This window comes from Pseudorca crassidens, chromosome 19 (assembly GCF_039906515.1).
Source record: "Pseudorca crassidens isolate mPseCra1 chromosome 19, mPseCra1.hap1, whole genome shotgun sequence".
Lineage (NCBI taxonomy): Eukaryota > Metazoa > Chordata > Mammalia > Artiodactyla > Delphinidae > Pseudorca > Pseudorca crassidens.
This window is the reverse complement of record NC_090314.1, coordinates 61,629,012-61,701,100: the sequence shown is the minus strand read 5'-3', so window position 1 is coordinate 61,701,100 and position 72,089 is coordinate 61,629,012. Positions and strand designations below refer to the sequence as shown.

Here is a 72,089-nt window from a genome sequence, read left to right as displayed (position 1 = left end):
CTTAAGAGTAATAATGACATTGGCCCAGTGTTATGTGACAGATGTATCTTGCCTTCATCCTTAAGGCACCACGAAGTGGCAAAGACCACTTACGCTGCATCACGGGGGGAAAGGGAAAGTCAGAGGATTTATGGGTTTTCTCAGCGTGTGCAGTTGGTAATATCAGAGCTGAGGTTTGCACACAGAACCGCCTATCTCAAACCCTCTCTCCGCCATCATTTTCAGCACTTGCCGTCCGTAATAACCAACCCGGGAAGTTTGAAAACAGTGCAACTGCTCCCTCCGTCCCCCAGGATTCTGACTCAGTTGGTCTGGAGTGGGACTCGGCATTTGCATTTTTCAAGGCTTCTCTTTTGTGTCAGGGTTGAGCACTACTGCTCTTTGTACTAGTTTGTTATTTAAATCTGCCTGTTTTCTTCTTGTAAGTGACCCCCTTCCTTTTATGTGTCAATATTATTAACTACAATTATCTCTAAACATCTCTAATGCTAAGTTGAGAGCTAGCCAAATACTAGGATATTTAAAAACCTTGTCTTGACGTCAAGCGTGGAAGATCAAATACACTAACTTTGTGGTTGCTAGTAAGCGTTCCCAGTGTTTGTCTAGCTCCAAAAAAATCGTTGTTTTTTTGGCATCTAAAACCAGTCCATTCCACAAACCACGTTTGCTTCTGATCAAAGGCAATTTTAGGTCACTGACTAAGTGGAACTGGTCCAGCTAGTCGTGCCCAATCTGGTGGTGTCATCCACTCTAAAGAAGGTGAACAAAATTAAGCCGTGTTAGGTGAGTTGATATTACTGGACTAATTAGGGACCTGGCTCTGGTAAACTTTGATTTTCCTATGCCCCTTGAGCCCGCAGACTCTCAGAGGGCATGGGCTATAGAAGAGCAACCTGAGGAGCTGAGGGAGGGTGAATAGATGGGTACCCTTCCGTGAAGTACTGATGCCAGGTGCCAAGACCACCTGCAGAGAGGGCCGTGGGAGAGACAGTATGGGACTTGGGTCTAAATCTAGCTGGAGTCGATTTTCCTTCCGTGTGACCTGTGGCATGTTGTCTACCTGCTGGAGGCTTTTAAAAAATCTTAACCTGGGGCTTCCATGGTGGCGCAGTGGTTGGGAGTCCGCCTACCGATGCAGGGGACGCGGGTTCGTGCCCTGGTCTGGGAGGGTCCCACATGCCGTGGAGCGGCTGGACCCGTGAGCCATGGCCGCCGAGCCTGCGCGTCCAGGGCCTGTGCTCCACGACGGGAGAGGCCACAGCGGTGAGAGGCCCGCGTACCGCAAAAAAAAAAAGAAAAAAAAGAAAGAAAGGAAAAAAAAAATCTTAACCTGGAGAAAATAATACCTGCCTTTCAAGGTTGTGAATCTCAGTTGTGCAGACCACGAAGAAGCACATGACGAGAATTCAGTAAGGAAGGTTGCTTTTGCTTATGCACATCAGGCTTCTTTACTGTGTGAGCTGTGTATGTGACACATGATTACTTACTGCCTTAGCAGTTGTGTTAAAAGAACTGATCTTTAGTCCTTGAATTCCCTTGGCATCAACAATTCCGTTTTTGTCAACTAGGGAATACAAGTTTTGAGTAGTTCAAGAGGTGAACTGATGATATTTAGAGCAAATACCTTAGTCTGTCACATCTTGGATAGGTTTAGTTCAGAAGTGGGGTTGGTAGTATTCTATTTTAAAACGGGATTACTGTATTTTTCACGATGTTGACATTTCTAGTTTCTTGTGCAGTCTCTTCCAGGTTTGTGGGGAAAGTATATCTTTCTTGTATTTTGATAGGCCTTTAAACCTATAATTTATTTATCATTAAGGGTAACAGAAAATGCAGCTAATGTTAATAGCAGTTTCATGTGGTGTTGAAGACTACCAGGAAATCCAGTGGTGGTGCGTACACCCGGTGTTGGCGATTGAGATTCCTTCTTTTATGTGAGCATTTATGTGTGTGGAATAGCATACTGTGGTTCCTCATTAGGGATGAAACTGGACCAAGCAAGGTGATTTGGGATCCGCTGAAGGGTCTGGATTGGAGTCTACTTAAAGCAGTTATACTAATTTATCCTGAGTGGATCTCAAGGGCCATGGAGCTTCATGGGTTATAGTTACTTGTGTGTGAGGCGACCAGAGCTCTAGGTAAGAGTTTCTCAACCTGGACACAGTTGGCGTTTGGGGTTGACATTTGGGGCTCTGTGTTGCTGGTGTTAGAGGAGAGCTGTGCTGTGCACTGCAGGGTGGTGAGCGGCAGCCCTGGCCTCTGCCCACTCGATGCCAGGAGCACCCCTTCCCAGTCGTCTCCAGACATGGCTACACGGTTCCTGGGAGGCAGAACTGCCCCCACTGAGAACCACCATGAAAATGGAGGTGCTTCTCCATCGCTGGAGAAGATGCTCTTATCTGTTTTCATGACTGTTTGGGCCTGGGGCAAGGTAGACCTTTTCCTGAATAAGTTCATAACCAGGTGTGAGGGTTCAAGGACTGCTGAGTAGTTTTACATGGTTTTCAGAGACTCTGTTAAAAGGGGGATTGGATCCAAGGTTAGAATCCGAAGTGAGAGGAACTAAGTTTTAGAAGCTAAGTGTTCTGCAGTGGGGGCAGTGCGTATCAACGAGAGGCAGCAGTTCCGGGACTGGGTCCTCGTCCGTGGTCTCAGTGGCCCTAAGACTTCTCTGCTTCCTGGTCCCCCTGCATGTCCGTCGTGACTGACTGGAGAAACTGACACTGGGCATTTTGCTGAAGTCAGCAGGATGCACTGCCTGGAAGACACGGGCTACACCTGTCTTGCTCTGCATTTCACATGAGTGGCTGGAAGAGGGCCCATCGTGAAGTAGCATTCAATAAATGTTTTTTCAGAAATGAATAGACGTACAAATAAATTACAGGGGAGATAAGTACGTCAAAGGATCTGGGAAAAGCTCTTGTTTTGTTTCCAATTTGTGAAGCAAGTCACTTCGTCTTCCTGAATATCCTGAGCTGAGAAATGGATAACTGTGTTAGGTGATCCTGGAGGATTCTTCCCGCTGTGAAATTTCAGGGTTTTTGGCGAGGTCACAGACAGTGTTACATAAGCGTTGCTATGAAAGTTCTTCGGAGCTTGAGCTGTGAGTGCTTGTGTGTCGGGCAACCTGGCCACACAAGTCAGGGTCTGTTCCAACAAAGGTGATCAGAAAACTTCGGGGCAGAGTTACCCAAAAGAACACCTGCTACAGGTGGAGTTAAAGTGAGGAGCCGACAGAGGCAAGCTGCAAGACCACATGATCTTTTCATTCTTTTTTTTTGATATAAATTTATTTATTTATTTTTGGCTGCTTTGGGTCTTCGTTCCTGCGTGCGGGCTTTCCCTAGTTGTAGTGAGCGGGGGCTCCTCTTGTTGTGGAGCACGGGCTCTAGGCACGCGGGCTTCAGTAGTTGTGGTTCATGGGCTCTAGAGCACAGGCTTGGTAGTTGTGGCATGCGGGCTCAGTAGTTGTGGCTCGCGGGCTCTAGAGCGCAGGCTCAGTAGTTGCGGCTCACGGGCTTAGTTGCTCCTTGGCATGTGGGATCTTCCCAGACCAGGGCTCAAACCCGTGTCCCCTGCATTGGCAGGCAGATTCTTAACCACTGCGCCACCAGGGAAGTTCCAACCTTGGGACCACAAAAGGTGTTGGGCAAACTGAGGTCATGATTTGTCACAAACTCATCGGAGAGCTGAGGTTTCAGAGCGGTGAGCTAGCCCAGAGTCTAGGGAGAGGCAGACACCTGAAGAGAGAGCAGTGGTTCTGCCACTTGCTTACCTGGGGCCAATAATAACCAGAGACACAGGCGAAAGAATTCAGCTAGAATTGCTTGTGCATTGGGAGGGGGCAGGTGGGGGCTGGAGAGAGTGTGGAGGCCTGTGGGCTGCCAATACGGGAATAGTTTACACCTACTGGCAGGCTCTGGACTTCCCTGGATGCTCAAAAAAAGACGGGTGAGGGTCTTGAGAAAGCATCCCTAACTGTTCAGGGCTGTGGAGGGTGGGACGGTAGTGGTCACTGTGGGAGAAGCGTGAGCCCCCATTTCACCTACACAGTAAGAGCCTTACAGCCTGGGAGGCAGGATGGGTAAGGAGCTTTCTAGATGTTAGGTCACTGGTTAAAACTCATTACAGCTGGGGGACAGGAACAACAACAGCACATGTCCTCTAAGCCTGCGAGAGGGACAGGAATATAGACTGGGAGCAAGAGCTGGGCATGGGGCAGGGGCACAGCAGGCCAGATCCCCAAGGCCTGGGATCGTGGTGCTTGTCTAGACTGGGAGCAAGAGCTGGGGATGGGGCAGGGGCACAGCAGGCCGGATCCCCAAGGCCTGGGATCATGGTGCTTGTCTAGACTGGGAACAAGAGCTGGGGATGGGGCAGGAGCACAGCAGGCCGGATCCCCAAGGCCTGGGATCATGGTGCTTATCTAAGCCTGAGGTTTATCCAGAATAACAAGGACGTTGCTTCCCGCCCCAAACAGTCACATCAGCATTGAGTAACAAATGCCGTGGAAAACTGCAGGAGAAAGACCCTCCCGACACACAGTGTACAGAGGAGACTTAAAGCTGGGAGTGGAACAGAAATTGAGGATAAGGAAAACCCTCTGGCAGACCAGTCACCACCCTAAACACTAGAGGAAGCTGACGCTTGTGGGACACTCCGGGTAACCATGGCAACAACAAACCCCAAACCCAGTTCGACTGACTCTTGCCCTAGACTGATTCCAACCCCAGACTAAAGACTCAGCAGAAGGAAACACGAGCCCATTTCCACACATAAAAATCTATTTACCTCAGTCTTTGCTGCCCTACACAAAATGTGTGGCTTTCAGGAAAAAATTACAAGGCGTACTAGAAAAAAAACAAACAAACAAAACCCGCATAACACACCGCCAAGACACAGCACAATTAACAGAACCAGACTCAGATATGACACAGATGTTGGAACTTATCAAGGCAATTTAATAGCACTATGAAAGGTTATGAAAAAAGAGGACAAATGCCAGATTAGATGGATCATTTCAGCAAAGAGATGGAAACTAAAAGAATCAAACAGAAATACTAGATATAACACAGTGACAAAAATGACTCTTTAAAAATTTATCTTTGATTGAAGTATGGTTGAATTACAGTGTTGTGTTAATTCCTGCTGTACAGCAGAATGACTCAGTTATGCATCTATATACATTCTTTTTTATATTCTTTTCCACCGTGGTTTATTACAGAATATTGAATATTGTTCCCTGTGCTCTACAGTAGGACCTTGTTGTTCATCCATTCTGTATATACCAGTTTGCATCTGCTAACCCCAAACTCCCAATCCAGCCCTCTCCCACCCCACTCCCTCTTGGCAACCACAAGTCTGTTCTCGATATACGTGATTCTGTTTCTGTTTCACAGATAGGTTCATTTGTGCCATATTTTAGATGCCACGTATAAGAAAAATGTATGACAGTGTATTAGTTTCGTAGAGCTATTGTAACAAAATACCAGAAATGGGCACTTAAAACATCGGAAATTTACTCTTTCCTAGTTCTGTAGGCCGGAAGTCCAAAGTTAAGGTGTCCACAGGGTTGGTCCCTTCCGAGGGTGCTCAGAGGGCAAATCTGTTCCATGGCGATCTCCTAGTTTCTGGTGGTTGCGGGTGTTCTTTGACATGTGGAAGGATAACTTCAATCTCTTCCTCTGTTGTCACATGGCATTCTTCCTGTGTGTCTTCTGTGTCTTCAGATGGCATTGTCTTCTCTTTGTGGCTCTGTCTCTTCACCTCTTATTTATAAGTACACCAGTCATCCTGGATTAAAGGTCCAACTTACCTCAGTGTGACCTCATCTTAACTCTTTCCAAATAAGTTTACCATCTGAGGTTCTGGGAAGGACATGAATATTGTGTGGTTGGGGGGCATCTATTCAACCCAATACAGGCAGGTTAACCGTTGGACCTGACATAGTCAAGGAAAGAATTAGTGAGCCTGAAGATAGGTCAGTAGAAATTTCCAGTGCTGAAACACAAAGAGAAAAGATAGATTATATAAGATTACATACATAAATAGAAAGCAGAATAGAGTGTGGAAGAGCCACTCAGTGATACCAAGTGATGAAAAGTCCACATAATTGAAATCCCAGAAGGAAAGGACAGAGAAAGCGGGGATAAAAAATAAGTGAAGATGAAAAGGCTGAGAATTTTCCAAAATAACAAAAGGCAGCAAAACATAGATCCATGAAACTCAGAGAACATCAAGCAGAATAAATTTAAAGAGAGAGAGACAGAGACACATCTAGGCATATCATATCCGAACTGCAGAAAACTAAATGTAAAGGGAAAAAATTGGAGACATTCAGAGAAAATGAGACATTACAGAGAAAGAAACATAAGGATTAAAGTACACTTCTCATCAGAAACCATGCAAGGTAGAAGGTAATGAATTGACATCTTTAAAGTCCTGACATGCAAAGACAGACACACCTGTCAATCCAGAATTCTTCATCTAGAAAAGGTATCTTTCCCATATTACGCTTAATACTACGTTTGATGGTGAAAGCTGAACTGTACACTCCAAATAATGAATTTTACTGTGTGACATTGGGATATAATTTTAAAAATTAAAGCTAAAAATAAAAAATTAAAGCTGCTTAAAAAGTGCAAAACATTTTCTTTAACAAAGTTCACAACATCAAGATGACTGGAATCTCAACTGCTCTCAATTCCTCACTTCCCTTCCGAGGACTTTCAAGTGTGCACCCGCAGTACAACCATCTTCCAGATTCTCTCAAGGGAACCCTTCCTCTGTCATCCTGTTCAGGACCAGCTTCATGGGTCACCGGTTTCTCCCCTTAAAAAAATCCTCCTGCTTGATTTAAGGCTCTGTTGTTGATGTCTTGAATTCTTAGTCATTTTTTTAAACAGTGGTCCCTCCTTTTTATTGTGCACTAGATCCTGAAAATTATTTATCCCATCCTGCCCTTGACCTTCAACAAGCTGGTCCCAGTATCAACGTGCCTGCAACTCCTGTTTGGTTTGAATTCTTGCACATCAACTTAGATTCACCACAATGAAATTTGGAAAAAGAACTTCTTATTTGTGTTCTACTCTATTCCTAGGACCTAGAGTAGCATCATCTTTTTTTTTTTAATTGAAATAGAGTGGGTTCACAATGTCGTGTTAATTTCTGCTGTACAACAAAGTGATTCAGTTATATATATATATTTTCTTCATATTCTTTTCTATTATGGTTTATCACAGAATACTGACTATAGTTCTCTGCTGTACAGTAGGTCCTTGTTGTTTATCCATCCTCTGTATAACAGCTTACATCTGTATAGTAGCATCATCTTGCCCTTTCACTCTCTTATAACATCCTAAGAGACCCAGCTCTTTCCTCAACTCTTTCAGTTCCTCATAGCTGCCCTCTCTATAGAAAACTGGTACCAGGTCCCTTGGGAAACTGGGAGATAATTTGTGGAATATCATTTTGTGTCTCCTTCGAAATTATTCATCCCTTCTGGCTTTTGTTAAAATCCCTGTAGCAAGTGCGTCTCAGTCCTGGTTGCACATTAGAGTCACCAGGGAGCTTTTAAAATTAACACTGGTAATAGAGCAACTGAACTGCAATTTCTGGAAATGGGCTGGTCGTTTAACAAGCTCTTCCAAGTTATTCTAACATGCAGCTGGGATTGAGAACCGTTTTCCCTTACCTAGCTTTTACATGCCCATGTTCTCGTCCTTCTAGAAGACTTCTGCCTTGTCTGTTATTTGGCCGTGTATGTGTGTGCGAGTGTGTGTGGGGGGGGAGGGAATTTTGTCAGTTAAGATTTACACCCTCTGAGATATATCCAGTCATTTGGAAAATGCTTAACATTCAGATTGGGTGGCTCCTGTGGCCTGCAGGCGCACTCGCCGTGAAGAAATACGTACGGTTTTTAAGGTTTCTTTTAGGATCATAGTCTATGACCCTTTCACAGTTATTATAAAGTTTCAGCACAATTAAATACTGGAAACAATGTCAGTCCACCAGCTTCCTTCTATTCCTCATTTGGAAACTAATTTAGTCAACTTGGAGAAGTTAGTTTATATTTACTTTTTTCCTCTTCTGCAAAATGGCAATAAAAGTAAAATTCTTAACTTCTAGAATCCTCATAAAAAAATGACAGAAGTTGGGGCTTCCCTGCTGGTGCAGTGGTTGAGAGTCCGCCTGCCGTTGCAGGGGACACGGGTTCGTGCCCCGGTCCGGGAAGATCCCACATGCCACGGAGAGGCTGGGCCTGTGAGCCATGGCCGCTGAGCCTGCGTGTCCGGAGCCTGTGCTCCGCAATGGGAGAGACCACAACAGTGAGAGGCCCGCATACCGCACCAAAAAAAAAAAAAAAGAAGTTGACCAAAGAAACTGGAAGCATTCTGGAGAGAATATGTAATCATATCTATATGAATCATATAGAGATAGATAGATAGACATCCCGTATATCTGTATACCTACATCCATATCTGTATATACATGTATATCTACACGACTATCTATAAAACTGTTTTTCAGGATTCATTACAGTGTCAATATAAACATTTGTAATCCAAAGTAGCAGAACTATTATAATAAAGAAGTACAAGGGAAATATCCTGGTAAAAAGATCAGAGTTCAAATAAAATACTGTGGTCTTCTCTGGCTAATATATATTAGAAAAGAAAATCTTATTTAAACCAACAGAATAAATTGGCAATCAGTGTGTTAGCTAGTGATTATTAGAAGCATATTTTTTGAGCTTACCAATTACATCAGAGATCTATTTATTAAGAATCAACTGCATTCCTGGCAATGAGAAGGCAAAGAAAGTCACATCCTGCAGGTCCTACTTCTACTAGGTCTCCTTTTGCCAATTTAAGGTCATAGTCTACCTATAGTGAATAGGCTGCCAATTAGTATGTGTCTTTATTCTAAGGACATAGAAGTTAGAAGTTATTTGGTTTGGTTTAATTTAGGGAGAGACCTTGTTTCCCAGCTCACCTTCCTTTAGCTTCTTTGTACAAAGTATAGAGAAATAAAATGGACTTTGAAATTGTGTAGACTGGATTTATAACCCAAATCTACTATTCACTATTTTAGAAAAGTACTTAAACTTTCTGATCTTTGGTTTCTCCTTGAGGATAATATCTTACAGGGCTATTGTAAGTGTTGAATTATATTAAATAGAGTGTATAGAAAACCTAACACAATGACTAAGAAGTCACAGTCACTTCTTAAGATACATTAATCCCATTACTTGTGCCTTATGTTTTTTTAATTGAAGTATATTTACTTATTTGTAAATTTAGATTTACAATACTGTGTTAGTTCCAGGTGTACAGCAAAGTGATTCAGTTACATATGTTCATATTATTATTTTTTCAGATTATTTTCCATTGTAGGTTATTACAAGATATTGAATATAGTTCCCTGTGCTATACAGTAAATCCTTGTTGCTTATCGATTTTATATATAGTAGTGTGTATCTATTAATCCCATACTCTTAATTTACCCACCCCCCCTTTCCCCTTTGATAACCATAAGTTTGTTTTCTAAGTCTGTTAGTCTGCTTCTGTTGTGTAAATAGATTCATTTATGTTATTTTTTAGATTCCACCTATAAGTTGTATAATATCTGACTTACTTCACTTAGTATGATAATTTCTAAGTCCATCCATGTAGCTGCAAATGGCAATATTCCATTCGTTTTTATGGCTAAATAATATTCCATTATTTATCCCATTATATAAATATATATTCCATTATATATGAGACATATATATGTACTCTTTATCCGTTCATCTTTTGATGGACATTTAGGTTGCTTCCGTGTCTTGGCTATTGTAAATAGAGCTGCTATAAAGATTGGGATGCATGTATCTTTTGTTTTGTTTTGGTTTGGTGTGGTTGGTTTGTTTTGTGCATGTATCTTTTTGAATCAGAGTTTTCTCCAGATACATGCCCAGGAGTGGGATTGTGGTATCATATGGTAACTCTGTGTTTGCTTTGCTTAAGGAATCTTCATACTGTTCTCCACAGTGTTTGCACCAATCCATGCCTTACTTCTTAAGCAGTATGCTTAGTTTATTATTCAAAGGTCCTTATGTGTAGACAAAGAGAACAAAAATTGCAAATTGCAAGCATTTATCCTGGATTCTTGAAGAGACTTTGAACAGAAAATTCAAGCCCAGACCCTGGGAATGGAGAATTATGGTAAACTTGAGAAAGTCATAATGAAGAATATGTGGAATATAGCTAAGAACTGGAACAAGTTTGAACTGGTGCCTCTTAAAATGAGCATTTTCTTATAAGTACTCTGATAGATTTAAATAAATCTACGTGTACAGATCTTTATAGTATTCACATGTGTTCAAAACAGTCATTTCACCTAGTCCTCACAATACTTCATAAGATAAGAACTATTATTCTCACTTTACAAATGGAAGAGTTGACATTTAAGGATGTTAATTTACATGCCTAAATCACATATTCTATAGGTTTGTGGGGAACAAAGATAAACATGTGAAAATGGATATCTGATTATTGGGTGTCCTTTCAATAAAATGTTGGGCTTCTTTTTAAAGGAATCTGAACCTTTTATTGATTGAGCCATTTTACAATTCTGTAAGTTGTAAAAGACAGAGTGGAACGTAAATGATTCTTGTCTGATAGGATGCAAGCTAATGTCGTCTGGTGATTTTGCAATTGATTTCCACCCTATGGAAAAGGTGATTCAAATACTGCATTTTATTCCTGGTGGATACAGACCCATTTGCATCTACTAGCAAATTTACTCAGCATTCCTGAACGCCTGTATTTGTATCTGTTCATATTTTTCTTTTGAACTGATTTTACTTTATTTATTTATTTTAAATTTTTATTTATTTTATTTATTTATTTTTGGCTGCATTAGGTCTCTGTTGCTGCGTGCGGGCTTTCTCTAGTTGCAGCCAGGGGGGGCTACTGTTCGTTGTGGTGCGTGGGCTTCTCGTTGCGGTGGTTTCTCTTGTTGCGGAGCACGGGCTCTAGGCACACGGGCTTCAGTAGTTGTGGTGCGTGGGCTCAGTAATTGTGGCTCGCAGGCTCTAGAGCGCAGGCTCAGTAGTTGTGGCGCACGGACTTAGTTGCTCCGTGACGTGTGGGATCTTCCCGGACCAGGGCTCAAACCCATGTCCCCTGCATTGGCAGGCAGATTCTTAACCACTGCGCCACCAGGGAAGCCCTTGAACTGATTTTAACATCTAACAGCTTTCCTAATTAATGACTTAAATTTTTTAAATGTACACGTATTTATTGTATATTTGTATGAAAGTCATAATTTTACCCTTTTGAAAATTATAACAGACTTGAGTTCAGGTCTTCTGCTTCCAATCCCAGGACTAATTAACTATTGGAATTCAAAGGAGTTAGATAAATCTTGCTTCTGTCAACTGTCAGCTCCACAAAAGACCACCCAAAACACATAAACCAGATATATTGCAGTAAGGGAAAATGCTACTCTGCTAGCAGAAAGTATTTACACACATGCACAGCTTGGAAAGAAATAAAATGATCTTTATGCACAGATGACATGATTGCATGAGTAGATAATCCATAACAGATAAGGAATTTGCTTTAATGAGCCATTTTAGCAAGATCTCTGAATACAACAAACAGAAGATAGAGCAAAAAGATACCATTTGTAATTTAATCAAAACATGTAAAATACTTAGGAATAAATCTAATGATAGATGTACAAAATATCTACAAAGAAAACTGTAAAGCATTAGTGAGAGAAATAAAGACAGATATAAATATACATGCATTTAGAAGATCCAGTAGTTTATAGATTACATTTATCCCAAACTGATCAATGGATTGAATAGAATCCTTGGAAGTGTTTCTGGAGACTGTCAGACTGATTCCAGAACTTATTTGGAAATACAAAGGGCCAAAATTAGCCAAGAAAAGCTCAAAAGACAACCAAGTTTGGGGATGCAGAATCCTAGGTAATAAGACATTTTAAAGCTGTAGTATTTATGAAAGTGTGGTATTGGCATAAAGTAGACAAATAGAACAGACTAGAAAGCATAAAAAAAGAAAACACATGTATGGTTACTTGATTTTTAACAAAGGTGAGATGCAATAGCATACAGAAAAGGTGTTCTTTTCAGTAAATGGAACTAAGTCAGTTTGGTATCTCTAAGGACCCAAACACACCTTTCCTCTTGTCTGCTGTCAACTCCTGAAAAGACCACCCCAAAACCTGCTGATTATGGAAACTAAATTCGTTAGGTCTACGTTTGACAAAAGTCAAAGCAAGGTATTTGCAGCTTTGGGATTTGGACCAAAGTGGTTAAAGATAAAATCTTTCAAGGCTGGGAACTGAATGAGATTAGAAAATTCCGTGACATAATAGTTTAGGATTGGCAGACAGAGAGAGCCTTAAAATGAGTCTAGGTTAAGTAAACTGATTCTTATAAGTGAACCGCTTGTTCAGGTGAGAAATCTACTGTCCTGACAGGAGAGACATAACTTTCCTAGATAAATAAAATATTTGCCTGGAGAAGGTGGTTTGCAGGACTTTCCTGGAACAAATAGTTGTCATGTCCCAGATAGCCTCTGTTCTCTGTCCTGCTAATTAACTACGTGGTTGCTGTTTTTGCTAATTCCACCTCCTACCTCACACCATACACCAAAGTTGATTCCAGATGGCATGTAGATCTAAATGTAAAACTAAACAAAACTTCTAGAATAATACATAAGAAAAGATTTTCATGATTGTCAAGTAGGCAAGGATTTCTTAAATAAGATGCAAAAAGCGAGTTATCCATATAGGGTTTAAAAAGCAGATAATTGAGCTCTATTAAAATAAGAACTTCTGTTCATTCAAAATAAACCATTAAGAGAGTGGAAAGGCAGGAAACCAATAGAAAAATGGGGAAAAGGTTTGCACAGGAACTCGACAAAGAGGATATTGAATGGTTTTTAAAGCTGAGATAATCATATCTTACAAATCAGCAATTCCACTTCTCTGGCTATACACCCCAAAGAGGTATATACACATATTCACACCTATACACACACAATATTGTATTCATGTACAATAATTTCTATTAATAGAAGAGTCTATACATGAAGTTGTGGTCTAGCCATACCATGGAGAATGAACATGAATCATCTATTGCTTCATGCGACACTGTGGATGAGTCTTACAAACATAAAAGGAGCCAAATACAAAGGAGAATAGACTCTATGCATCTAATAATATAAATTTCAAACACAGGCAGATTTACTCTATGTTGTCACGAGTAATGACTATGTTTACCTTTGGTAGCAGCTTGAGGGAGATGTTCAGAGCTTCTGCAACGTTAGGAACTTTCTGCTTTGTGATCTCACGCAAGTTATGCTCACAGGGTATGTTCATTTTGTGAAAATTCAATAGGCTGTACTTTTTTTGTACTCTCAACTGAATTGACAAGAAATCGTTAAGGAAAAGCAGGAGAAAGAGAGGAAAGGAGGAAGGAAAGACTGAAGGAAGAGTTACTTTCTAGGGATCTACAGTTTAACAGTCATCATAATGACATGAAAAGCAATGTGGGCAGAGAAGCATAAACGGATCACCCTTCACACCAACCAAAGCGAATTCAAGAATGAGAATGCTAAGTCTGGGGCGGGTGCAGCTTATTCCCCTGTCTTTCAAAGCTTCGAACTCTCTGCTGGAGTATTTTTCTTGGTGTCAGGCTTGGTCCTTCATACTTCATTAAAGAAGCATTTACAGCTGGATGGGTGCTAGTTCCCTTCCCGTGGAGCCAGCTTTAAATCTTAATTGACAGCCCAGCCCCTGTTCTCTTCATTTCCCATGCGCAGTTAGAAGGAAAGAGCCTACGTTCTGAAGTTGAAGCTCAGGGATGGGATGTTTGGAGTTCCTGAAGCCATTCTTCACTCCATGAACCCTAAATTCGTCCCGTTCCCTCCTGACGCCACATGTGCAGTGAAATATTTGTTACAAGGTGACTCTAACATGGCTTTCCACTGACATCCTTTCTGCTAGTTCCAGAAATACAGATTAGCCTGTGCTGGCAGAAGACTAGGGACGGCTCTTTTAAGCAGTCTTTCATTCTGCAGTTTTATTTTCCATTCATCTTGCCAAGAGAGAGTATCTTTCTCCAGAAGTTTCTCCTCTGCTCTCTGTACCCTCCTCTTGTTTCATTTTAGTTTTGTTGTTTTTTCCCTCCTGGATCCACAACTATATCTCCACTGGAGTGTCTTGCTACTTCTTATCCTTATATGTTCTTACACTGCCCATTTCTTTCATCTCTTCGCTTTTATCTCTGGTTTTAACATTTTTGGCCAGCAGTAGCAATGTTTATAAGTTAAGTGCCACCCATGAAGTGGGTAAGTCACCTGCTTTGCTCAATCAGACTTCACTTACCATTCAGATTTTCTTGAATCTCCTGAGTTTGAGATGTAGACTCTCAGATTAACTATCGTTCATTAGCTATTGATTGTTTCGACCCTGTTCCTAATGAGAGTTTTATGTTCCCTGATGTCAGAGATGTATCGGTAAGAGGATACAACCATCTTCCACAGTATCCTCTACCTTTAAATTTGGTCCCTCCAAGATTACGCTGTGTTATAATGCTTATATTCAGGAAGCCTCACTACGTGTACTAGTCCAGTACCTCGTGTGTCCACGGGTCTCGAAGAAGCTCTTTGGCTTCGGTAGCAGTATAATGAGGAAGGGTCAGGGCCAGTTAAGCTGTCCACTCCCACCCCCTTTTCTCCTGCTGGTTCTGCCGTAGCAGCTCGTGATTTATCGTCTTTACAACCTTCAAACTTTGGAAAGTCTCTTTACTATCAACAGTCTTGCCACTTCCCGCAGGAAGGATGACTGCACAGCACTGGGGTCTGTGGTTACCCTGCACTGTTTGGACATCTCCAGGGAGGGAGGGAAGGACAGCGGTTTGAGCCCTGTGGAAACCGTGCCTGGTGACCTGGAACCCAGGGATTAGTTGAGAGTTTCTGTGGCGTTCGTTCACGCCTCTTTAGTTTTTACACTTTTTAAAAAACAGTTCTTTCTTTGGTTTTCTGTGAGGTTGAAATATCCATGCCTTCCCACTTGGACATATTGTTGTTTGGTCCTTTCTTAATACAATGTCCAAAACGTAATGCTCTTCCTGAGCACAAAATAAGCATCTTTATGGAGTGATAGGCAAGTTCAATCACGTCCCTCCCCCAAATCTTGCTTTTATTTCCACTCCGTTAGAAGAGAGCAGGGTTTCTAAGGAGAAAGTTCTCTCAAATGGCTAACATTTAACAACTTTATTTTCTTTTTCATGCTTTATTTCTACTACCACTTGAAACTAATTCTCAATTATAAAATGAATAAAAGGGAGGACACCTCCGGGCCTTCCTGGCTGGAATTAGATGTTCCAGATTTCAACCATCTCTTAGTTATGAATATTTGTTTTTAATCTGGATGGATCAGTGGCCTAGAAATTTAGAGAACTGTTAAGAATTGACATTTCAAATCTTTGTCTCTGTTTGTCTGTTAAGGGGCTTTTATTCATTTTGGCGGCGGGGGGTTGGGGGAGACCTCAGCTGAGGCCATCACACTGAGCATAATAATATCATCTGGGTTCCAAGCCGTAAACATGCCTTGTAGGAAAGAGATGGTTGCAGTAAGTTTTTCTGTGTAGATCCTGTCCTTGGAATATAAAGAATAAAAAGAAGAAGGAGAAAGGGGAGGAGAATGTCATATTGCTGTGCTATAATGAAATGTCGCCGTAATAATCTAGGGTCCTGCTCCGCTGCGTTGCTTTGAGGAAACTCTGATATAAGTAATCATAAAGCCTTTCTCCAGAAGAAAAAGGATTCGAACCTTAAGTACAGTAACTAGGTTAAGAATAATTAGTCCCCTTGAATGCCTCTGCTCAGAGGTGGGCTATGATCAGAGGAGAAAACAGATGAAAATAACTTCATGGATTCAGAGTGGACAGTGTCATGATCATGTGTATGACCTGTCTATTGATTTTCTAGTTTCTCTAACTTTCATCTTCTGAAGAGATAAAAATGTCCACTTAATGGAAGCCTAGGAACGTATACATCCTTGCTTTTACTTTTTACGTTTTCAAAATTTTTGGCTGAGTTGGGTCTTCATTGCAGCACGCGGGCTCAGTAGTTGCGGCACGCAGGCTCAGTAGTTGTGCCTCGCGGGCTCCAGAGTGCAGGCTCAGTAGTTGTGGCGCATGGGCTTAGCTGCTCCACAGCATGTGGGATCTTCCCGGACCAGGGCTCGAACCCGTGTCCCCTGCATTGGCAGGTGGATTCTTAACCACTGCGCCACCAGAGAAGTCCCAAGTTTTTACCTTTAAGGTGCTGAAGTTTTCATGAGAGTTATAGTTTTATTATTGTGTTATGATAATATTTTATGCCTAGTGCTTTGACATCCCCCAAACACATTGCCACATAGTACATCCTTTGAGCCTCAAAGCTCTCAGGAGAAGTAGGTAAAGCACGTACAATTATCTGTATTTTATAAGTAGAAACTTGAAGTTTCAAGATATTGTGACTTCTTTATCTTCAAGGTAACACATGTATAAAATGATGGGCTGTGCCTTAGAATTTTAGCGCCTTTTCCAATATAACTTTTGCTCCAGTATTACTAACTTTAAAAGTTTCAAGGATATTTTTTTTTAATTCCACTTTCTTTTTTCAATTCCATTCCTCCCTCCCACACCAAATTTTTAAAAAATGGGATTCTCTTTAACAAGTTGCTCATCAAGTTCATTTTGTGGAACTAACCAAGAGAAAAAAAAAACAACTGAAAGAAAAAAATAGCAAAATGTTACCCTCTTTAACTGAACTGATTTAAGACATAACAAGGGAAATGGAAAAAACTGGGCTATCCTGACAGATAATTTTGTTTGCCAAACTACAGGCAGATCAGGATTTAAGAAGCTTAGTCTTAAATGCCTGGAAAATAAGAGAATAATTCCAACTGGAAATTTTGTTTAAAAAATGACTTTCAAAAGTAGGACACTGCAGATCAGTGATATGGTACAAATGCAAAAGTTAATAAAGAGAGTATAATTAATCAGACTCTAGGTACACTTACTCCAGTGTCTAAAAGCAATCTATATGTGTTGGTAAACATCGTCATTGTCAAATGATGCAAAACATTATATACCCTCAACTGTTTCAAGTGGTCTCTTCCAAGTTATGACTATTAAAACCCACTGAAATCCATGGGGCTACAGTGTAAACAGAGATATATAAACACGCACGCATTAAATGTCTTCAACAGCGACCAAAATGTTAAATCGATTTTATGAGAAGTTCGTTTTCCAGCCACTGAGTGGCTGTAAATGTTAAGTGTTTTTACAGGTTGCTGCTTTCCCAGCTGCTGAGCTGCCTTAAATGTTATCACACACACACACACACACACACATACACACACACACACACACACACACACACACACATATCCTTGCTTTTCCAGCTGTTAAGCCTCTCTGTACATTTTTATGAAGTTTTTCCTCATTCTTTCACTTGCTTAATCTATTTATATTTTACTCACAAAAGCAAGTGCAAAATTGTCTTGGCATCATCCAACTTTTATTTTTATTGTATTTTTTTAACTACAAATAAAAATTCCATCCCCGTTTTGGTGCTTTCCAGAAAGTAGGGGCTCTAGTTATAATGAATCCAAGATGAACATTACGAGTACAACTCAGAATTTAGGTACCACAAAAGCACTCTCGTTGTGGTACGCTCAGTGGAAACACTGTTCTTGTGGTATTTCCATTGGAAATATCGTACTTGTGGTATTTTTCAATGGAAAAACTATTACTGTGGTATTACTGAGTGCAGCAGGAAATGCTGGCTGGAGTCTTGTAACAAGTGGCCAAGAGATAGAGGGAGACGCCGAACAAAAGAGTTAAATTAAGGTGCAACAGATGGAAGCTAGGGATTAAAAGAGGGCTGATGAGGATGGTGATAGTTCGTTGGAGAACCCAAAATTAAGTCCTCGTTACATTATAAATGAGGAAAGAGGGAAATTCTTTCCTGTGTAGCAGCAGTTGTGTAAAAAAACACAAGATAAAATGGGAGTTAGAAATAAGACTTACTTATGATAGTAGAATGAAAACAAAATAAAAGTGAAATCATGAGCCACAGGGGTGCGGTTGTGCTTTAGAGTTCTATCTTAGTATCTGTTCACAAGCTCCAGAAATACGTGCTCAAGAGAGGAGACAAGTAAGAGGTAGAGATTCAACGGGAAAGGCACAAGGGAGAATTTTCTGAAGAATTTTCCCAATCAAGTTTGAGTCGGGACTGCGGTATTGAAATAAACCAGCTTAAAATAATCACCTAGCTCCCTAGGCTTGTCTGAGTCTGGCTTGGGTGTAGTGCTTTTCTCTGTTAGCAGCGCTCCCCAGCAGGATTCTCTGCTTCTGTTGGGCAGAATTCTCACCATTTCTCACTTACGCGTGGCTTCTTCTCACACTTGGTTTCCTGCATGAGTATCCTCCTTCCTGGGATACCCTACACTGATCTGAATTCCTCCTGGGCTTCAAGCCAAGGTCAACGTCCAACTCATCAAATGAAGCCTTTCTGACGCCACCAGCCTCCATGGGTAAACCACTCTTTCAAACTTTCACTTGGTGGTATTTCTCTACAATTCAGCATTTAATGGTGTTCTTAGGATCCATTGCCTTCCCCACAATGTGGAGGGCAGGCACTGTGCTTTTTATTTCTTTTGTGCCCTACAGCACCTGGCGTGAATCTAAGCCCCCAGTAGGTGCTTAATAACCGGCAGTCGCTTAACTGAAGCAAAGCAAACATGGTCTCTCCATTTCTCTGAATCTTCATGGAGTGATTATTTTAGCTGTGATAGCACTGGCTGCTATAACAGATGAACCCCGAAATCGCAGAGCCTACCCCATAACAGCTTGTTTCTTATTCACATCACGTTTCTGTGTGAGCGTTTCTGGTGGAGTGGCTCTTCTTTAAGTGCTGACTTAGGGACCCGGGCTCCTTCCACCTTGTGGATCATTGGTTTTCAACATGTGGCTTTCAAGGTTGCCCAGAGGGTGGTCTCTATCCAGCCAGGTGGAAGGGGGGACAAGGGAATAGGGAGCTGTGTATGCAGGATGTCTATAGCATTGACCTGAGGTGGCATCTCTAAGTGCTGTCCGTATTTTATTAGTCAGCACTCCATCACATGGTGTTATGGGCTGAGCTACGTTCCCCCCAAATGTATATGTAGAAGTCTGAACCCCTAGTACTCAGAATGTGACTGTACTTGGAGATAGTGTCTTTAAAGAGGTAATTAAGTTCAGATGAGGTCATTAGAGTGAGCTTTAATCTGGTATGACTGGTGTTCTTAAAAGAAGGGGAAGTTTGGACACAGACACATACAGAGGGAAGACCAGGTACAGGGAGATGATGGACAGGTACAAGCCAAAAAGACAGGCCTCAGAAGAAACCAGCTCTGTCGACACCTTGATCTCAGATTTCTAGCATCCAGAATGGTGAGAAAAGAGATTTCTGTGGGCGAAGCTGCCCCGTCTGCGGTCCTTGGTCATGGCAGCCCGAGCAGACTCATATGCGTGGCCACACCCATTTGTGAGAGATGTTTGCACTTGAAGTCTTGCTGTGTGTGGAGTATGAACAGGAAGTAGGTTTTGCTGAACACAGAGAAGCTTTTGCCACGTGCCAGAACTGGATGTGATGCTAGGGACCACCTACTCCATCTTCCCTGTCCTTTTTTAAAGATCAAGATAAAGGCTACCAAGGGGACGGGCTTGTTCAAGACTCCTCTGGATGTGGAGTGACACCCTCCCTAACGACTTCATTTTCATCTAGTTAACTGGATCTAAAAACTAGCCAATGACTATTCTCCACCCACACTCCATAAAACTCCCTGCCCTTCAATGCATGCCACCCCAGACCAGCTACATAATTTGCTGGGCCAGTACAAAATAAAAAAGGAGATCCCTTTTTAAAAAAATTATTAAGAGTTTCAAGAAGGTGACAGCAGAGCATTAAATCAAACACAGAGCCCTTCTAACTATGGGCCTTATGTGACCGTACAGGTGTCAGGCCCGTGAAGTCGGCCCTGGCGCCGTCCATACCACCAACAGTACCACTACCCGGGATATTTACGGCTTGAAGTTGATATTAAAAAGTGGAGAGACATTTTAAGAGCTAGACCACCCCCAGCTCGTGTTGAGTATGGTGATGCATGATGACCTGAAACATTAGTTTGTTAAAGCAGATTTACTCTCTCTTGCCAAGCTTCTTACGTTAGAATCACATGGGGAGAGGTTTTGCTCTTATTTTTTTTACTCTGTAGAGAATTCAGGTGATTTACTAGGGTTGAGGCACAGGCAAGAAAAATTTTCAATGCTCCCAGGAGATTCTGTTGCCCCACCAGGTTTGGGCATCGCAGGTTGCAACAACTTGAAATCTTACACACCCGTTAACCTTAATCTACTTAACCATCCCCAATTTATCACCCCCCCAACTTCCTTTAGTCAAGGACAGATTTTATTTGTAAATGATATTTTAGATGGGGTTTGAGAATATTAATAGAGACCAGTCCAAAAAAGAAAGTTCCAAAGTCTATAAAATTAGTTTTCTAGTGTCTACCTCAGCTGTCCTTAACTTCCTTCAGAGGTTATCCCAGGCGACTTTATCAAGAAATTAGTATCTTGTTGTTCTATCTGTACTTTGCTCCATCAACACTGTTCTCCTGGAAAGGGTCTGATGAATCTATTTATATTAAAACATAAAAGACAGATACGAATTAACACATCAGCTCTTTCCAGGATCTCTTCAAGAGATGAACCACTAGGTGCAGGTTTCTTTACACTGAAGAAATTCTAATAGAGGCCAGAGGTGTATGTTGTGGGGTTTTTCATTTGTTCATTTATTGATTCATTTATATTTTCAAGATATATTTAATCAAAGGAAAGTTACTTCATTATTAGATAATCCCTTCATTTAAGGAAATTGTATTTTAAAGGTAAATGTACATATTAAAAGATTATTAAAAGATTAAAATTACTATTTATTTACATATATATGATATATATATCATATATCATATATATATATAGAGAGAGAGAGAGGAGAGTGCTAGGAAGACCCAGGGGAAGGAATATCTAATTCTGTCTGAATCCGACAAAAAAGGTGCCCACAGTAGGTGTGGTTTGGCCTGAATCCTGAGGCAGCATGGTGTAAATTAAAGAGCATAGGCTTTGGTGTAGGACTTGAATGCCTGTCATTTGTTTAGCAGGATAAATTTGGGGAAATTACTTAGTTTAGCGGCTAAGGGTACAAAGTCTAGAGTCAGATGGCTTGGGTTTGAATCCCGACCTCGTCACTAATTGTATAACCTGGGGAAATTTATGTAACTTCTCTGTCCCTTATTTCTTCAATTATAAAATGATGACAAAACTCAGCAGACCCCACTGCATCAGTTTTGTGGGAGGGCTCATGAGTCAGTGCATGCAGAGCACTGAGACGAGTGCTCGTATTATTATTAATTAGCCTTGTTCCGCCTCTGTCTATTCTCAGTGAGATGGGGAGAATGGTATAAGCCTTTAGGGGGGACTTTCCTGGCGGTCCAGTGGTTAAGACTCCACGCTTCCAGTGCCGGGGGAGCGGGTTCCATCCCTGGTCAGGGAACTAAGATCCCGCATGCTGTGTGGTGAGACCCAAAAAAAAAAGCCTTTAGGACTGATTTGAGCACCAAATTCAAGACTACATGCAAAACATCTAGCCAGTGCACTTCAGCTCAGAAAATATCGTTTGCTTATTGATTCATTGACTCAACCAACATGAATGTAGGTTACCTCTCTGTAGATTGCCTTTTCCTTTTATGCAGGTTACCTTTACCTTTATGTAGATTAATTTAACTCTACAGACTAGGGTCTGAGTGGTAAAGTGAACATAGACCATATATTTACTGTTTTCAAATCCTGTAATGAGTTATTTTGCTTTTCCTTTACATAAATCTCTGTAATCCCACCAAACAATTCAAATTAGAGTGTGGGAATCAGTATGCTATGAATAAAAATATGTAAATATCTCCTCTCTAATTAACATCCTTTGCAATTTTTAGCTAAATGATATGATGACACTTAAAAAATATAGTTGCTCTGAGTGAACAGGTGCAAGAAATTCTACAGTTCTCTTTACTATGCCTTTCCCAGAATTATTTTTAACATCATTATTTATGCCCTGCTTCATTTAAGATATATTTATGCATGGCTTAAAAAGATACATAAAACAAAACTAAACTAAAAATAAAATAAAAAAATAAGAGGAGCTGAAGGGAAAATAAAAGTGGTGAAATGAGAAAAACTCAGAGGTTCCATATACACATCAAATTTATACTGTAGGTGAAACTATGGACCACAAATTGGTTCTGGCCATCGTGTGGATAGACCAGAAAGGGAACAATGATCAGGTCTGATATTTATAAGGGCCATCAGATAAAAACAAGCAAGAATACTTTTTTTTTCTTTTCTTTTTTTTTTTTTTTTTTGCAGTATGTGGGCCTCTCACTGTTGTGGCCTCTCCCGTTGTGGAGCACAGGCTCCAGACGCGCAGGCCCAGCGGCCACGGCTCACGGGCCCAGCCACTCCGCGGCATGTGGGATCTTCCCGGACCAGGGCACGAACCCGTGTCTCCTGCATTGGCAGGCGGACTCTCAACCACTGTGCCACCAGGGAAGCACCCCAAAACAAGCGAGAATACTTTTAACCAGTCTTCTAAGTATCTTACTATTCTCTGAACTCAGACACCTTCCCTAAACCTCTTTTGTGCATACATCTTTTTAACTTACGTTTAGTTATCTTTATCCATTACTAAACCATAAGATACCTGAAGAGAGAGGCCTTAGTGTATTAATTTTTGTATAATACTGTACCTCACACATGATAGGACTGTCATAAAATGTTTGCACAATGAATTAATTAAGGAAACTTTAAGATGTATGTCAAAAGAAAGAAGCCTGTTTGAGTGGGCTTCCCACTTTCAAAGAGAATTGGCTGGAAAGGCAGGCTAACTCGTGAGCTGTGTTGGGAAAGACGAAAGTTGTAAGTGAACTTCCCTGGACGCACAGAAATAATCACTGTGGTGATGTATTATCATTTTCACATGAGGGGATAAGACTGGCCATTTGAAGATAATCGTTTGCCAAGAAGGGACAAATGATTGAATCCAAATTCTTTATTTCAAACATCAATCAACATCTAAATCTCAATAGGATAATAATCTAACTTAACTGGGCAAATGGTCTTCATTTGTTTTATTTAAAACCCATATTCAGAAACAACAAGGTCTGACTATACAGCATAGGGAACCATATTCAATATCTTGTAGTAAACCATATTACAAAAGAATATGAAAAAGTATATATACCAAGAGGCAGGAGACCATTGCTTCAGGGTGCGCAAGGAGAGGGGATTCAGAGCACCGCCTAAACGAGCTCCAGAGATGGGCGCGAGCCGCGGCTATCAGCGCGGACCCCAGACACGGGCATGAGACGCTAAGGCTGCTGCTGCCGCCACCAAGAAGCCTGTGTGCGAGCACAGGTCACTCTCCACACCTCCCCTCCTGGGAGCCTGTGCAGCCCGCCACCGCCAGGGTCCCGGGATCCAGGGACGACTTCCCCGGGAGAACGCATGGCGCGCCTCAGGCTGGTGCAACGTCACGACGCCAGCCTCTGCTGCCACAGCTCGCCCCGCACTCCGTACCCCTCCCTCCCCCTGGCCTGAGTGAGCCAGAGCCCCCGAATCAGCGGCTCCTTTAACCCCGTCCTGTCTGAGCAAAGAACAGACGCTCTCCGGCGACCTACACGCAGAGGCGGGGCCAAATCCAAAGCTGAACCCCAGGAGCTGTGCGAACAAAGAAGAGAAAGGGGAATCTCTCCCAGCAGCCTCAGGAGCAGCGGATTAAATCTCCACAATCAACCTGATGTGCCCTGCATCTGGAGAATACCTGAATAGACAACGAATCATCCCAAAATTGAGTGGTGGACTTAGGGAGCAACTGTAAGACTTGGGGTTTTCTTTCTACATCTAATTTGTTTCTGGTTTTATGTTTATCTTAGTTGTTTAGTATTTAGTATCATTGGTAGATTTGTTCATGGATTTGGTTGCCGTCTTCCCTTTTATATTTTCTTTTCTTTTTCTCTTTTTGTGAGTGTGTATGTGTATGCTTCTCTGTGTGATTTTGTCTGTATAGCTTTGCTTTTTTAACCCATTTATCCTAGGGTCTGTTTGTCCTTTTTTTTTTTTTAGTATAGTTTTTAGCGCTTGTTATCATTGGTGGATTTGTTTATTGGTTTGCTTGCTCTCTTCCTTTTTTCTTTCATTTTTTAAATTACTTTTTAATTTTTTTATTTTTATTTTAATAACTTTATTTTATTTATTTTCTTTCTTTCTTTCTTTTTTCTCCCTTTTCTTCTGAGCCATGTGGCTGACAGGGTCTTGGTGCTCCGGCCCGGTGTCAGGCCTGAGCCTCTGAGGCAGGAGAGCTGAGTTCAGGACATTGGTCCACCAGAGACCTCCTGGCTTCATGTAATATCAAACAGCGAAAGCTCTCCCAGAGATCTCCATCTCAATGCTAAGACCCAGCTCCACTCAACGACCAGCAAGCTACAGTGCTGGACACCCTATGCCAGACAACTAGCAAGACAGGAACACAACCCCACCCATTAGCAGAGAGGCTGCCTAAAATCATAATAAGTTCGCAGACTCCCCAAAGCACACCACTGGATGTGGTCCTGCCCACCAGAAAGACAAGATCCAGCCTCATCCACCAGAACACAGGCACCAGTCCCCTCCACCAGGAAGCCTACACAACCCACTGAACCAACCTTACCCACTGGGGGCAGACACCAAAAACAGTGGGAACTACGCACCTGCAGCCTGTGAAACGGAGACCCCAAACACAGTAAGTTAAGCAAAATGAGAAGACAGAGAAACACACAGCAGATGAAGGAGCAAGGTAAAAACCCACCAGACCAAACAAATGAAGAGGAAATAGGCAGTCTACCTGAAAAAGAATTCAGAGTAATTATGGTAAGATGATCGAAAATCTTGGAAGTAGAATGGAGAAAATACAAGAAATGTTTAACAAGGACCTAGAAGAACTAAAGAGCAAACAAACAATGATGAACAACACTATAAATGAAATTAAAAATTCTCTAGAAGGAATCAATAGCAGAATAACTGAGGCAGAAGAACAGATAAGTGACCTGGAAGATAAAATAGTGGAAATAACTATCGTACAGCAGAATAAAGAAAAGAGTATGAAAAGAATTGAGGACAGTCTCAGTGACCTCTGGGACATTAAACACACCAACATTCGAATTATAGGGGTCCCAGAAGAAGAAGAAGAGAGAAAGAAAGGGACTGAGAAAATATTTGAAGAGATTATAGTTGCAAACTTCCCTAATATGGGAAAGGAAATAGTCAATCAAGTCCAGGAAGTGCAGAGAGTCCCATACAGGATAAATCCAAGGAGAAACACGCCAAGACACATATTAATCAAACTATCAAAAATTAAATACAAAGAAAAAATATTAAAAGCATCAAGGGAAAAGCAAGAAATAACATACAAGGGAATCCCCATAAGGTTAACAGCTGATTTCTCAGTAGAAACTCTGCAAGCCAGAAGGGTGTGGCAGGACATATTTAAAGTGATGAAAGGGAAAAACCTACAACCAAGATTACTCTACTCAGCAAGGATCTCATTCAGATTCGATGGAGAAATTAAAAGCTTTACAGACAAGCAAAAGCTAAGAGAATTCAGCACCACCAAACCAGCTTTACAACAAATGCTAAAGGAACTTCTCTATGCTGGAAACACAAGAGAAGGAAAAGACCTACAATAAGAAACCCAAAACAATTAAGAAAGTGGTAATAGGAACATACATATCGATAACTACCTTAAATGTAAATAGATTAAACGCTCCAACCAAAAGACATAGACTGGCTGAATGGATACAAAAACAAGACCCATATATATGCTGTATACAAGAGACCCACTTCAGACCTAGGGACACATACAGACTGAAAGTGAGGGGATGGAAAAAGATATTCCATGCAAATGGAAACCAAAAGAAAGCTGGAGTAGCAATTCTCATATCAGACAAAATAGACTTTAAAATAAAGACTATTACAAGAGACAAAGAAGGACACTACATAATGATCAAGGGATCGATCCAAGAAGAAGATATAACAATTGTAAATATTTATGCACCCAACATAGGAGCACCTCAAATACATAAGGCAAATACTAACAGCCATAAAAGGGGAAATTAACAGTAACACAATCATAGTAGGGGACTTTAACACCCCACTTTCACCAATGGACAGATCATCCAAAATGAAAATAAATAAGGAAACACAAGCTTTAAATGATACATTAAACAAGATGGACTTAATTGATATTTATAGGACATTCCATCCAAAAACAACAGAATACACATTTTTCTCAAGTGCTCATGGAACATTCTCCAGGATAGATCATATCTTGGGTCACAAATCAAGCCTTGGTAAATTTAAGAAAATTGAAATTGTATCAAGTATCTTTTCCAACCACAATGCTATGAGAGTAGATGTCAATTACAGGAAAAGATCTGTAAAAACTACAAACACATGGAGGCTGAACAATACACTACTTAATAACGAAGTGATCACTGAAGAAATCAAAGAGGAAATCAAAAAATACCTAGAAACAAATGACAATGGAGACATGGCAACCCAAAACCTATGGGATGCAGCAAAAGCAGTTCTAAGAGGGAAATTTATAGCAATACAATCCTCCCTTAAAAAACAGGAAACATCTCAAATAAACAACCTAACCTTGCACCTAAAGCAATTAGAGAAAGAAGAACAAAAAACCCCCGAAGTTAGCAGAAGGAAAGAAATCATAAAGATCAGATCAGAAATAAATGAAAAAGAAATGAAGGAAACGATGGCAAAGGTCAACAAAACTAAAAGCTGGTTCTTTGAGAAGATAAACACAATTGATAAACCATTAGCCAGACTCATCAAGAAAAAAAGGGAGAAGACTCAAGTCAATAGAATTAGAAATGAAAAAGGAGAAGGAACAGCTGACACTGCAGAAATACAAAGGATCACGAGAGATTACTACAAGAAACTCTATGCCAATAAAATGGACAACCTGGAAGAAATGGACAAATTCTTAGAAAAGCACAACCTTCTGAGACTGAACCAGAAAGAAATAGAAAATATAAACAGACCAGTCACAAGCATTGAAATTGAAAGTGTGATTAAAACTCTTCCAACAAACAAAAGCCCACCAGATGGCTTCACAGGAGAATTCTATCAAACATTTAGAGAAGAGCTAACACCTATCCTTCTCAAACTCCTCCAAAATACAGCTGAGGGAGGAACACACCCAAACTCATTCTTTGAGGCCACCATCACCTGGATACCAAAACCAGACAAAGATGTCACAGAAAAAGAAAACTATAGGCCAATATCACTGATGAATATAGATGCAAAAATCCTCAACAAAGTACTAGCAAACAGAATCCAACAGCACATTAAAAGGGTCATACACCTTGATCAAGTGGGGTTTATCCCAGGAATGCAAGGATTCTTTAGTACACGCAAATCAATCAATATGATACATCATATTAACAAATTGAAGGAGAAAAACCATATGATCATCTCAGTAGATGCAGAAAAAGCTTTTGACAAAATTCAACACCCGTTTATGATAAAAATCCTCCAGAAAGTAGGCATAGAGGGAACTTACTTCAACATAATAAAGGCCATATATGACAAACCCACAGCCAACATTGTTCTCAGTGGTGAAAAACTGAAACCATTTCCACTAAGATCAGGAATAAGACAAGGTTGCCCACTCTCACCACTATTATTCACCATAGATTTGGAAATTTTAGCCACAGCAATCAGAGAAGTAAAAGAAATAAAAGGAATCTAAATTGGAAAAGAAGAATTAAAACTGTCACTGTTTGCAGGTGACATGATACTATACATAGAGAATCCTAAAGATGCCACCAGAAAACTACTAGAGCTAATCAATGAATTTGGTAAAGTAGCAGGATACAAAATTAATGCACAGAAATCTCTTGCATTCCTATACACTAATGATGAAAAATCTGAAAGAGAAATTAAGGAAACACTCCCATTTACCATTGCAACAAAAAGAATAAAATACCTAGGAATAAACCTACCTAAGGAGACAAAAGACCTGTATGCAGAAAACTGTAAGACATTGATTAAAGAAATTAAAGATGAAACAAACAGATGGAGAGATATACCATGTTCTTGGATTGGAAGAATCAGCATTGTGAAAATGACTCTACTACCCAAAGCAATCTACAGATTCAATGCAATCCCTATCAAACTACCACTGGCATTTTTCACAGAACTAGAACAAAAAATTTCACAATTTGTTTGGAAACACAAGAGGCCCTGAATAGCCAAAGCAATCTTGAGAAAGAAAAACAGAGCTGGAGGAATCAGGCTCCCTGACTTCAGACTATACTACAAAGCTACAGTAATCAAGACAGTACGGTACTGGCACAAAAACAGAAATATAGATCAATGGAACAGGATAGAAAGCCCAGGGATAAACCCACGCACATATGGTCACCTTATCTTTGATAAAGGAGGCAAGAATATACAATGGAGAAAAGACAGCCTCTTCAATAAGTGGTGCTGGGAAAACTGGACAGCTACATGCAAAAGAATGAAATTAGAACACTCCCTAACACCATACGTAAAAGTAAACTCAAAATGGATTAAAGACCTAAATGTAAGACCAGACACTATAAAACTCTTAGAGGAAAACATAGGCAGAACATTCTATGACATAAATCACAGCAAGATCCTTTTTGACCCACCTCCTAGAGAAATGGAAATAAAAACAAAAATAAACAAATGGGACCTCATGAAACTTACAGCCTTCTGCACAGCAAAGGAAACCATAAACAAGACGGAAAGACAACCCTCAGAATGGGAGAAAATATTTGCAAACAAAGCAACTGACAAAGGATTAATCTCCAAAATATACAAGCAGCTCATGCAGCTCAATATTAAAAAAACAAACATCCCAATCCAAAAATGGGCAGAAGACCTAAATAGACATTTCTCCAAAGAAGATACACAGATTGCCAACAAACACATGAAAGGATGCTCAACATCACTAGTCATTAGAGATGTGCTTTGTCTTTACTTCTTGGGGACTCTTGCTTCCAAGCCAGTTCATAAATCATTGTCATCTATGAAAAGTGGGAATTAGTGTCCTCATTTTATAAATAAGACTACTAGTAAACAATAGCTATTAAGTGATTTGCCTGAGGTCACACAGCTAATAAGTAATCGTGTCCTTAGCCTTATTCTTGGACTGTGGTTTGGTATAAAGACAGAGCAAATCCTGTTAGTTCTGGATAGAAGCTGGGAGTTCACAGAGGGTGAGAAAACCTACAGAAGCAAAATGGAGGTGAGAATTAGCAATGGAGGCAATGCGGATGCCAGGAAAAGCAAGGTCAACTGAGGAAATCTCCTCAAAAACAAGGCAGATCAGGATAAGAGCAAGACCTATCTTTGGCGCTTTGAATTGGCAAGACTGAGCCCGGAAACCCACCCGGCAAGGAGAAGGGCAGGGCACCTTTGATGGATGCCAATGCCTTGGAGCTTGGATGGGAAAAGCTGAGAAGCTTTGAGAACCTAAGTAACCAGGAAGAAGGGGGCCAAGTAGAGCAAACCTCACAGCAAAAGTATTTATGAAAATATGTTTTTTACCTGTTGCTGTTGTGAATCGTCTGGTAGCTTCATCAGGAGGCATGAAGAAGCAGGAAGACGACTTGGAGGCCAGCTCGTTTGCAGGCTGAGGCCTCTGAATACTGAGAAATTCACTTTCCAAGAAGAAAAGTAGCCTCTGCAGGCAGTGGTGGGTCCCCATAACCCCGATGAGGCCCAAACAGCCAGCAACTGTTTGTCCTAAAACCAATCTTCCCTTCTCCTAAATCCCAGTGTCACGTCCCGGTGTCCTCTGATTGTCGTCAATTATATGTACTATCACAGGTGATCTTTTCGCGTATTTGCGCTCTCTCCCCTACTAGACTATGAACTCTTGCCAAGATGAGGGCAGATAGCATTCTTCTCTGATTTTCTTATGATGCTGCTTAATCTAGTGGACCTGGTTATCGAATACTTGATTTACTGTCCTCGTGCAACAGCACAGAAATGATCCCTGCAGATGGGCCCTTTCTGAGCCTATGTGGCCAGGGTTGGGTTCCCTGGCAAGCAGAAACTGAGACGGAAATTACAGCTCAGGATATTGATTAAGGTGCACTCCTGGGATCAGTCCCTGGGGAGGGAGAAGAAGGAAGCAGACAAGGGAGAGCAAGACATCGAGCTGTACTGGGGGCCCGACAACAGCCCTGGGGGGCCCCGGAGCTACAATGGCCCTTCAGAGTTGTCTCAAGTTGGGTGATGTGGACAGGACCTTACTTCCTCATCGGTCAGTTACTGGACGTGGGCCACCTGCGAAGGGATGGGGCCGTGAGGGAGACAGCTATTTGCAGCCCTTGAAGGGGCTGACAACTCTCTTAGCAGCCAAAGAGCAGCAGTTCTTCAGTGAAGGCAGATCTGACACAGTGCATCCTGGTGCAGACTCACGCTAGGTAACTCCAGAGAAATGGAAGTCTTTCTTTAAAGGCAGGAGTTATCCGTATACTCTAGTTTGGAGTACTTCTCTGAGCCCAAAGACAAGGGTATCAGTGCCCACCGCTATGTTCATTATTTCCTGATTGAGTTCAAGTTGCATTTGTTCTGGTGGTTTGCGAATTTGCTGTCAGCACCTAGAAAAGAAACAGTTTTTTAAAAAGTCACGCACTGCCTTCGCCACTGTGTCGGGACACTTTCAGACTAAGGCCCCAAGGTGATGCTATGTGGCCTAAAGAAATACTGACTGAGGGCTTCCCTGGTGGCACAGTGGTTGAGAGTCTGCCTGCCAATGCAAGGGGACACGGGTTCGTGCCTTGGTCTGGGAAGATCCCACATGCCATGGAGCGGCTGGGCCTGTGAGCCATGGCCGCTGGGCCTGCGCGTCCGGAGCCTGTGCTCCGCAACAGGAGAGGCCACAACACTGAGAGGCCCGAGTACCGCAAAAAAAAAAAGAAAAAGAAATACTGACTGAAATGGCACTTATGCTCAATTGCGATTCTTTGTTTCCTTTTTCTAAGAGGACTTCAACTACATTCTGGACTGAAAACACAAGTTTGGGATTGACATGTACATGTACACACTGCTATATTTAAAATGGATAACCAACAAGGACCTCCTGTATAGCACAGGGAACTCTGCTCAATATTATGTAACAACCTAAATGTGAAAAGAATTTGAAAAGGAATAGATACGTGTATATGTATAACTGAATCACTTTGTTGTACACCTGAAACTAATGCAACATTGTTAACCAGCTATACTCCAACATAAAATAAAATGTTTTAAAAAAGGAAAAAAAAAACGGGAGATGGAGAGAAACAGTCTGCTGGTACTGTTTGCTGGGTTCTTCGGAGGAATCACCTTCTTCTGCAGATGCAACTAGCTAACGTTAGGAAGCGAGCAGAGTGACTTGGATGGGAAGAGCTAGTGGAAGAAATGCAGCTCTCCCCGGCAAGTGCTTGCTGCTTCTCTGCGAACAGGTAACAGGGAAATGGCAGGTCTTCAAGCTAAGGGAGCCAGCGGCAGGGCCAGAGCGTCCCTCCCTCCCTGTCTAGACGAATCAGCAGATCGCACACCTGCTACTGCACGGCCGCCTCTGCGCAGCCCAGCGGCACAGCTGCAGGACACTCTTCTTCTGGCCGGCTGCCCCGAGCTCCGCCTGTCCTCGGGGATGGGGCCCTCCCAAGGCAAGTTCAACTGGGTTCTTTGGCAGCCGAAGTCTACACGGACCCTGCAGGGAGTGGTTGAGAAAAGTGAGTTTGACATGCTTGGAAATATTTAGATCCGAGATGTAAACTGCAAGGAAAATATTTACTCTGTTTGTTTTAATACCACAGAGGGGTTTGGATCCAGGGAATCTTCAGAGAAGTATAAAAGCCTCCTGCCAAGACACCAATTTAACAATTTGGTCAGTGACAAAAGGGCATCCTCTTTAACGAGTCTGAATTCAAGTAACATGTCTCCAGGGTGTTAATGTGTCTGTCCCAGCGGTTTACAGGGCTGTTTTCTTTAACCTGTGAATTTTGGGGTTTGGTATCTGAATTGGGACAGAATCAAAATACTCTCCTTTGGTAGAAAGCAAGCAAGCAGGTCCTACGAAGCTGAAGCGGCTGCTTGCTGAGCACAGACAACAGACTCCCCATGACCACTCGACTCCTCCGAGTAACCAGCTCTTCCAGGAGACACGTTTGCTCACGGCCCTCGGCGAAAATTCCCTTCCGTGTAGTAGCCTAGAGTTCAGATATACTGTCGAGTGCTCAGAACCATCTAACAGTATTCTTGGTCAGTGGGTTTTAACCAGGAATTATGATAAAAAAGAAGCCTTTGTAAACTTGGAAAAGTTGCCTGTTTTGAGTTTTTGTCTTTCATGGAGAGATCTCACCTTGGGCAGAACTTTTAGGACCCACCCTGACTTCCCTCTGGTTTCCCTCTAGTTTTCTGTTGGCAGAATGGGAAATTTACTTCTAAAGGGAGGTTTAAAAAAAAAGTCTCAGTTATGCACACATTTGTGGATCTGCTGGGAGAAGAAACACACAAAAAATGAAGCTGGCATCAGAATATTCCCCACAAGAGTCTGTAAGAGATGAACTGGGACCCTTTCCTGCCTTCAGATGGTACACCAGGCAGAGAAAATCGTAACCAGTTTTCAACTCTCAGGAAAGTAGATTCCGTGATCTCTTAGTTTCCTCTTCCACCATCTATTGCTTCCCTTCTCTGGCAATTTTTCTTTCAATTAAGCCCCTTTTGCTGTACTGCCAAGCCGATTCCTCCTGTATAATTGACATGGAGAACGAACAGCTGCTTCTCAGTGGTTGGTCACAGTTGTATTTCAATTCTCTTTCAACACCTGTGAAACAGAATTCCTATTCAGAATTTTGTAACAGTCGACTAAAAGCAGAGAGTCTCTTCCCCTCTCTCTGGTGGTGGAGATTCTTGTGTTCTACTTCCTTTTTAGAACCCTTACCCTTTCTGCATCCCCTTTGACTATTGCCACCATACATGTGATTCCAACTAAATCTGATGTCTGTTGCTGAAACTTCGAATATTTAAGGTCCTCTAGTCCCTTTCTTCCTGAGTCACAAGAGAAAGTTATCCCACTTCTAACCACTTAAGAATTAAGGGAAGAAAGCCTTTTAGTACCCAGGTTGTTATTCTGACATAACCCAGTTTTTTTCACATTTCTTCTTAGTTGCTAATTAATCATAGGAACAGCTACAACGGGGAAAATTCAGGCATGCAAAAAATTATATTTACTAATGAACTAATTTGCATGAAAACCATTAGAAAAATATAGACATATTTGATTTATAGCAGCTTAGAACAAAGAGGGATAGGAAAGATTAATTAGTCTAAATCTAGTTCCTCTCATTTTGGAGGAAAGAAACCAAGCTAGAGCAGTGGAGTGATTTTTTTGAGTCAGATAACTAGTCTCTGGGGTAGCTCAGATATCCTAGAGCTCAATTCTCCATTTTGGTAGCTTCCTTGGTCTTTGACAAATGGTGGTCTGAAATCAGAACAAGGAAGGTTCTGGAACATTGGAAGGGAAGCCGAAATAACTATATCTTGTCGTTCTGCCGGCCAGAATATTTCTCCTACCCTCTAGATCAGACTGAAGTTCCATCTGGGAGAGGTTTGTACATTAACTGTAGTATTTGTTCACCTCTAAAGTTCAAGTCTTTCTGGGAGCTATCCATTTTACACTGTTTAGGCTCTGATGCACAGAATGAATGAGGAGTCTGAGGGGAGGTTTGGATAGAGTGAGAAGAAGAGGCACAGTAATGAGGAATTTCTTAGATGCCATTTAATGTAAATGTAATTGTGATGTTATGAGTGTGTGTTAGTTTGCCACATCCACTGTAGCAAACTGCCACAAACATGGTGGATTAAATAATACAAGTTTATTATCTTATAGTCTGTAGGCTAGAAGTCTGGAATGGGTTTCACTGGGCTAAAATCAAGATGTCGGCTGGGCTGCATCCCCTTCTAGAGGTTCTCGGGGAGAATCCACTTTCTTGTCTTTTCCAGATTCCAGGGGCTGTCTAGCATTGGATCGCCCTGACTTAAGGGCCCACCCATGTAATCCAGGACCATCTCCTTATTTAAGGTCAGCTGACAAGCAACCTCAACTCCATCTGCAACCTTGATTCCCTCCGCCACATACCCTAAGCTATTCACAGGTTCCAGGGAGTTAGGGGGCGGGTATCTTTGGAAAGCATCATCATTCTGCCTACCACAGGCTATAACAAACAAAACAAAACAAAGCTAATCTCAAAGGCTTACATAATTAAAAGTTTATTCGTGCCCCTCATCGGGTGTCTTTGCCGGGACAGCCTTCCTGGGGACTGTGTTCAGGGACCCCAGGCTCCTTCCAGCATCTGGGTCCACCTTCCAGCGGGGCTTCACGGTTTTCTCCATTCAGTTACCAGGTGCAGAAAGAGAGGAAGGCTCTCGTGTGTGTCATTTTATGGATCAGGCCTGGAAGTAGTGAAGGTTATTTCCTCCCATATTCCCTGGGCAGTTCTCAATTATGTGGCTATGAGACTGCCTGGGGCCTGGGACCTGGGACCCTTTGCCACAGTGCTTGCACCTGGACAAACGTCTCTTTGAGCAACAAAATACAGAGAAACTATGAGGGACTAAAAATAGCTGCACACATGCACAATTGGGGCAAATTATGAACAATAAGATACAAAAAGACCAAAAACTCAACTGCCACTTCTGAGGAGCCGGGAGCGACGGCAGAGTCCTGGGCAGGCCCCGTGCACTCAACACCACCAAGGGGTGGGCAGCCCACTTCAGCCACCACTCCTGCCCGACCCCTGGACCCACGCCTACCTTCACCCCATACAAGGAGCCCTCGCCCCCACTTCGGGGAGCAAGCAAGGGACCTGTTACTTGTTTTCTCTCCCCCCTGCTGCAGCAGGGGCCCCAATAAAGCCTTGCCTGAATTTCTGGACTGTCCCCTGATCAATTTCCATCGATTAAGGAGGCCAAGAACCCCGGTTGGTAGTAGCCACCCCTACGAACAATGGAAGTCGGGAAATGGAGCCTATCCGTGTGCTTGGGAAGGAAAGGAAATGCACTCGATGAAGAGCTAGTCAGCCTCTGCCCAGTCTGTTCCTGGCCCCCAAACATGTGTTTCATCCTCCTACTACACCTGGAACACACCTGTCCTTCCAGAAGGTAGAAAACCCAAGGTCACCCCCAGTCATTGCCTCAAGGTCAAATCCCAGATCTCTGAGTGATGTTCAGACCTCTAAATCAGGACTGGAGAAGGTTTCTTGAACCTATGAACCCTATGTCCACGCACACACGCACACGCACACACAATATCCAATGGTGATATATAGATAGGAAAATATGCTTTTAACCTCTTGTTTGGAAAAGGAAAGAATGAAAGACACACAGCTGTTCCTGCTTCACAACAATTTGAAATTCTTCTGGACATGTTACGGAGGACCCTACTCTTTGGGTAGGGCAAGTTTTTCATTTCATCCTGAATTACGCTCTCTAGAACCTCCCTCTCTAGTGCTCTCCATGGCTCCGGCCTCAGGCCTCTGGGAGGTGCTTCTGTGTCCACCACTCACCATGGCCTTAATAAAGTGGGTACTGGGGACTATACTTGGCCCTGGTGAAGTCAGGGGACCCAGCAGTAACCTTAAAGCTTATGAAGTCAGTCTTTTAGACCAAAGCTCATCGCATCCTTAATGATATAATCGTCTCCAAAATTAGCATGCTTCATAATCTTTTTATTTCTAGGTAATTCCATGTGCCAGTAACTGCGTTTGAAGTTTCTTTCACAGCAATATTTCTCATCTGGTTTTCTCATTTGCTTCCTCCAAGCCAGTCTCATCCTCCTCAAAGCGTCAGAAAGTACATGTTTGAAGACCGTCCCTTTCATCTGACCTTTATCTTATGGTTGTGTGCTTTTGTTCTGCTTTGAGTTTTGCTAAGAATCTTACTATATTTTGTCATTCAGAGCCTTTTTCAATTATCTCTATTACCTGGGGTTCCAAAGGAGATTTTCAAAGCCTAAAAGTTACTGATCTCTGGATGCTATATACACCTTGATTTCTGCTTCAAAACAAGCTGGGTTTTGTCTGTGTTCATCTCTTGTTGTATATTGCTAAGAGTAGCCAGTAGTAGCAAATAGACACTGTTAATCTCATTCTTATCAACATCTTGTGTAAGAGCTACAGGCTTAATTGTTACATGAGGTCTGGGCTGGCTTCCTATTTACCGTGCTCAACAGTTCTGTTATGTATTTTGATGTGGAAAACCATGGACTAGACCTCCATCTTTCTAGCCTCCTATGTCAGGTTCTCTACTACTTGCTGACTAAAAAGCCAGTGCCACAAATTTGAAGTTTGTGCTGTGTTAGCACCCAGCTTGCAAATACCAATTTCTAAATAAGTTAAGGTATTATAACAGAAGCTTTAGCATACTGATGATTTAGTTCTAGCTCATATCATGGTCCATAGAGGCTAATTCCGATCAAGCAGCTTTATATGTGGTCATTCAAGGACTCAAGTTCCTTCCACATCTGTAGTTCTGTCTTATTATAGGTTCACAGATCCTTCACCTTTCAGGAACAGATAGAGCAAGGATCACTCGTACAATTTTGTTACAAACTGAGTCAGAAGTGGATATCACTTTTGCCCACATTCTGTTGTCCAGGATTAAGTCATATGGCTACATCTAGTTGCAAAGGGTGATAGGATGCATATTGTCACTGTGTTTCCAGTGGGAAAAGGTAATGGAATTTGCTGCATGTGTGCAGTCTCTGTGACACCAGAGGACGCAGAATTGAGTGTACTGTGCTCCAAAAGCCAGCTGCACTTTGTTATACTGTGTTGATCAGGGTCCTGTGAACTATCGTTGATAGTTATTGAATATTTAGCGGCAAAAGCGCTGTTGATAGAATAATATTCATCTGCAAGTCATTTTGAAATCTCGAGGTGTTCAAAGCATTGTAGATCAGAAGTCATTTATTTACACAAATATATTATTATGTTATTATATGTATTATTGATACATTTTCGATGATATCTGGTAATCAGACATCGTGTTAAGTGCTAGACTAATGGAGATCAAGAGGATACATTCTTGTCCTCAAAAAGCTCTCAGTATTCCAGAGGAGGCAAACATGTACACAACTGACTTAAAATACAACTCGTTTTTTCTATAATAAAGCTATATATGTTTGGGGTTAATATATACACCCTAGTATATATAAAATGGATAAACAACAAGGACCTCCTGTATAGCTCAGGGCACTATATTCAATATCTTGTAAAAACCTGTAATGGAGAAGAATCTAAAAAAGAGTCTATCTATCTCTCTATAACTGAATCACTTTGCTGTACACCTGAAACCAGCACAACATTGTAAATTAACTATATACTTCAATAAAAAATGGTTTAAAAAACTATATATGTGCTATAGAAGCGCAAAAAAAGGAACTGTTACGTCCTGGTCTTATAGAGAAGTAAATAGGGATGGTGAGAAAAAAGTCAACAGTAATTAATGATGTCCTGTTTTTGTTTTTTTGCTTTGCTATGTAAGTGTACTATCTCATTAAATAAGAAAGCTTGTGAGGAGGGGGTTATCAAAATACTAAACACGCCAAACTGAAAAAGTAAAAATGAAAAGTATTTTAAAAGGTCAGAGGTTTTTCTAGTTCAGTGTTTAGGAAAGAGTTATTGAAATCTTAAAATCTAGAATAATGTTCAAGCTAAGAAAATCAGCAAAGCCATTCCCGCCCCCCCTTTCGTGGTTGCCATTTGGACTGAATAAGTTAATGGTCGAAAGTTTGTTTCTGAGATGCCTCCAGTAGGGCACTTGGGCCACCTCCCATGATGGTAGGTCCCTGCTGGGTCTGATGAAGCCAGACTTTCATTAAGCCTCTCACCACCAGTGGCTGGAACCCATCCACTTCATGCGAATAGACAGCCACAAGTATTCCGTTCCGTATATCAGTACCAGAAACTAGAAGCATGGAATGCACACAGTATGCTTTGAACCTCATAATTGTTCCTTGTAATAATAATTTTTTACATTTGAACCTATGAGTTATCAAGGAAAAAGAAATACAAAGCCACTCTGGTTAAAGGATAGACTTAAAATAACAGGAATTATGGAGATGGAAAAATACCACTTTTCTTTGTTGGCCCAAGGATTTATGTTTGGGGAAAAAATGATTCAGAGGTGATGGCCTTTCTTGGATATTAACAAACTGTAGAACAGTTTGCATCCCTGACAGTGGATGGTGTGTAAATTCTGATAGGGAGGGAGCTGTGGCAGAGAACAAAAGAGAGCTAAGCTCAGGCAACTTGATGTTTACAAAGGGAGAGACTCTGGATTCTTTTTGTAAGGAAAATTTATTATGAAAGTCTCTTCAGCCTTTACTGGAGAGTGAGAACATTTGTTGTGCTTTAAACTAGAATACGAATATTGCTGAAAGTGATATATCCATACAAACAACATGTTTTTCCCAGCCAACTTGTTATAGTTAACTCACGCTTATCAGATTCTGAGCCGTATACAAATGAGCTCCAGATGGGAGAAACAGTCAAACATTTAAACATTAGAAATCCCTCAACAAAGAATAAAGAAAAGATAGACTTTTTTTCCCCCCAAATTTCCAAAGAGGAGAAATTGAAAGGAAAACGTTGACAGTTGGAGTTTCACTACATTTTAAAAATTTCATACTTAAAAAAAATATTTTTTATTGAGAGGCAAACTACAGAGTACAAAACAGGGGAAAGAGTTCGTCTCTCTTCTTAATGCCACATGCAAATTTATAACAAAATAATTAACTAATAGATATACTGTCCAATGTTACAGCTCATTTATAAGTGAGCAAATATAAATAATAGATATGCAAATAAAAATGTTTATGCTAGTAATTTAAAAATTATCATTAAATTGAGATTACATTTCACCTATTAAATTATAATAAACCTCAAAACAGAACTTTAAAGGGAGCAAAACATCATGGAACTGATTTTCCTTCATCCCTGATGATGTTTGTAAACCGGTAAAAATGTTTTGGAAAATGCAACTTGAAATTTCACGTACTTGTTGATTGAATGAGCTGGGTTCAGAGGTGTGAAACTGTGAATAATTCTATTTTTTCTTCCACAGTAGCCTGTCCAAATTGTGTGTTGGATCTTCCTTCTTTGCCTTTGGACGAAAACCTCTGGTAGACTCATCCTCAGGTACACAGAAGTCCAGTTTGAGACTAAGAAACAAAACACAGCACCAATCCTTCATTGTATAACGCCGTTTCAGGCCTCTTCTCTGGACTCCTAACTTGGAACTGGTAACCCTCTAGTGGGAAGGTGGATACTCCGTCGTTTTTCCGCCTTGTTCTTTCATTCCTCCTCCCTTACTGTGTTGCTTCTTGGCTCCCCCTTGGCGATAAGGAGTCCGAGAGGAGGAATCAGGGCTCAGAAATGATCTATCATTTGGTGCAGTGTGTAATCTGGGTCCAGAGTCCGATGATGGAGACAGGTACTTAAATGCCGTCTTTCTGCCTCAGGGTATCTATGGATTCTTCGAAGACTACCACGGACGCTGTGCGCTGACCTGAGCGACGCCCGACGTGTGCCTGCACAGGACGTCCATCTACTTCCGCTTCTGGTGCTGAGCTCTGCATGACCTTTGACTCCCGCGGGCCCTCAGCCCTTGTAGGAAACCACATGATGAGATCCTCTCCAGGTGGCGCCTGCCTCCCTGCCCTCTGTAGGGTCCACCCTGATCCAGTTTTTTCTCTGTGTTCAGCCATGCGGATTCCTTCCATCCAACCTCTTGCCTTCAAAGTTTTTCAGGCGAGAGCCAGCCTCTTTGTTTTCCAAATTCCTCACATGTCAAGATCAAAGTTTTCTCACTGGACCTGAGGTTGGTTAACAAAGCGTAGTGGAGGGGAAGAAAAGCGTGGGGTTTACTGACAGTTGTCCTAAAACATTATTTATCCATCTTCCTAATGCACTCTTAGCTTTTGTTCTATAATGGAAGGTAGGCGATAGGCTAAGCGGGGCCGAACCTGGTTTTGGCAGCCTCCTTTGCAGGTCACATGTAAACGACCGGGCGTCTCTCTCTAGGAGGCAGGGGCATTTGTCACATAACTTCTCAGCTTTGAAATCCCAGCCAAAACTGAAACAATGGAACAAATCCCATTTAGACTTCACACATATAAAAAAAAATCTTCAAAATTTTCTAAACGTTGTAGACCATGGGGCGGAAAAGACCCCGTGGATTATGTAAGAGCATGTTCTGCATTAAGATAGTTGTTGTAGTGTTAATTATAAAACTGTAAAATTCCAAAATGGTAATTTGGAGGTAATCCAGAGTCCTGTGATAGGAGGATGGCTCAGGAAGTGAGGACATATCTCTATTAAGGGAGACCATGCTACTAAAATAACAGTAACAGACTACGCCGTCATGTGGGAAAATACAGTTCAACATTAAGTGGGAAAAGCAAGATACAAAACTGTCTTCACGCTACGTTTACAACTCTGTAAGATACTTATTAAGAAGCTTGGGCTAGGAAGTCAAACAGTTAGTTTTCTACTCACTCCTCTGTGACTTGGTAGTTTGATAGCCTTGGGGCAGTTATTTAAAACCTCCAGCTCTTCTCTCTAAAAGAAGGATCATGCTTGCTATTGTTGTCATGAGACTTACGTGAGCTGAGGCAGAGAAAGTCTTACTGGGAACTTAGTAATTACTCAAAAAGCTTGGGAAAGACATACAAAAATGAAAAATAGGAATGAGGTAAAATAGTAATATTTCTTTTACCTTGTTTATAATCTTCCCCTAACAATGTTATATTACTTCCATAATTAAAAACAGACTCGAAGAAACCGAGTTATCAGCAGGCCAATATCCTGGTGATGCCACAGCCCACAGAGTCGGAGGATGACTCCTAAACGGGAGGCTGTACCGAGCTGAGGCTTCCTCACATTTCATGCACAAATCTGCTTCCCAGCAGATCGTGCGAAACGATCTAAAAAAACACATCCCAATTATTGGTGTTCTCCAGCCATCTTTGCATCCCCTGGGTATCACTCCCTTAGACTTCAGATGTGTGCTACAGTGGCTCACCTTGCTTTTTCCCAGTCCGTTTATGTCACATGATACAACCCAAATAAAATATTTCAGAAATAAACCAAGGCTAATATCTTCTGATGCAAGAGGGAAAATTACAGTCTCCTAGAGTAGGTTTAATTCAAACAAGAGAATATATCTTGGCAAACCTTCCAATGACTTTTATTACAGTTTACTGTATGCCCTCATTATCAGAACTATAATATGCATATACCTTGGGTATTAAAGTAAACCACTTTTGAAGGTTTGCAAATAAACTCCCTTCCTAATGCATTATCACTCTTTCATTTACTGCTATTTGCACTTGTAAAAACATTACATGCATTATTTCAAACTAAGAAGAGAGCCAACCATAGCGTTTAAAAAGGGTGAAAAGGTTGAAAATTTTAAAGGTCTTTGTTGAATGGATTTATGACTAGGACCTTGACCGTTTCCCAGAAACATGTGATTAACCTAAACTAATCTCTCAAGTCTAAGTAAAATTAACTTTTGCATATTTACTTTTTACGTGGCTTTATGCTGTCACTTCTAGTGAGAACTAGTCAACTTGCTCAATCAATAATAAAAAAATCTATATTCTCATACTTGAAGGGAAATTTAAATAATTACAACTGCATGTCCCGTTTCATGGTTATACCGGGATAAATGATTAAAAACAACCCCCCAAATAGAAACATATCCAACAGAACATTTAAGAATTATCTTCCTTTGACCTTTTATTATTTAAAGAAAAGATGGTAAAGTTTGGCTGGGACTTTGCAGTCAATTATTTTTAGAAGGAACTGGGGGACTTCCCTGGTGGCGCAGTGGTTAAGAATCTGCTCGTCAATGCAGGGGACACGGGTTCGAGCCCTGGTCCAGGAAGATCCCACATGCCGCAGAGCAGCTAAGCCCGTGCACTACAACTACTGAGCCTGCGCTCTAGAGCCCACGAGCCACAACTACTGAGCCCGCGTGCCTAGAGCCCGTGCTCCGCAACAAGAGAAGCCACCGCAATGAGAAGCCCACGCACCACAACGAAGAGTAGCCCCTGCTCGCCACAACTAGAGAAAACCCCGTGCATGGCAACGAAGACCCAGCGCAGCGAAAAGATTTTTAAAAGTCATAAAAGGAACGTGGAGTTGAGGTTAGTAGCTCATGGAAATTTGAGTCCAGTGGTGTATCAGTCAACTTTGGCTAGAAAACAACAATAAGAACTCAGTGGCACACGGTGTCTCACTTATGTGTCTGCGTGGCAGAAGGGGGGCAGGACTTCTCTGGTCTTGGCTGGGATCAGCTGGACTTGGGCTCCAGCCACAGATTCAGATCAGCTTTGTTGCAGGTTTGTCCTCAGGGACCAGGAACCAGGAGACTAGATGGGGAATATGCTCATGAAGGGGGAGGGATGATCCCAAAGAGGATGAAGAAAAGCAAACGATGCTTCTCAAGGCCCAGACTTGGAACTTGCACACTATCCTTTCCACGCCCCCATCATTGTAGGTCACATGTTCATGTGTTGGAGAAATATACTCCTCCCACAGAAGGTGGGGAAGGAGAGACGGACTGTCCCTGACTAACAGTCTAATCTAACACGAGCAATACATATATTGTACTTCATGTTCCTATAACGATGCCATAATCACATCAACCTCATTGCTAAGTTCTCTCACTTTTTTTCTCTTTAGTGTTTCTCATACCTCTTCAGTGTTCTCCATTCCTTGGTTATGTGTGTAACATACTTTCCTTAAACTATTACAGTGGATTTCCTCCCTGTGTTTCAGGCACCTTACCTGTACCTTCTACAAGACTGTCATTGTTAACTTTTTAACATAAAATTTGGACATATTATTCCTCCCCTTATAATTCAATGAACTCTCCATCCTGACAGGGGGGCAGACTTTCTTAACATGGAATAAATGACCCTGTCCGTCTAATTTGTTCCTTTCCCCTCATCCCTTTCCCGAACCAATTTCCATATTACGTTTTAGACATGCATACTCTTCCTACGATCTCTCACACGCTCCAGGCCCCTGCACCTGCCCTAGCATCTATCCTCTCCCCCTGGTCCATGGGTCAGAATCCTCGTCATCCTTCAGCTGCAGCACTTGTCTGAAGCTGTACCAATCAGGCAAGGGTAATGTATAGAGCAGTAACAAATGGCGGTGGCTTCTAACCACAAAGCTTGCTTTCTTGTTCAAATATATGTTCATTGCTGGCTGGCTTTGGATCGCTTCCTTCCAGGATTCAGTCTGATAGAGTAGCTCTTATAAAATGAGACATTTCACCATAGGGTAAATGAAAAGGTGGCATGCACTGGCTCTTAAAACTTCTGCTTGGGAGTGACCCATGCCGCTTCCACTCATTTTGTTGGCTAAAGCAAGTCACATATCCACGTCAGAGTACAGTAGGATGGAGGTGAAAACCTGTTCTTCCGAGACAGACACCTGAATGTCAGCTAGTAAGTATTTTGAAGAATAAGAAGATACACCACAGAAGCTGTCCTTTTGTCTTCCTATTAGACTTAAAGATTCCTTCCACAATGTAACAACAACAACAGCAATTAATATGTCTACTTTGTATTTAAAGGCATAGGGGTGTATATAATACATACATCTTCATGGATCACCCAGTTCACTGATACACACATTTTCTACTTTCCACTCAGTGGTGTTACTCAACTTTCTGCCACAACGTAACAAAGATCCCTCTTCTTCCAGTTTGCAATAACATTTACCTCATTGCCTGCCAGCCTTCACCTGGAGCTTGATGAATGACCACAGGCTTCTATCGACAATTTCTTCCAGGCCCTCAGGCTGTTCCTAACACTTTTCTCAAAGCCCACTGCCTAGTTCCAAAGCCACCCCCAAATTTTGGGTTCGTATTTTGGCAATGTTCCACTCTTGATATTAATATATGTGTTAGTTATATATTGCTCTGTGATAAATTACTGCAAAACTTAGCATCCTGAAAAAACAAACACTCATGATCTCAGTTTCTGGATGATCTAGCCAAGAATGTTTCTAGCCCGGGTGTTGAGAGTGCCGCTTGGTTTCTTCTTTCTGCTTTCAGTAAGATGCAAGAAGGGAGAGAGAAGCTAAAGAAAAGGCTGTTGATTTGTTTTAATTATTGTTTTGAAGATTCCCAGGGTCTAGCACAGGGTTCAATGCATAGAGGAAAGAGACTCGAATAAAAATGACTAACTGAATGAATGAATAAAAATGTAACCAAGATAGTAGGACATGGAATGTACTCTGTATGATACTGCAGTGGTGGATACGTGTCACTACACGTTTGTCAAAACTAATAAAATGTACACCACCAAGAGTGAACCCTGATGTAAACTATAGACTTCAAGTGATAATGATGTGTCAACACAGGTTCACTAACTGTAACAAATATTCTCCTCTGGTGGGGGATGGTGATACAGGGAAGCTGCGCCTCTGTGTGAGGAGAGGGGGTGTGGGAACGTTCTGTGCTTTCCTCTCAATTTTGCTGAGAATCTAGAACTGTAAAAAATCAAGTCTATTATCTTTTTTTTTGTGGTAAACGGACCTCTCACTGTTGTGGCCTCTCGTGTTGCGGAGCACAGGCTCCGGACGCGCAGGCTCAGCGGCCATGGCTCACGGCCCAGCCGCTCCGCGGCATGTGGGATCTTCCCGGACCCGGGGCACGAACCCGTGTCCCCTGTATCGGCAGGCGGACTCTCAACCACTGCGCCATCAGGGAAGCCCCCTGTTATCTTTTTTAAAAATACCACTTGGGGGAAAATCTTTTAGCCAAAATAGTCTCACTTAAGTCAGTATATACTGAGCATTCAGTTTTGACTGTTATCCCTGTGGCTCTGTTCCTGACCAAATTTAGGTGACTCTTGGAAGAGTCCACCAAGGACAAGTTTAATAATCAGAGGGACAGAAGTAAGAGGGTAGACAGGGCGACAAGTCCAAAGCCCACACTGAGTTTTTTCATTCCAGATCCTCTGATCCTAGATTGAATCTTTGGGTTTGGGTACCAGGTATGCATGCGTCAGTTCCTGGGACCCTTTTAAATTAGTTTATAATAGCATAGTACCATTTCAGTAGCTTCCCTAGGTTGGATTCAGTTGGTCAGTTGGCCCCTTCGTGCCTCAAAAACAGATTGGGGTCGCGGGTGTTTCTGTGACAAATTTGTTCCTTTATCAATGCCTTTGAAGAGCAGTGGGAATCAGCCATTTGGGACATCTGACTACCTGTTTTATTCCTTCCTGCACTGTGAATTTCTGCTAGGGCTTGTCAGATTTCTACTACTTCTCCCAACCAAGATGTGGGAGAGTGATGCGTCTGCACGAAGAAAAGGACACCGTGGAGACCTGGGCGAGTGGGACCATAGCCTGCAATGTGGATCGCCAATGGTAAGTTTAATGTTTTACTTTACTCTGGGAGCACACCCAAGTAAGGGGATTATAATCCTTTAGCTGTGTTTTCAGGTGGCCTATGTTCCCTGGAAGGTCAAGGTACAGCCTATGAATTTGACCTGATGAAAGTTACTAAAGACAAGGCGTTAGAAAAGAGTCAGAGAAAAGGGGGAGCTTAGTAACACCTGGGATGACTGCCTTGAACCCCACAGTTATCTACCTTCCTAGGAAACCCCAGGAGTAATGTTCACCCTTAGTAATTGTAGCTAAACTGGAAACTGTACTAGACTGGAAATTATGGGGATTCCCCTGGTTGTAGAGGAAAGAGTCCTTTGGCTTCACCTCCGCCTGATACCCTGCTAGATGTGACAGCAATGACATCGGTTGCATGTATGGGTGGAGGGGAGTGAGAGACAGTTTCAGAGATAGGAAATTCCATTATGCATTCGGAAGAGCATTTCTTCTTGCTTGTTTATTCCCCACAGAGAACCAACGAGAAGCATTTTTTCTCCTTGTAAAATCAATGCCTTTAATTCTCTAAAATATATGGATGAGAAGGGAAATAATTTACTGCTTGGGCATTGGTTCTTGTCAAGGTGACAGGGTGAGTGTAGATGTGATTGACAAATAACCATACAAAAATACTAGTCTTTTTTATTGACATTAGGCTGACTCTGGCCAATTTAGTCATGAAAAGCTAGAGACATTGCATAGCCATTGTGCTCATGCTTTCTGGTGGACCATCTACTTGTATGACCTCAGAATAAGGTCATGAAATGTGCCAGAGTTGGTGGAGAAAAACTTGTGTCTTTGAAATTTAAGAGCATTTGTTATTCCCTCTGGTGGCCTTTCTGAAATTCTGTGAGTAGGACTTACCTAGTTTGATTCTTCAGTACTTGGAAGTACTGAATAGTTTTTCTTGGAAGTGACCAGATGGAAAAAATTAAAAATGTTTTAGAAGAGCTATTAATGCTGGGTGGATTTTTTCTAGAAGCCTTTTTATTTTTATTTAGATTTCGATCAAGAATATTTATGAGATTAATATTAGCTTATCCAGTGTGATAAAACGTGTTTTGGTTAGAATTTTAAGCCATGGCTATATGCATTGATGGGCTCGACCTTGTTTTTGATGATCATCTTTACCTCTTGAGCATTTGGAAGACAACAAAATGAAACATTTTCACGACAAGTTTTGCTTCAAATGGCGTAAGCTATTGTCTTTAAAGATATGAACCTGAAGGAGCAGTGATATTGTCTCCAGAATCTTGTCATAGAGGACATTTAGTCCCATTTATGTTGCCCTAATGGATATTTCTTGGTGAAGAACAAGCACCGAATGTATAACGGGGAGCCCTCAAAGAATGACCAGGTTTTTTTTTTTTTAACTAGACTTCTTTTCCTAAAAGAGCAGTTTTACAGAAAAATACTGAGTAAACCCAAAGAAATTGGTTTTCTTCTTAATATTTTGTAATCCTATGCTGTCAACCCATCTACAATTAGATAAAGTTTAGGTGTTGAAATTCTCAAAATTTCCACAGAAGGGAGAACATTTTGTAATATTTGCATGGTGCAGACACAAATGCTGTGGAGTGGACACAGAAAGAGCAGGCTTCTCACATCCAAGGAGACGCCAAACAATTGGATGCTCTGTGAGTGCAGGCGGGTGCCTTGGCCAGAAGAGCGCATCCAGGAGTTAGTGTGTTCCCCTTACAGTTTTACGAGGCAGAGGTTGCGATGTAGAAAGAAGAGAAAAAACTTTGGAATAAAGCAAACCTGGGTACAAATCATTAACAGCTTCATCTTCCAGAGATTGCCGAAGCTCTCCAAACATCTGTTTTCTCATTTCTTAATTTCTGAAAAATTTCTGTGAATAAATTTTTACCAGAAATAAAAGAGATGTTGGGAACCAGAGTATCTGGTGGGGTCACCAGGGTTGTCTTCCACTTGACCTTGGTATCTGTATGGGTTGGGTTTATATTTCATTTGTTAATGTCAGTCACCAGAAGGTACTCATTTGTGGGTCACAGTTTTCTCCATGCACTCATACGTTCAATAACTACTGTTATCCTCCAGGAATCGTACAAAGGACTTGTCAAGGTAAGTGTTAACCTGTTTGAGAGTAGAAACAAAGTATCCCTTTTAATCATAAAACATAGGTAGAGAAAGAAGTGAGGATGTCAAAGAAAGAAGCAATTATTTGTGTACTGTGTTTGTTTATTTCATGACATTTCCTTCTAGCAGTTTGCTTGCTTAATGAAAGCAGAGAAGACATGATACCAGGCCTCCTCGCTTTGCATCCCTGCATTCCTCCAGTTTCCAGCCCCTCTTGGCAGTGAAATTTCTTGTCTCGTATTTACAATTGAATTCTTACTTCAACACTGCCCTTGTGACTGTAGTGGCTGATGATGGAGCATTCATACTGTTTCTCTTGGTACAGAGCCAATCACATAAAAAGTGCAGTGAGATCATTAACATCAAGTACAAATTCACATGTACCACGGATGGGTAGAGTACCAAAAGGAACCGAGAGAACTGTCAGAAAGAATCAGCCCAGCAGAGGACTGTCCATCTACAAAGCATCGTACGCAGCAGTATTTGGATTATGATGAAAAGTTCCACCTCCCCAGGTAGAGTCAGGTAGCCCCAGTTTTCAATTTTTTAATGATAATTTATAGGGATTGGTACGTTCTGTGTATATATTTTTTAATTATCCAAATTTTAATTTTGGAAAAGCAAATCAAATTGCATGAGTTCCTAGAACTGTTCTTTATGGTGCCTCAGTGTTCAGTTACCCTGGAGGTGGTGAGGTTAACGCTGACCGTCAGTGCTGGAGCCTAACTCTTCTGGTCTGATCTTCCCCATGGTTAATCATACCTGGAAGCAGTGAAGCTACAAAGGCTACAAATGATCTGTTCCGAGGTTTCAAGAACATCTGGTAGTTTTTAGTTTTTCTTTCCTCATATTTCTCCAGTAATGTATCTTCTTTCAATGCAGAAACACCTTAGAATATAGACTGATGACAGTATGAAAGCTCTTTGGAACTGTAAATGCTGATTTTCCAAGCTGCTTTTTTTTTAAAAGAAAAATCTACATATATGTGAAAATGCTGAGAGGAAACAATTAAAAGTAATGTCTATTTTATTGCAACTAAATTTTACAGCTTTTCAACACAGCAACTCCAGCAAGACTTGGAGAGACATCGAAAAGACTCATAAAATGCCCTTAAATATCCATTTGAAAGTGAATTTGTTTGTGGCCTTTCAGTGTTGCCAAAGAAGGGAAATTTCCTGAAACGTTTGCCGATTTTTCCTCAGACTCAGGGTATAATGTCCTAGTTACTGAGATCCTCTGGAAATTATTGAGGCAAACGGCAACTTGCTCATTTTCACTCATCCAGGAAATGAAATATACAAGCATATCTTTTATGATGTGGCAATGAAAACACTGGAATGTGTTGACTGATTCCTTAGAAAAGTCAGGTGGGAAGAATGTCCTTTTTTAAGCTGCTGGTATCTGATATGTTCCCCCAGGTAAACTCGGTCACAGACCTAAGACATCTTAAGAGTTCATTGGTATGCCTGCCCAATTTATAGATTCTATCAGGTTTTCTGAACCTTGGCTCTGTTGATATTTGGGGTCAGATAATTCTTTCCTGGGAGAGGGAATGTCCTGTACCTTGTGGGGTGTTTAGTAGCATCTTTGGCCTCTACCCACTAGATACCAGTAGCCCCCTCCCTGCTAATTATAGCAACCAAAAATGTTTCCAGACATTGCCAAATTGCCCTTGGTTGAGAACCACTGCTGTAAATCTTAAAAAATAAAAATAAAACAACTTTACTACTTCCAAGACTTAAGATGTTATCTAGGATATTAGATAGATAGATAGAGTGAAAGATAAAGATAAATGTAGATAAATGTGTATGACACATACACATGCATATATACAGAGTGCACACTATGTTACTTTAGTCTTATGTATATGGATACCTACATAATGAGTATAAACATGTATTTAGCCTTATACATCTATCTATATAACAAAAAGTTGTGTCTTTCATGTACAGTTTTCTACGCCCTTTGATCTTTTAAAAGAAACAGGATAAGCTTAAAAATGATTTTCTTCTGTGTCTTAAAACTCTTGCAATATGCAGGACATGTGTGTTTTGAAAAGTGATTTTAATGTGTGGGCTGCCCGTTCCTTATTGATAGAAACCATTTCTTGCCTCCTACCCATCACTCTCAGATCTTAGATGGGAAGATTATGCTCCTGGGCTAGCTTCATGAGTGATCACATCGCTGCTTTCAAATATGCTTGTTGGTGGTACAATCTTATGTGCAGCTGTCCCCAAGAGCTACCCGACAAGTGCCCCCTTGGACTAGGTTTTCCATCTTTGCTCTCCCAACGTTTCTTCTTCCCTTCTGTGCTATCGGTACATTGATTCCGATCAATATACCGATAGCATGGTGTATTGTACCATGGTATATGGTATAGCTCGCTCAAAGAAGCAGTCAAGAAAGCAGTGTATTGAAAACAAAGCCGTGAATCCGACCAGAAAGGTACTCAAGGTAAGTAAGAAGATGGGGTTGCATTTTTATGATGTGTGGGCAAAAGTCATCCTCGAAAAATCTGGCTCTGAGGCCAACCATTATTCCCTTTGGGGGAAGGTATCATGCAGAAATCTCTTGATTTGGGGAAATCTCACAATGACGTCTGTTGTCCTCGGCGCTTTACTCAGGAACACGGACCAAGTTTCAACTGAGAGAGAATGTTGACTTAACGCAGCACCTTTCTCTGGGCCAAGTTGCCTTCTTTGTAATCTCTCAAGTGGTATATTTAATTTACATTTGCAATAAAAAATATGTGAGGATAGCATTCAGCCCTCAGATTAATTATTTGGGTTTTCTAAATTCGGGAGAATTGACTTACTGAAGCAGATGTTTCTGAATGTTATCGCTTTACTGAAATCTCCACAAATTGAAATCCCTTTTAGACTTGCATGATTCAGGAGTCTGATAACCTGAAAATAACCATCCGATAAAGTTATTACACCTTACCTCCATGTCTCTGATCACATATTTTCAAGAAAGCATTGAAATTTGTACCAAAGTGCTTATGCAGGTGGTCTCTTAAAAGCTAGGCTCCCTCATGGCAAGTGAGAAAAATAACTGTCGTAGACCTAAGACTGTTGCTTGACGTCAACCTAAACGGAGTCTGTGCTCCTTACAAGCCCCTGAATGTTGGACAGCTTTGAACTGTGCATGTGTAAATTCCCTGTGAACCTCTAATTGAACAAAATTGAATGCCCGTCATTGTAACTTGGAGCTAATTTCATTCGTTAATGACTATACTGTCTGCAAAGGGAAGGCAGATGTTAGAAGAGCACTAACAAGGCCAAGTATGTTGAAATGTATAGAGGAGGACTGTGTGTCGGTAAGAAATGCTGTTTCTTTTTGGAAATCTAGGCTGCATGCTTACATTTCCCTTCTTTTCTTCTTTCACTGGTACCATATAGACTGTATACATGGACACCAACATCCATTGGCCGCTTCCTGGGTGATAAGCTAGAAACGAAGCAGCAAACCTTTGTCTCATTTACACTCACAGCTGACCTGAGAGACTAGAGGGACTTTGGTGGTTACTATCGCTGTCTTTTTACCCTGGATTCTAGGGCATAAGAATCCAAGTGCTTAAATGTCTCCTTCATAATCACCAACTTATGAGGTGATTGTGGCCAGTTCTTTTGAAAATATGAGGAAAAGACAGAGCTTCTTACCTACGGTTTATCTCTTGAAACTTGAAAAAAACCACCAGGCACACTAGGACTCCCCCATTGAATAGGTCCCATGCAGTCTGCCAGCACTGGCTAAACCAAATTCATTCCCTCAACAGTCAACAAATACGACATTGCTTGTATGTGGAATTTGTTTTTAACATCTTTATTGGGGTATAATTGCTTTACAATGTTGTGTTAGTTTCTGCTTTATAACAAAGTGAATCAGTTATACATATACATATGTTCCCATATCTCTTCCCTCTTGCGTCTCCCTCCCTCCCACCCTCCCTATCCCACCCCTCCAGGCGGTCACAAAGCACCAAGCTGATCTCCCTGTGCTATGCAGCTGCTTCCCACGAGCTATCTACCTTACGTTTGGTAGTGTATATATGTCCATGCCTCTCTCTCGCTTTGTCACAGCTCACCCTTCCCCCTCCCCATATGCTCAAGTCCGTTCTCTAGTAGGTCTGTGTCTTTATTCCTGTCTTACCCCTAGGTTCTTCATGACATTTTTTTTTCTTAAATTCCATATATATGTGTTAGCATTGTATGTGGAATTTTAAAAAATGGTGCAAATGGACCTATTTGCAAAGGAGAAATAGAGTCGCAGATGTAGAAAACAAACTTATGGTTACCAAAGGGGGAAAGGTTGGGGGAGGGATAAACTGGGAGATTGGGATTGACATATACACACTACTGTATATAAGATAGATAACTAATAAGAACCTACCCTATAGCACAGGGAACTCTATTCAATACTCTGTAATGACCTATATGGGAATAGAATCTAAAAAAGAGTGGATATACGTATATGTGTAAGTGATTCACTTTTCTGTACACCTGAAACTAACACAACATTGTAAATCAACTATACTCCAATAAAAATTAATTTAAAAAAACAGCCAACAAATATTTTTAGTCATCTGCTATGTGCTGGGAAGTGTCCTGAGAACCAAAAATATAGCAGCAAACCATAGAAACAGTTCTCTGCCCTCAGGGAGCTTCTATTCTAGCGTCAGGTAAGGGGAGAGAGGCTGTGAGAAGATAAACCAGTAAATAGAAAAAGATGACTTAGAGAGTGATAAGTTCTATAAAGAAAATTAAAGAGAAATGGGATGGAAAGTGATGGCCAGGGTGTAGAGGAGACTTTAGATTGGGTTATTAGGACATGACTCTCTGAGGAGGCCACATCTGAGTTGAGACAGAAAAGACAAGAATCATCCACACATGTGGACTTAGGGGAAGACCGTTCCCGACGAAGGGAATTGCAGTAACGGCCTTAAGACCGACGTGAGCTCGGTGTCCTTTATGTATAGAAGAGAGCCTGTATACCTAGATTCTAGAGAGTGAGATTGGGTACTGCTATGGATGGAGTTATGTACTTCCGTCCCACTCCCCAACTAAAAAAAAATGTCATGCGTTGAAGCCCTAGCCCTCGATGTGACTGTATTTGGAGATAGTGCTTTTCAAGAGGAAATTAAAGTTAACTGGGGTCATAAGGCTGGGTCCCTAATCTGATAGGACTGTCTTCTAAGAAGAGAAATGACACCAGAGATCTCTCTCTCTCCATGTGGACACAGAAGAGGTTCCATGGGGACACAGTGAGAACGTAGCAGTCTGCATGGCAGGAAGAAACCCAACCTGCTGACACTTTGATCTTCGACTTCTAGCCTCCAAAACTGTGAGAAAATAAATTTCTGTTGTTTTAAGCCACCCAGTCCATGGTATTGTGTTAGGGGAGCTCTAGCAGACGAATACAGGAGCCTAACCTAAGGACTAGTTGAAAATGAGGCCAGCGTCCTGTTAAAGAATATACGTTGCACTGTGGTTCAGAAGTTTTGATTTATTCTACATGTAATGGAATGTTATTCAAAAGGAGAGTCGATGTGGTCTAATTTATACTTTAAAGATGTCACTCTGGCTGCGATGTGAATAAACAATCATTTGGTTTGGGGAGCGTAGCAAGAGAGAGACCAGCTGGGAGCAAATGTTAGCAGCTTAGACTAGGCTGGTCACGGTAGAGATTATGAAAGGGACAGATTTCAAGATGTGTTCTGAAGGTAGAATCAACAGCATGATGTAGTATACTGAATACAGGGTGCGACGGTATGAAAGAACTCCTCAGACAATTATGGCTTGGTCAAATGAGAATAGGGTGGTTTTACTGAGGTGGTTATTTTCTCATCTGGGGAGGAATAGGCTATCAGAATGGAGTAGACAGGGATTAAGAGTTCTATTCTAGTTGTAGTAGAGATATCAAAGGGGAAAGTTGTATACAGTGGGCACTCTGTATCCATGGGCACTGCACCTGTGCATTCAACCAACTGCAGATCAGAAATATTTTTTCAAAAAAATTCCAGAATGTTCCAAAAAGCAAAACTTGAATTTGCCACATGGCAGCAACCATTTATATAGCTTTTACATCACATTAGGTATTCTAAGTTATCTAGACACGATTTGAAGTATACGGGAAGAGGTGCGTAAGTTGTATGTAAATACTGCTCCATTTTACATAATGAACTTGAACATCATGGATTTTGGTATCTGTGGAGGCTTCTGGAGCCAATCCTCCACCAATACTGAAGGGCAGTTGTTTATAAGTTTGGAGCTCAGTAGAGCAATCTTGAGTTGGAGATATAAATTTGGGATTTATTGGCAGGTGAAAGGTATTTTAAAAGGAACAAAAATTAAATTTCCTAAGAGCAGAATGTAGGTAGAAAGGAATCATGGCTCTGTGACCCAGATCCAGGTCAATCCCATATTTAGAGATCTCTCAAACAATTAAAGAAGAGTTAGCACAATTCTTTACAACCTCTTTCAGAAAATACAAGATGAAGAAGTAGTTTTCAACTCATTGAATGAGGGCAAAACTACCTTGATATCACAACTAGACAAAGACATTACAAAAGAGAAAAGCTATAGACAATATCTCATATAAACTTAGCTGTAAAATTTCTAAACAAAGTATTAGCAACTTGAATCCAGCAAAATATATGTTAAGAATATGCACTATGGCCCAGAGGGCTTTATTCCAGTTACACAATGCTAGTTAAATATTTGAAAATCAATCAATGCAACCTACCATATCAACAGCTAAAGAAGAAAAATCACCTGATCGTATCAATTCATAGAGATAAAACACATGGCAAAATTTAACACTTACGTATATTATGTACAAATTTATTTATTATGTATATTATGTATATTATGTAAAAATACTTATGATATTTATATATTTTTAAAAGTATATGTAAGGGGGTTTCCCTGGTGGCGCAGTGGTTGAGAGTCCGCCTGCCGATGCAGGGGACGCGGATTCGTGCCCTGGTGCGGGAAGATCCCACATGCCGCGGAGCGGCTGGGCCCGTGAGCCATGGCCGCTGAGCCTGCATATCCGGAGCCTGTGCTCCGCAACGGGAGAGGCCACAGCAGTGAAAGGCCCGTGTACCGCAAAAAAAAAAAAAGTATATGTAAGGGGACATGACAACTAAATGCAATATGGTATCCTGGATAAGATCTTGGAACAGAACAAGAACGTTACTAATGAAAAAAAAGGAGCCTGCTGAAATCTGACTAAAGTCTGGAGTTTAGTCAATGGTGATGTTCCAATGTTGGTTTCTTAGTTTTGACCAATGTACCACAGAAATGTAAGGTGATAGCATTAGGAGAAACATACCGGGTGAAGGGTGTATGGGAACTCTCTGTACTGTCTTTGCAAGTTTTTGGTAAGTCTAAAATTATTTCAGAATAAAAAGTATATTTAACAAACAATATTTTACAATTTAGGCCAAAAAATATCAAGTTCGTAAGAGTAAATAGAATAATGTGTAAGAGCAAAATTTTAAACGTGGTTGAAAGATAATAAGATCTGCATGAATGGAAAGGTATAAGAAGTGCATTCATTAGAAGAAGCAGTATGATACAGATGGCAACTTTCCCCAGATTTCAACAGAAATAGCAATAATATCCTGGGAGTGACAATTTGTTGGTCTCTGAGTAATAAAATTAAAAACAAAAAGAAGGCTAGGGAATTTAAACGTAAATGATTAATTGCAGAATACTTTTAACGAAAGATTTAATGTACTGGTCACCATAATTATTAATTAAGTGTCATCATTTCAGTTATTTACTCATTTCATGAGCAAACATGCACTGAATGCTTTATGACCCACGTGCTTTGTAGAGCCATTCTTCAAGAAGGAACACAATTGTCTACCAAATCGCTCCTCTACCCTGATAGCAATCCTCAGTACTATTTTGAAGGTAAATGTAGTGAGATCAATACACGTAAACCTAAATTACAAAGCAAATTTATGACCAGAATAAACAGGTACTTTCTCATCTCTTCACATCTTTGGTTCTGTATAGGTAGAACTTGAACATGTTTGGTGTGGAGCTAATCAAACAAGACTGAGGGCAAGTCAGGCGGATGGAACAACTAACTAACTGCAAAAGGCAACCAGAGAAAACTATTCAGTGATCAGTCCTGAAATAATAGTGCTTTTAAAGACTCCCCATGTTCCAGATGGTGGGCTGGGGCCTTGCAGGCAATCCATTCAACCCTTTCCATTGCCTCGAGAAGCCATGATCATTTATGACTCTGGTACAGACTAGGAAGTAGACTTACAGAGGTTCCTTAATACATGGACACCTGTAGAGCTAGAACGTGGTGAAGTTAGGATTCGAATCCAAGTCTAGACTGTCCAACTCTGCTTTATCCTTCCGAACTGACCCTGTGATAAGAGGCTGCTCTGTAGGACAAGCAATAAGTCTCAAATATCTGGGCAGCCAGTGAGCCTGTTTGTTTAGGTAAAGGTGAAAATAGAATCATTCTCATTTTCTCTTGATAATAGATCCCTGAGTCATGGAAACTCTGAATACAAATGCTTTGGAATTCAGTTGAACTGTGTTTTCTTCTTTTAAAAAAGGGGGGCGGGGATTGAATTTCAAGCCAAGCGATTTCTGGAAAGAGTCACGCATGCAAGGCAGCGCTAGTACTCTGGAGGTCCCGCCATATTGGGACAGGTCCTAATTGGCGGAAAGAAAGGGAAAGATTCATAATGAATATAATAACAGGGCGAGATGGAACAAAAAGGACTCCTTTCTCTTTTCCTTCTAATCAAGGGCCCTGATAAAAGACACACAGACACATAGCAAGAGCCTTCCAAGGTTGAATCACATTCATTTCCAAACCTGCTGTCATTTGAAATGTAGGTTCAGAGAAATAAGCAACCAACAATCAAACAAAATCCTGTCATCTTGGGCCAAATTCTGAGCTGAACTAAAACAGGATATTTTCTAGAAGTCTATTAAATGTTTGGCCAACATGAAACAATCCTTTATTTGTTATAAAATGATTCTTAAGCTCCCACAGCTTCAATGATACTGACAGGTTTAAGTAAAGAGACCAGCATGGGGGAGAGCGTCCATGACAGCTCTTCAAATTGAATCATGGGAAATGCAGGGTGGGACCACTTTAATCATCATTTATGTTATTACAGGTGCCCACTCTGATGACTCGTTGCGCTACTGCCTTTGATCTCCACTATAGAAAATGCTCTGCTCCATCTCAAAAGGGATTGCCGTGTGCCCCATTAGCTGGCCTTTGGATCAAACGAGCAGCAGACCTCACAGCTAGAATTCCACCGTTGGCCATTCACAAAGAGATAAATTGTAAGTCCTTTCCATCACTTCCAAATATTTCTTTCAACAGAGAACAATTTTAAAAAAAAATCTATTAGCTAATTTTGCCATCTGCTCTGGTTACTAATAAGGTTTAGAATTCGGGCCTTAATCATAAAGTGTCCTGCCAAAGCCCTTCCCCACCCCCCACCCCCAAGCTATTGAAGGAATAAAAAATTAAGCCTGGGTAGACGTTGTAAAAACTGTTTTTAATGTTCGCTTTATGCCTTTGCTGCTGATGGTAATGATACTCCTATCTGCAGTTCAAAGCCCGATTTTAGCTAAGGTTGCTGCTACTGAGCCGTGATCAGTAGCAGGAGGTCTTTAATCCCTTTTCCGTGAGGTTTCTTTCTACTGTGTATTATTAGTCTGGGGGCCAGTAACATGCATTTCTGAGGTAAAGGAAAGGTGTTTTGCCATCGTAGGAGACAATAAATATAACTGGCCCGTGGAAGGGTAGAAAGTGTGGCTCATTTGCCACTAGGTTTTAATTATCTAAGACTAAATTAAGGAAGGCAGCTGTGGTAGAGTGGAATAACCTGGGACTTGTAGTCAAGGTCCTGAGACCAAAGCCACAGTGTGTCATCTGCTAGTTGGTTATCCTTGGGTAAGTCCATTCAGACCTCGCAGACTCAGCGTCCTGTCTCTTATCGGAGACTAATCACAACAGCTTATCTTAATGAACCGTTGATTTAGTACTGATGAGACTAGTTTGTAAATGGTAAATCCTGCACAGGTGTTGACTAAAATAATGACTGAGCCCCAAGCCCCAAGCTGCGGGGGGTTTGGGAGAGTATGCTAAGGAGCTATTAAATAACACAGCACAGAAAGATGAAATACCTATTTGTATTTGTTTTCTACGGCTGTGTAACTCTGTGGCTGAGAGCAGTACGCATGTATTATCTCACGGGTTCTGTGGGGCAGGAATCTGGGCTTGGCTTGTTGGGTTGTCTGGAAAGCTGCAGTCGAGGTGTTGGTCAGAGCTGGGTCCTCATCTGGAGGCTTGACTGGGGTGGATCCGCTACCAAACCCAGTGCGCTGGCAGGGTCATCTCCGTGGTTGTAGAACCCAGGTTCTCTGCTTCTTGCTGGCTGTTTGCCAGGGCTGCTCTCCGCTCCAGGAGATTGCCGTGGTTCTTTGTCATGTGGCCCTCTCATCAGGCCTTCTCACAACAGCTTCTTCCTTCGAAGCCATCGAAAGAGAAAGTCTTTGGCATGAGGCTGCTAGAAGGGCAGTTTTATATCAAGTAATATAATCATGGCAGTGACATCATCACCTTTGTCACGTAACTATTTAGCATCATCACAGGAGAGACAGCGTCCTCTGCAGTTTCTGTGGATCGAAGTAGGTTACAGTTACCGCCACACTCCACGGGAGCAGATTTCACAAAGGCGTGAACACTGGAAAGCGAGGGTCATGAGGCTGCCTTAGAGTCTGTCCACCAAACGGTTCATTTTCAGGTCTCTAGATGTTAAATGTACACATCAGAGCATTTGTTCAATTTCTAGACCACAGAATGTAGGCATCAACCTTCCTACCTTTTCGACAGACCTGACTACAGAAACTAGCAAATAGTCATACAGAAATAGAATATGTCACATTCCTGCAAAGTAGAAAATACACAGAATATTCTACTTAGCCAAAGCTGGGTGTCCGACCTCGCTTTTTCTCCTCTAAAACAAGATGAAGATCATCTTAACTTCGATGAAGTTAGGTCGTTACAATGAGGGTTGCCACTGGGACCGGTGATGCAGTCATTCTCCATCACCATTCACGTCGCCCCGGGCGCTGGGAGGTTGAGCATTGTGGATTCTGTCAAGCCCGTTGAGTGCCCGTTGAGTTCAGCCAACGGGAGGCCGCAGCAGGACTGAGGAGAGAAAAGCCAGGTCCCTTGCTCGATCATTTATTCCCCTCCCTGTAGGATCTGCTTGGGCTGCCTGGGTCTCTCTGAGGGCTCCGTCCCCGCCCCCATGTTATCCTCACAGGGCAGTCTCTCTACAGGACCCTCCCATCAGGATTCAGTAACTGCTCTCTTCCCTCGTCCATTTAGGCACAGATAACAATTTGGATGTCCCTAGCCCTGGGGTGCTGCCTTGATTGTGTGTACCCGTGTGTACGTGATTTCTCTGAATGCTTCCCACAGCTTTGCTAATAATTCCTGTATTAAATCTTCCTCAAATTACCGTAAATCGAGCATGGCATTTTTTTTTTTCTTGCAGGACTCTGGCAGATATATCACTCAAAGAATTTAAGTTTTATAAACACAGGGGTTTGTGCATAAAGGGTAATAAAAAATTGTTGAATGAATGGGAAAAGAACTCTTTGCCGGTGAGTGTAGTCTTTTCCCCATTCAATAATTCAGTAATTGAGGGGCTTCCTGTTCCTTGTGGCGTTCTAATGAGAGTCAATGTGATGGTTCATATTTCCTGGAAAATCTTCCTAAAGGCTCGAGATGATAAATATTGCTTATTCCAGAAGAGATAAGGGTGTTGATTTTTTAAAACTTTCTCCTTTACTCTTATCCAGCAAAGAGTTATGGGGGGGAAAAGGCAAGATGTGTATGTTTACAACAGAACCTCAGTGCTGACTGACATCTGTGCTTAATGATGCCACGATCCACATCCGTCTTTGGTGGAAGAAGCAACAGTGCAGTAGCAAAGGTTGTAATATTAAAGAATTGTTATAGCATGCTAAAAAAAAAAAAAAAGGACAAAATAAGTGAGAATATTGGATAAAGCTAAAATGTTAAAAAAAAAAATAGCCATGCTATAAAGAAAGTCTAGGTAAAAGTATGTGAGGTGATAGAATAAACACTTGAGGACGTGTGAAATGTTTGATTTTTAAAGATAATTAAAAGGGAATTTGGCTGCATATTCAATATTGCCTTGTATGGATGAAAACCGGGTAACTGAGTGATTAAATCAATAATTTTGAAGTCTTGTTACAGCTCTTATGGTTTATAGGACTGTGTCATCATGTTCTGCTGTTGATATTTGCTCAGTGGTGTCTGATCAATGAGATCTCACTGAGATTTCTCAAACATTTGTTTTAATCACAAAGATAGGAGTCATCACAGCTGCAAGTAGGAACTAAGCAGCGGCCGGATTCCTGGGCGTTGTCTACATTCTTTTCTCATATGAGTTTTGACATTACAGACACGAGATATCCTGGATGGACAGAGGGCTTTGGAGTATGAAACCTGTTTCTAGACATAGAGTCATTTTGTTGGTTTGTTTGCCAGCTCAAGGGCCCCTTTTCTCTCAGTCTAATTCCTGTACTGCCATAAAAGTAGGACGCAGCATGTCAAGGCTGAACATCTGCTCCTCTATAGACATGCAGTCTGACTTTTAAAAGAGCAAGGACCCGGCTCTGGGACTCTTCGCAGACATCCTTAGTTTTTAAGCTGTATTCTGTACGCTCAGCTTTATGTCATCTTCTAGGAAGGCGTTTTTATGGGGAATCCATAGCTTACCTATACCAGAACTCGGTTAGTTACTCAAAAATAGTAAACACGTACATCCTGTTCTATGAACGTCTTCAGAGAACTTTTACAAATTTTTCTTTTCTATTTTTGAAATCCTGGTTGGAAACCTCTGGTAGCAATCGTGGCAGAGGTACCCTTGATGTAGTTCTAGGACCAGAGTCCAGAGACCTGTGATCCAGTCCCAGCTCTGCCACGATTTGACTGTGGAAGACGGAGCACTTTCTCTCACAGAACTTCATTGTCAGCTTCTAAAAAGTAATCATACGAGAGCCATAGGTTCACCTGCAGAATAACCACGATCCGTACAGTTTAAGATTCTCTAATGTGTCTGATTTTAACTTGCTCACAATACACTGAAGTTTAAGCTCGTTTTCATGAAACTTCCTTTTTTCTTCATTTTATTGAAGTATAGTTGATTTACAATGTTGTGTTAACTTCTGCTGTACAGCAAAGTGACTCAGTTATATATAGATATATACATATATATGTATTCTTTTTCATATTCTTTTCCATTATGTTTTGTCACAGGATAGTGAATACAGTTCCCTGTGCTATACGGTAGGACCCTGTTGTTCATCCATCCTGTATATACTAATTTTCATCTGCTAATCCCACACTCCCAGTCCTTCCCTTCCCCTCCCTTCCCTTCCCCTCCCCTCCCCTCCCCTCCCCTCCCCTCCCCTCCCTTCCCCTCCTCTTCCCCCTATGAAACTTCTGAATTAACCCATTCAAAATATTTATTGAACATTTGCTCTGTTCAGAGCGTTAGATGAGGTAATATAAGCGGAAGAAAGCAGCATAGTTATTGAGCCTTTTTTTTTTAATGTTCGCTCTCTAAACATGGTCACTGCTTTTAAGGAACTGGTGAGCTATTAAAGAGAAAGGCCATGTTTGCACATAAACCTGATGCTTGCCAGGGGGTGAGAAGAGAGGCTGGGACCAGCATCCAAAGACATAAAAAGTCGCTGTGTGTCTAGGAACCACGGTAAGAAATACAGTAGTAGCGAATGTGTGATCATTTACTGTGAGCCAGAACCTGGGCCAAGTACTTCTCACAGGTGAAAACAGAGTTATTACCTGGGTACCATTATATGCTCCATTCTGTGTTAGAAAGGGATATCACAGAGAAGTGAAGTGACTTCCCAAGGCCACAGAACTAGACAGTGCTAGAATCAGGGTGCTGAATCAGGCTGCTGTCTGCAGTAAACCCACTCCTTTTCAGGTATGATCAAGACGCTTGATGTAGTCCAATGAAAGTGAAATTATTTTCAACAAGTGACATCAGAGAAGTCTTTATAATATTCTATCTTTTGGGCCTTTTCAGTGTTTCTCAAAGTTATTTTTTTTTAATCCCAAGACCATCTGTCTGAGAATCACTTGGGTGAACTTATTAAAAATATAGGCTCCTGGGCCCTCTCCTAGACCTATTAAATCACAATTCTGAGACTGGACAAGGAAATCCAAATTTTTAACAATCTCTTTGGTCTATTCTGATGTACACTAATGTTAGCAAATTCTAAGGGAAAGATTAGATTTCAATACGTGAAAAGTTGAACAACAGTTAACAAAAGTTATCAGTTCTAGGTAGAGAGAATATGAACAAAAATGTGGCATCCAAAGATACGCCATTCTGGGGGTTTGAAAGCAAACATTTAGCAGGCATGTAGGGTGTATATAAGGAAATAGCAAGATACAAGTGTAGGTCTTGAAAAAGTACAAGTCAGTCTGCTTTGAGCTTTGAGTAAAGTTCCTAGGGCAATGGACTTTATTGGGCAATCAAATAGAGACATTTGGGGGGATTTTTGGATAGAAAAATAGCCTATTAAAGTAGAATTTTAGGCAAGTTCATCAGGTGGCCATTAGGATGGGTGGGGTGTGGCTAGATTGGCAAAGACCTTACGTAATTGGGGCTCTTAAATGCCTGAATGGATGGTATTGATGATACTGAGTACTCAGAAAGGAAGGGAGTAAAGTAAAATGCATTTTGGGGAAAAAAAAATCACAGTGTGAAGGTATTTCCTGGGTTAGATGTGAGAGAAGTCTGAAAGATAAGAGCTTGGGTATCTGGATGTCGGGAATGACGGAGCGGCATATGAACAGGAGGAGAGTCGGGGGCAAAAGCACGGGCTTGACGGCGGGTGGTGGAGAGTCCACTTTGACACACATTCGTGGTGCCAGCCAAACACAGATCTTCGTGTCCAGTCGGCAGTTCGTAATTCGAGACAGAATTAAAGGAAAATGTCAGCAGTTGAGACGTAGATTTGGATGTGCTGTGCGTGACTAACAGAAGCAAATGACAACGCGTAGAGGATTAGAGAAACAAACCCGGGACAGCACCTGGGGAATCCTTTCACTGCTACAGTGGAGAAGAGATTGAGGAGGAAAAGATGCACTTTTCTGTCGTCAAGAAGAGTTAGACAAAAATATAGTCTGAGGTTAACCTTAGGTACATTCTCGTCTTAAACAGGGGTGCGAGAAATACACGTAAATGTCTCAAAATACTACCAGTCGCCCCTGCTACGAGCGTGCATTTCCAGAGAACTTACAGTTAAAATTCAGATCCAATAATTTCCTGCTCTGGTGACCATGAACACAGAAGTGGATTTTATCCCTCTTAACAATCACAATAATAAATTAAGTAGCATTTGAAAGCACCAAGAGAGGAAAGCACACGTCAGATCAAAACTGTTTTATTCCCAGAGCGCACTCTTGCCTTAAAGGAAGGTGCCTAAAGCAACCCCATCACTACTGGAGATGCGCTCCCTCTGAATCAGCTGCTACTTGGGGCCAACTGTGAAACATTCAAAAGGAAAGTCTCATCTTTCTGAGTCATGAGATTCTTCCTCTGAACATACCTTATCATCAAGAACTTCAAAATTTATTTTCAAGTCCAACCTGGAAGCAGAACCAGTAACACAAGTCGATACCAAAAGCAAAAGGGAAGCCACATTGATAAAAACGTCAGAGCTGCCAAGTTCATAGGGTCCAGCTTTTGGAGAGGATTCAGGGAGGTCTTTCCCATCAGAACCAGTTTCCCCTTCTTCTTCGTTTCCCTTCCATGGACTCTGCCTCTGGGCACGTGAAAGTATCCTTCCATGCAGTGGGGAGTTAGTTTACTTGTGCATGGGGGTGAGGCAGCCGTTGATAAATATAAAACCCCATCATTATCTCATTTTGGTGTATTCTGAGATTTTCCTAAACAGATGTCATGGAAAATTCATTGGGAAAGAACAACTTGTTGCAAAAGTAACCCACAGATTTTATCTTTCTCTTTTCCCTTAAAAGTTCAAAGCTGCGAGGAAATGACTTAATTGAGATAGGCCTTAAAGAAAAAGAACTTAAGGGTAATTCATGTGTCATTGACTCAGTAGTATTACGTGAGTGGGGTTGGGTGGAAATTTAAATGCTCTCAGTGCCCTGTGATCACGTTCGGCACTTCAGACGTGTTCCATTGTCTTACAGTCCTCAACCCTTCTCATTCTGAGTATTGCTACTCTTCCTATATGAAGAAGATGCCACCGTGAACAGAAAGGCAACTTTGGGTTTACTTTTCTAAATAATAGAAATAGACTGGTTTTCCCATGAACTATCGAGAGGCCTTCCTCATGCCTCTGATAACACAAAGAATGCATTTGCAAAGAGAAGAGTGGGTTCGGGGATAGCCCAAAGGACAAAGAGATGGTATTGACCATTTGAGAATCAAATCCTTGACTTTGATCGTTAGTTAAGTGCTATTTGAACTTGTCACTAAAATGGAGAAGTATTTCTAAAGGCCTGTATCCTGGGCTATAGTTTAGGGTAAAACTGGAACCATTATTATGGAGTTACAACTAGTCATTTGAGACATGTCTTTAAGATATGCTTTCTCTCAGAAGCCAAGCCTGGATGACCGTGCAAGGTGTCTGAGAATCAGCAAAATCATTTTTCTTTATAATTATCTAAAGAAATACCCTTACCCTTCTCTGACTAGTTAAAATTTAAAAACCTGCACACAAACAAAACATGATACAATATCAAGGGATGTGACGGTGTGGAGCAACAGGAACGTTCCCACTTCGCTGATAGAAATGCGAGATGCTGCAGTCATGTCGGGCGGTAATTTGACAACTTCTTTTAAAGTTTAACACATATTTACCATATGACCCAGCAATTTTAATCCTTGATGCTTACCCAAGAAACATCAAAATTGGGGTTTACAGGAAAACCTATACATGAATGGTCTTCGCAGTTTTTTCATAATCGCCAAAACCTGGATGCAATCCAGATGTTTTCCATTCAGTGACTGGATAAACAAACCGGGTTACATCCACACAATTAAATTGATGTGCTAATCAACAAGGATGAATCTCAAATACATCTTGCTATGTGAGAGAAGCCAGACCCCAAAGGCTGCCATACGTCCTCTATGATTCAATTTCTAAGACATTCTAAAAAGGGCCAAGTTATAAGGAGGAAGGACAGATCAATGGTTGCCTGGGAATTATGAGTGGATCAGTTGACTGCAAAGGGCCAGTGTGAGGGAATTTGGGGACGTGCTAAAACTTGGAGCATCAAATCTCACAGAACTATGTACCACAGAGAGTGACTTTCACTGTATGCAAAGTTAAAAAATATATATATATATATATATATATATGTATATACACACAAATACTACAAGCTTATTCCACAGCATATCTTTTTCAAACTGGAATTGAAATTCAGTAAAAGAGCTTCAACTTACGTGTACCCCCAAAAGAAGATGCTAAAAAGAGTAGAGAAACACTGGGTTTGCTTCTTCGTTAAAAGTACCAGTCTGAGATGTACTTTGGGGGGATTTTCTGTGTGGTCACACTGGTGTCTGGCTCTCCTACCCGTGGCACATGCCTTAAGTACCTCCAATTGCTTTCTTACTCTGACTCCGTGATAATCAATGAATCATAGATCTCGGGAGAGAAAGGGTCATATTTCACCTAATTAATTCGGCAAATACTTCTTCAGTGTCTGTCATACTCCTAACACTCCTCCAGGGAATGGAGGTTCATCAGCTTAAATGGACAGACTTCATCCTCTACCAAGCAACCCTGAATTTTGTATTTTTAGTATTTAGTAGTCAAAAATCTTCACCTTCAACTTGTTTATTTTCCGGTTACTGCAAACTTCCTAATTCAGCCGAGCTTCAACTAGTAATTAAAGTCGATTTGAAGGGGATAGGGAGGGTGGGAGGGAGATGCAAGAGGGAGGAGATATGGGGATATATGTATATGTATAGCTGATTCACTTCGCTATAAAACAGAAACTAATACACCATTGTAAAGCAATTATACTCCAATAAAGATGTTAAAAAAAAGTTGATTTGAAAAGCACAAAAAGGTAACATCAAAAGAAAAAAAACCCACCAGTATCCATTTGCGGGCCTCAGTCACTTCCGATACTATTTACTGATTCATAACTCAGAAGAACTTATGTCCTTTGCAAGTTGAGATTCTAGAAACTAATTGGCATTTTCACTTTCATTTTTAATTTCATAAAATTATAGGCAACCCACACTAATTTGTCTATTTGAAAGTAACACATAGAAATTAGAAGTGCTGCTTGTGAGATCCTGGGACGTTAGGTGAGAACATTCCGTCTCTTAGGAAGGCTCCATGTGGCATCAGTTATTTAGACAAAAATCTTCTGGACGTGCTAGAGTCAGGAGCTCTCTAAAACTTTGAGAAAGGAACTGTATGTAGTAACAAGAAGCAATCTTTCCATCCAAAATGAGAGTGTGTCCAGGAATTGATATAACACCTAGGGGATTTATTAATTTCCTCTGGCTGCTGTAACACATTACCACCAACTCCGTGACAATACGAATTCATCATATTGTAGTTCTGGAGGTCAAAGTCTGAAGTGGATTCCACTGGGTTAAAGTCGAGGGGTTGGCAGGGTTGCATTTTTTGTTTGTTTGTTTTTCTGGAGGCTATAGGGGAAAACCTGGTTTCTTAACTTTTTAGCTTCTAGAGGCCACCCACATTCCTCCTTCCATTTTCAAAGCTGGCAGTGGCTGGTCACGTCTTTCTCATGTCCTGTCACTGTGATGCTGACTCTTTTGCTTCTTCTTCCATATTTAAGGACATTGTGATTATAACCAGCACACCTGAATAACCCAGGATAATCAGCAGATGGGTAACCTGAATTCCATCCGCTGCCTTTATTCTCCTTTTCCACGTCATGTAATGGATTTACCAGTTTACCAGAGATAAATTTATCTCTGGATACATGTTGACTGGCTTCATTAGGGTCTTTTGTTTTGTTTAACGCTGCAGGAGGTATTATAAGATGCTTCCTGTGCAGATCATCTTTCAAAGAAGTAAACAAGCCAATAGACAGAGGAATAGAGACAGCCTACAGCTAGTGATCTATCCCCTCGTCCTTCCCAGGCAGCTCATCCTAAGTAACATTACTACCGAAACAAAATCATTGGCCTCCAGTTCCATTTTGTTCTCATTTAAGGCCATGTTAATGTGTCTTCACATCTGGAAGCACTGCAGGCAGACCTTGGAGAAGCTGCCTGTTCGGTTCCAGATCACTGCATGAATGTTGCAGTGAACTGAGTCATACAGATTTTTTGGTTTCCCAGTGCATATAAAAGGCATACTTAGGGCTTCCCTGGTGGCGCAGTGGTTGAGAGTCCGCCTGCCGATGCAGGGGACACGGGTTCGTGCCCCGGTCCGGGAGGATCCCACGTGCCGCAGAGCGGCTGGGCCCATGAGCCATGGCCGCTGAGCCTGCGCGTCCGGAGCCTGTGCTCCGCAACGGGAGAGGCCACAACAGTGAGAGGCCCGAATACCGCAAAAAAAAAAAACAAAAAAGGCATACTTACACTATACTGTAGTCTGTTAAGTGTGGAAGAGCATTAGGTCTGAAAAACAGTGTACATACCTTAATTAAAAAATATTGCTAATTATCATCTGAGCCTTCAGCAAGTCCTAGTAGTAACATTAAAGATGACCACTCGCTGATCACTATAACAAATATAATAATAATGAAGAAGTTTGAAATACTGCACGAGTACCAAAATGTGATACAGAGACACGACGTGAGCAATGCTGTTGGGAAGATGGCGCACTTGCTTGACGCAGGGTTACCACAAACTTTCAATTTGTAAAAAAATACAGTCTCTGCGATGTGCAGTAAAGCAGAGCACAATAAAACGAGGTATTACTGTACTTCTTTGTGTTGACACTTACAGTCTTGTCTTTCTAATACCTTTCCTGCAAGAATTTGAAGAACCTCTAAGTCTAGGATAAAACATGGTTTTGCAGGGCTTATGTGTTTCACCCAGGAAGAGGATTTCCTCATTTGGGGTAACTTTGACCAGATTTAGCTTTTTCTTTAATCTTTCTTTTTCTAAATAGTGACTTAGAACAACACAGATGAAAACCATGAGCCTCTCACTGTTTCACTTTGCTGTAAGGAATTCACAAAAGAATGAATGTTTCGTAATAAAATCCCAATTACTTGAGTTGAGTGTGGATTCCTTAGCCAATTACCAGTTTCTTTCATCCTAAGGGAGACCACTTGAGAACCTTAAAACTATGTTGGATTCTTTTAATTCTGTGACTAGAAATTTTTAAGAAAGAGTAAGTTCATGCTTTAAAGAAGATGAAAAATGTTTATAAAATTAACTCAAGGTTTTTTTAGACATCAATTTGGGTTTTCCTCATCTCTGACCTCATACGTATTTTTATGTGCCAAGTGTGCATGGATCTGAAACATACAGATTGAAATAAATATTCACTGTTTAACAAAGAAGGAAAGGGCTTGGTAAAATGAGATGACTTAGAATAGAAGAGACGGGTCAGGACCACCAGATTGGGAGCATGTGTTTTGAAGTCTGAGAGATATATGTTTGAATGCTGGTTTTATCAGGGCAGATACTCTAATTTAACCACCTAAAATCTGTTTTTATCCTTCGTCTATGGAAATAAAACCCCCATACATATGCCAGTTTTCATCTAGGCTCACGCACATCTAAAACGACTACCTTTCCCACTCCTGGGCATATATCTGGGTAAAACCATAATTCGAAAAGATACATGCACTCCAGTGTTTATTGCAGCACTATTTGCAGTAGCCAAGACATGGAAGCAACCTAAGAGTCCATCGACAGAGGAATGGATAAAGAAGATGTGTAGTACGTATTTACAATGGAGTGTTACTCAGCCATAAAAAAAGAAATTGAAATAGTGCCATTTGCAGTAACAGGGATGCACCTAGAGATTGTCATACTGAGTGAAGTTAAGTAAAACAGAGAAAGACAAATATCATATGATATCACTCATATTGTGGAATATAAAACAAAGCTGATACAAATGAACTTATTTACAAAACAGAAACAGACTCACAGACTTCGAAAACAAACTTATGGTTACCAAAGGGGAAAGGGCGGGGGGAGGGATAAATTAGGAGTTTGGGATTAACATATACACACTGCTAGATGTAAAATAGCTAATCAACAAGAACCGACTGTACAGCACAGGAAACTCTGCTCAAAACTCTTCAATAAGCCATATGGGAAAAGAACCTGAAAAAGAATGGATATATGTATATATATAACTGAATTACTTTGCTGTACACCTGAAACTAACTCAACATTGTAAATCAACTATACTCCACTATAAAATAAAAATTAAATTAAATAAAAACACTACCTTTCCAAGATTTCCTAGCAGTTAATATGTCCCAATTAAGTAAGTTCCAACCAGTGGTATGTATAAGTGAAAACTGTGGTATAACTTCCTGAAAGGAGGAACCATGTACTTTTTCTTTTTTTTCCTTCCTTCCAGGGCTGGAACGATCATCTTGGACCAAGATGTAGAAAATAGTAATATAGCAAGGTTGAAGGGCCTTGAGTCCCTGATTGTAGTTTAAACCACTATTACATTTTCTGTTAGTCTTGGCCAAACCTAATCTAATTCAGTCACTTCTTTGAAACTAGTATCTTAAAGGGTTGCTGGGAGGATTAAATGAGATAACATATTTAAATCGTGGAGCACGATGGCTCGTCTGTAGAAGGTAAAATAAATGTTAATTCCCGTCTCCTTTCCAGGATAGCTAAAGTTCTAAAGACTTTCATCCATGAAAATATCTCAATAATTTTGATCTTCAAAGTTAATGGCAAAGGAACATTTTTGACTATGAGATAGAGATGCCTCTATAAGGACAATAAAAGAATTTGTGGGTTTTTTGGTTTTTTGGTGTTTTTTTTGGCCACACCACAAGGCTTGCGGGATCTCAGTTCCCCAACTAGGGATTGAACCCGGGCCACGGCATTGAAAGCCCAGAATTCTAACTAGGCCACGAAGAAACTCCCAAGGATTTGTGTTTCTTAATTCATTCTTTTATATTAACTTATTCAACATGTTTTGAGTACTGATTAAGCCCCAGGCCTGTATTCAGGATTGTCATTGTAAGTAAGACCTAGGTTTTGCCAGTGGTAGGTTCAAATTCTATCAGAAAAGAGAGGCAGAGAAGCAGCCATTAAGGTACAGTGATAAGTACCACCGTTAGAAACAGTCACAAAAGTCCTATGGGAATAGAGAAAAAAGTGGCTCAGTCTGTCTAAGGAAGCTAGGAAGATTTTGTGAAGGAGAAATTGCAGCAGGGAACTAAAAGACAAATTGATATTTGATAGTGAGGGAAGGAAAGGTTTTAAAATATAGGGAGCTGCATATCAGGGCATGAAACAGTGTATTTAGTGGATAACGGAGTCGTTTTGCAAGGCTGGAGTGTTAGGCATGAAGATTTATGAAAAAGGACTGAATAGTAGGTTAGCATCAGATTGTGACCAAAAAAATTTTAAAAATAGGTCTAATGGCAGAGTGGAGGACGTATTATAAACCTGTAAGTGTGGAAGACATGGCCTCAAAAGACCATTTAGGGCACATTTTCTAGGTTTGATAAAACAAAAACAAAAAACTAACTCTATTTCAGCAGAAACTGGAAGGTGAAAATATTTCATTAAACAATGGAAGATAAAATCACCATTACTTCATGACTCTTTGGATGTGGTGATAAAGGGAAAATATTCAGTAGGAGTCTAGAGATTTCTCGAGCTTTAGATCAGCTCTGTGACACAGTCAGTGCCTTTAAACAAAAAAGAGGTGGCTATTCAGCTCTGCTAGGATAAGGTGAACCTTACTTGTCCATGTGATGTCTGGGTGGAAACAGTTCATTGGCCGTTGGCTAAATGAATCCGGAGTTCAGAGCTAATCATTCCGGAGTCGTATGGGTGGTTGCCACCATACGGGGAAAGAGTGACATCTAGTAAGAACTGTGAGCTTTCAGCAAAAGTGCTTGAAACAAGGCAAAAAAGCTAAAGACAGAATCCCAGGGAATACTTTATTTAAGAGAGAAGTCAGCAAGACATGCCACAGTTTGGCTCAGAAATTGAAGAAGATAAAAAAATTGTTAAATTATTAAATAGGATGCTTCACATATTCAGAGGAATCCAGAAAATTACATCACACGCCTCTGCACTTGCCTCTGAGGTTTAACAACTGTTCTTCTAAAGGTTTTGGGTTTGGTTCTTAACATTTAGGTCTATGATCTATCTTGAGGTGTTTTGGGTTTTTTTTTTTCCATATCATATGAGGGAAGTCCTGGGGTTCTTTCTCTCTCCCCCCCTCCTCCCACCCTCCCTCCCCCTATCTCCCTTCCTTCCTTCCCTTCCTCCTTCCTTTCTCCTTCCTTCCTTTCCTTCTTCCTTCCTTCCTCCCTCCCTCCCCCCTTCTTTCTTCCTTTCTCTCTTTCTCTCTCTCTTTCTCTTTCCATAGATAGCTGCTTGTTGGGAAAACCTTTTCCTCCAGCCTTGCTTCTGTTGTAGAAAATCAAGCCACAGTACATATGGACCTCCTTTTGGACCCTCTCCTGTTCTGTTGATCTGTGTGTCTATCCTTTATGCCAATGCCACGTTGTCTGAATTATTATAGCTTTATAGTAAGACTTGAAATCAGGAAATTTAAATATTTGAATTCCCTTTTTAAGGTTTTTTCTATTCTACTTTGTCTTCATGACCATATAAATTTTAGAATCAGTTTTTCAGTTTCTCGGAAAAACCTACCTGGATTTATATTGGAATAGTTGAAATCTATGGATCAGTTGGGTAGAAAATTTACGTCTTAACAATATTGACTCTTGCGACACATGAGCATGGAGTAGTTAGCTATAGTACTCAGAATTGATCAGTAAATGACTTGAGCCAAGGGATTTCTTTATGGGAGTATTTCTGGTTAGGAACTCAAGTTTTTAGTAGAGTTTTAGTTAACTAGAGGTTTATTAATTTTATGACATTTTTCAAAGAACCAACTTTTGGCTTTGCCAATTTTCTTTCTTTTTTCTGCTTCATTGAATTTCATCCTTATATTTATTATTTCCTTTCTTCTACTTGTGTTATATTTTCCCCTGTTTTTCTAAATTCTTAAG

At 41.1% G+C, this 72,089-nt stretch overlaps 1 long non-coding RNA gene across 1 annotated transcript; it reads left to right on the top strand.

Moving 5' to 3' along the window:
* The first annotated feature begins 42,174 nt into the window (after positions 1–42,174).
* On the top strand, positions 42,175–57,104 carry LOC137211626 (uncharacterized). Its single transcript, XR_010937164.1, has 3 exons — positions 42,175–42,458; positions 45,574–45,698; positions 56,974–57,104. It is a non-coding gene; the product is annotated as an uncharacterized lncRNA (long non-coding RNA).
* The last annotated feature ends 14,985 nt before the right edge of the window (positions 57,105–72,089 follow it).